This window comes from Oncorhynchus keta, chromosome 25, assembly GCF_023373465.1.
Source record: "Oncorhynchus keta strain PuntledgeMale-10-30-2019 chromosome 25, Oket_V2, whole genome shotgun sequence".
NCBI classification, from domain to species: domain Eukaryota; kingdom Metazoa; phylum Chordata; class Actinopteri; order Salmoniformes; family Salmonidae; genus Oncorhynchus; species Oncorhynchus keta.
The window spans coordinates 18,436,847-18,508,935 of NC_068445.1; the positions used below are offsets into that span (position 1 = coordinate 18,436,847).

Sequence of the window (72,089 nt, forward strand, 5' to 3'; positions counted from 1 at the left end):
CCTCAACACGGGCCCCACAAGGGTGTGTGCTCAGTCCCCTCCTGTAGTCCCTGTTCACCCATGACTGCATGGCCACGTACACCTCCAACTCAATCATCAAGTTTGCAGACAACACAACAGCACTAGGATGATTACCAACAATTACGAGACAGCCTACAGGGAGGAGGTGAGGGCCCTCGCAGAGTGGTGCCAGGAAAATAACCTCTCAAGGTCAACAAAACTGATCGTGGACAGCAGCGGGAGCATGCCCCTAACCACATCGACGGGACCGTAGTGGAGAAGGTGGAATGCTTCAAGTTCCTCGGCGTACACATCACTGACGATCTGAAATGGGCCACCCACACAGACAGAGTGGTGAAGAAATTTGGCTTGGCCCCTAAAACACTCAAACTTTTACAGATGCGCAATTGAGAGCATCCTGTCGGGCTGTGCCACTGCCTAGTATGGCAACTGCACTGCCCGCAACCGCAGCGCTCTCCAGAGGGTGGTGCAGTCTTCCCAACGCTTCACCTGGGGCAAACTACCTAGCCTCCAGGACACCTACAGCACCCGATGTCACAGCACCCGATCATCAAGGACATCAACACCCCCAGCCATAGCCTGTTTATCCCGCTATCGCCCAGAAGGCGAGGTCAGTACAGGTGCATCAAAGCAAGGACCGAGAGACTAAAAAACAGCTTCTATCTCAAACCATCAGACTGGTAAATAGCCATCACTAGTCGGCTTCCACCCGGTTACGCAACCTTGCACCTTAGAGGCTGCCGCCCTATATACTGTACATAGACTCTGAATCACTGGCCACTTTAATAATGTTTAAATCATGTTTACATACTGCTTTACTCATCTCATGTGTATATACTGTATTCTATTCCTATCTTTTTGTCAATGCCACTCCGACACTGCTCAATCTAATATTTATATATTTCTTCATTCCATTCTTTTACTTTTAGATGTGTGTATTGTTGTGAATCGTTTTTAGATACTACTGCACTGTTGGAGCAATGAACACAAGCATTTCGCTACACCCGCAATAGCATCTGCTAAATATGTGTATGTGACCAATAAAATTAGATTTGACTGGGGCAAAGATTTACATTCCAACAGGACTCAGCCTCCAGTATTTATGCTGCAGTAGTTTGTGTCGGGGGGCTAGGGTCAGTTTGTTATATCTGGAGTAATTCTCCTGTCCTATTCGGTGTCCTGTGTGAATCTAAGTGTGCATTCTCTAATTCTCTCCTTCTTTCTTTCTCTCCTGAGCCCTAGGACCATGCCCCAGGACTACCTGACATGATGGCTCCTCTGTCCCCAGTCCACCTGGCCATGGAGGACCTGAGCCCTAGGACCATGCCCCAGGACTACCTGACATGATGCCTCCTTGCTGTCCCCAGTCCACCTGGCCATGCTGCTGCTCCAGTTTCAACTGTTCTGCCTTACTATTATTTGACCATGCTGGTCATTTATGAACATTTGAACATCTTGGCCATGTTCTGTTATAATCTCCACCTGGCACAGCCAGAAGAGGACTGGCCACCCCACATATGCACTCTCTAATTCTCTCTTTCTTTCTCTCTCTTGGAGGACCTGAGCCCAAGGACCGTGCCCCAGGACGACCTGACATGATGACTCCTTGCTGTCCCCAGTCCACCTGACTGTGCTGCTTCTCCAGTTTCAACTGTTCTGCCTTGTTATTATTCGACCATGCTGGTCATTTATGAACATTTGAACATCTTGGCCATGTTCTGTTATAATCTCCACCCGGCACAGCCAGAAGAGGACTGGCCACCCCACATAGCCTGGTTCCTCTCTAGGTTTCTTCCTAGGTTTTGGCCTTTCTCTGGAGTTTTTCCTAGCCACCGTGCTTCTACACCTGCATTGCTTGCTGTTTGGGGTTTTAGGCAGTGTTTCTGTACAGCACTTTGAGATATCAGCTGATGTACGAAGGGCTATATAAATAAAATTTGATTGATTGTTTGATTGACAATGACCCAAACCATAGAGTTAAAGCAATGCTGGAATGGCTTCATAACGATAATGTGTAAGTCCTTGAGTGGCTCAGCCAAAGCCCAGACTTGAATCCCATTTATATCTCTGGACTCAAGACTTGAATATTGCTGTTCACTGCCACTCCCCATCTAAATTAACAGCTTGAGAAAATCTGCAAGGAAGAATGGGAGAAAATTCCCAAATCCAGATCTGCAAAGCTGATACAGGCATACCCAAGATGACTCAAAGCTGTTATCACCACCAAAGTTGCTTCTACAAAGTACTGACTCGGGTGAGAGTACTTATGTAAATGAGATATTTCTGTATTTCATTTTCAATACACTTCCAAAAGAAATATAAACATGTTTTCACTTTGTCATTATGGGGTATTGTGTGTAGATGGGTGAGATTTTTCTGTTGAAATTTTATCCATTTTGACTTAATATATATAATATATATGCCATTTAGCAGACACTTTTATCCAAAGCGACTTACAGTCATGTCATACAGTCATACATTCTACGTATGGGTGGTCCCGGGGATCGAACCCACTACCCTGGCGTTACAAGCGCCATGCTCTACCAACTGAGCTACAGAAGGACCACGAATTCAGGCTGTAACACAAGAAAATCTAGAATAAATCAAGGGGTGTGAATAGTTTCTGAATGCACTGTATATGTTCATTGTATTGTGAAGAAAATTTGCCCGACCACGCATCTGAAGGCACTCATGACTCCTTTCTATGCGCATAAAAATTACGCTTCTCTGAATTGCCTTGTGAAAGCTTAACACTGTAAGATCGTATTTTATAGTTGAGCTAGTAACGGTACACCTATTCGTACCGAACTGTTCGTTACGGGGACATCTGTTCCATCCACACTGTGAACCTGAAAAAACTATAGCCTATGAGAACATTGTAATAAAAACTGTAATCTTAAATCTGAGCATTTCAAACTCCTTTTGTGAGGCGCATCCGGGAACTAGTTCTGTATGATGGCAAGTGGTGGGGGTCGATAAACCAAGAGTATTCTCCACTGTCATTGAAAATCTCCAGTTTTGGAACATTTTGGCTTCCCAGTAGATTACAATGGCGATGGACAACGAATTAACAGTACTATGTCGCCACTGTTAAACGAGAATAGCCTACGCAGCTGCCAACACCTACACTAACATGTTGACACGTTAATACTGACATCACCCCAGTATTCCTACCACCGGAGCTAAACGGAAACGCAAAAAAAAACAACTCTGTTTCCCCTCTGCACAATCTGAGGACGTGCACCCATTCTTGTTGGTTGAGAATAGGGGTTTCAGCACCTCGTTAAAGTGATCGAGCGACGCTACGAACTTCGCCCTCTCGCTCCCATTTCAACAAACCGGTAGTACCTGCTCTCAGTGTTGCCAACTCTTCAGTAAGGAAAGGAGCTATTGGCTGTCCTAAAAGTCGCTGAATGACGTCATCATATTTAGCATAATTGGCCATCTGCATGTAATTGTGATGGACGCTGTAGGAGAGAGGAATCACGTGTGGGAGTGACAAAAAGTGAGTGAAAAACACCCCAAATATGTTTAGAACTACAAATGAACTTTCTTCTTGTTTTTTTAATGTCACAATTTTATGTCACACCCCTTCTCCTTTATCTGGGCTTGGGAAAGGCAAATGTGACCCAAAAGAGACATTCTGGCGGAGTTACTTAGTTTTTTATATGATTATTTTTACATTTACATCCCGCCCTGAATGTAAGCCTGGGCAGGATCAGCCAGCGGAAGCTTTCCGCATGCAAGTCTGGACACCGAGGGGTGAACATCTTCTGCTCTGACTGCAGCGCGAGGACTGGGCTGCCTGTGAGTGCTTTATGACGGTGGGGACCACGGCAGCACCCGCTGCTCGTCGAGAAGAGTAAGAACGATATGTGCTTTCACGTCAGAGTCTCCAATAAACACCAGAAAAAGTCACTAGTCGCTTTTTTGAAAATGTGTCATTAGAGGGGCCTGAATAGTTGGTAATTATAGCGACGAAGTCGCTAAATTGGCAACACTGCCTGTTCTATATAAGCAAGTGTAACGGATGTGAAACGGCTAGCTTAGTTAGCGGTGTGCACTAAATAGCGTTTCAATCGGTTACGTCACTTGCTCTGAGACCTTGAAGTAGTAGTTCCCCTTGCTCTGCAAGGGCCGCGGCTTTTGTGGAGCGATGGGTAACGATGCTTCGAGGGTGACTGTTGTCGTTGTGCGCAGAAGGTCCCTGGTTCGCGCCCGGGTATGGGCGAGGGGACGGTTTAAAAGTATACTGTTACACAAGCTAAATCTGAAGTTGGCAATGAATTGGCCAATGCACACTGTTGCGTTTACTACAGATGGGTAGACCTCCAGTGCTTACAGAGAGCTACTTAGTGACAGCCCATCACATTACCCTGGAGTGGGAGATGAGAAGTACCGTGCTACAGGCACTATATGAGAATCGCACAAGTGCGCATATTTTTCTCTTTGTAAGAAAACATTAAAGCACAGGCCTATACAATGTCTGAGCCATGTTTACATATTGATTTCACACACATATTGCAACTTATTTTATTGCTATTGTTGAGTAATCGTGATTTTTTTCCCCTTCTTAAATAAACATTAACTACAGTTAAATGATCTCTCTGTAACGAAACCTAACCATGACCCCAAAATCGCAATATGTACCAAACCACCACAGGCAGGCTATAAAAAAAGTAATAATAAGCTTAAAATCAGATATGTGTGAACTGAAAAAGTTGAGTATGACACATGTGCAATCGTGATTTATAGCAACAGTAAAAACTGCAGTAGCTATTTGAAAAGTATTTATGACGTTTTTGTTTCAAAGCACACGAAGAATTGTAGTCCCATATATCCCACCTCACTCAGCAACAGTCCCTGGGGCGCTATGAGTGAAGTGTTGAAAGATTCATTTTTAGAAGCGCACAGGCATAGAAGTTGGTTTAAATTTACCCAAAAGTATACAGTGTCTTTGTCCTCCTGTTTCTTGGCTATTTACACAGAACAAAATATAAACGCAACATGTAAAGTGTTGGTCCAGAAATGTTCCATTCACACGAAAAACTTATTTCTCTCATTTGGTGTACACATTTGTTTACATCCCTGTTAGTGAGCATTTCTCCTTGGCCAAGATAATCCAACCACCTGACAGGTGTGGCATATCAAGAAACTGATTAAACGGCATGTGTAACGGATGTGAAACGGCTAGCTTAGTTAGCGGTGCGCGCTAAATAGCGTTTCAATTGGTTACGTCACTTGCTCTGAGACCTTGAAGTAGTAGTTCCCCTTGCTCTGCAAGGGCCGTGGCTTTTGTGGAGCGATGGGTAACGATGCTTCGAGGGTGACTGTTGTCGTTGTGTGCAGAGGGTCCCTGGTTCGCGCCCGGGTATGGGCGAGGGGACGGACGTAAAGTTGTTCTATTACACATGATCATTACACAAGTGCACCTTGTGCTAGGGACAAAAGCCACTCTAAAATGTGAAGTTTTGTCAGACAACGCAATGCCACAGATGCCTCAAGTTGAGGGAGCAAGCAATTGGCATGTTGACTGCAGGGATGTCCACCCAGCTGTTGCCATAGAATTGAATTAATTTCTCCACCATAAGCCGCCTTCAATGTCATTAGAGAATTTGGCAGTACGTCCAACCAGACTCACAACTGCAGACCACATGTAACCACACCAATCCAGGACCTCCAGCTTCTTCAACTGCATGATCATCTGAGACCAGCCACCCGGACAGCTGAGGAAGCTACAGTATGGGTTTGCACAACTTAAGACTTTCTGCACAAACTGTCACAAACCGTCTCAGGGAAGCTCATCTCAGCAGGGACTAGGAGACTAGTCAGGATAGAGGGAAAGATGAACAGAGCAAAATACTGAGATGAGAACCTGCTCCGGAGTGCTCAGGATCTCAGAGTGGGGCGAAGGTTCACCTTCCAACAGGACAACGACCCTAAGCACACAGCCAAGACAACGCAGGAGAGGCTTCGGGACGAGTCTCAATGTCCTTTTGTCCCAGCCAGAGCCCAGACTTGAACCCGATCGAACAGCTCTGGAGAGACCTAAAAACAGCTGTGCAGCAACGCTCCCCATCCAACCTGACAGCTTGAGAGGATCTGCAGAGAGATATGGAAGAGACTCTCTAAATACAGGTGTGCCAAGCTTGTAGTGTCATATCCAAGAAGACTTGAGGCTGTAATCGCTTCCAAAAGGTGCTTCAACAAAGTACTGAGTAAAGGGCTAGAGTACTTATGACTGACATTTCCGTGTTTTTTAAATTTGTATTAATTATGGGGTATTGCATGTTGATTGAGGGGAAAAACAAAATGTTATCAATTTTTAGAATAAGGCTGTTACATAACAAAATGTGGAAAAAGTCAAGTCATCTGAATACTTCCCGAATGCACTGTAATAGACATGGAATCGCCATTCACTTTAATGTAGCCTTGTAAGGGCTAACACGTTTGAATGACTTACATGCGTCCTCGGTGGAAACTGTGAGTGTGTAGCCCATGTTGTCATCGGGGGCGCTCCTCGACAGCTCAGGGTCATTGTGCTTTAGCTCGTCTGGTAGGGTGGCATTGGTGACTGACCGTGATGTGGCTGGCTTTCTTTTTGTAATCCGGAGGCCCTACCACGTATGCATTGTGTCCGACCCGCTGAATTTCTCCTGCACTTTGTCTCTATGTTTGAGTTACGCCATCTTGATCGATCTGCGTAAATCATATTTGTACCATTTACCCAAACTATTGTCCCCGGTCACCTTGCCCCGTTTATAAGCAGCATCGCTCTTTCAGTTTTTTCTTACAAGGCTTCTATTAATCCACGCTGTTTGATTCGGGTATGTTTGGAAAGATACTATTCATCTTGAGACAACTCTGATATAATGTTGCGGGGATGTCACGTGTTCTATTTATATCAGCACACTCGTAACAACCTAAGCATTATGGAACTTCTGTTCAACCAAATAAACCTCACGTAGCAAATAATGCATTTATTGTTTTGTTGACCAAATTCGACACTCTCATTGACCTCCATACAAAAAGTAATTGCTTTGTGGGGGTGAAAAAACACCACCCGCTGGAGGGAGACAGATTTCCGCAGAGTTGGGCCTCTCTTTACCTCTTCCTCTGTTAACATCCAAAAGTCTCATCAAAGGCTCTCTACCATTTTCCCTTGAAAACCGGAACATCCAGTTTTGGCTACCAGGGCCTAAAATTAATTACGTGCAGGTAGATTTTGGCATTGGCGGGTAAAATGTATATTTCACCAGCCAGGTTAGCTGGTGGTCAGGGCTTCACAGTGCTAGCATTCAACTTGCATATATCAATAACTAGTCAAGTAGGAGCACATTTACAGTAAAGTAAATGCTATAGTAGCAGTTTTCAAAGTATTTCTGCTGCTTCATAGCTGGTAAATCTATGCACAAAGTCAAAGAACTACGAATAGGTTATTCCACTTTACGTGCCACAGAGCCAACATCATAAATTAAAGATTCATTTTTAGAAGCACTGCGCATAGACATAAAAGTTGGTCTAATTGACTTGGAACTAAAGTCTACTGAAGAGAGACTTTGTCCTTGTGTTTTCATGGCTTTTTACATTGTTTTGTGTTTTGTTCACAAGCTAGGTTTTTCTATGTTTGAGTTTCAACTGCTAGGGAAGAGAAGATAACACGTCTACTAGTCAGACTCAATCTCACAGGCACATACTTGACTCGAGTTGCGTGACCACGGTAACCTCCCTCCCTTAAATGGGCAGGTTTTTTGTCTGATATTTTGGTTAAAAGACTTGAGTCACAAAAAATCTAATTAAACAATATACCACAATACTTCTTACTATTAGTATATTTATTGTTTTAGAAAAATTACAAAGCATGCTCATCAATTTGTTTTGTTTTTTGGTGTAATTAGGTGGAGAAAAAATATTTTGGCTGGTAAAAAATCTTGAGTGAATGGTCGATTTGAACTCTACCTACCACAGTGGCTGGTGGACCAAAAAGTAAAAGTTATGCCCTGTTGACAACTCTGCTAAGGCTACTCAGACAAACATGCAACTCCCACCACAGTAATGGTCCACCTCTTAAAGCTGAACATTGTCTCACCCTGCCTCTGTGGCAATATTCAATAAATAGGATAAAAAAGGGAATATCATGATTATCTGAATGTAGGGGGTGGCGAACTTGACAATGTCTTGACAACTTGGGGGGGGGCAGTAGGTTCAGAACTACAAAAACTATACAAAAAAAATGATAATATGCTCCACTCCGTCGGTGGAGTTCATCAGAAACTTCCTTCACCATGGAGTGGTTTTAACCTTGGGTGATTCGATATAGTCAGCTGGTCTCTGCTCCACTCTGTGGGTTGCAGCTTAGCGACGCACAATTGAATCGAAAAAACCTAAATGTCCCTTGTTTGTCACGAATGTTGAATAACATTTATATTTTAACTTACTCTGCCGATTGTCCGTGGGGTTGGTCCTTTAGTGGGTTGAAATTTGAGACCATATCCACAGGAAAGTATTATTAAACTGACTTCAAAATGTGTCTCTCTGTGTGTGGCAATCAAGATTTAGTTTGCTCGTGACCTAAGGCACGTGCACAAGACAGAATTACATACATGTGATGCATGCATACTAATCGAAGTCTTGCAGGTGTTTACATGGTTTTGCGCATGTGTCAGGTGATGTTTTTTTACGGCAGTACCAGCGTCCTAAATAATACTTTCCTTGTCTCAAATTTCGACCCACTGAAGGACCAACCACACAGACAACTGGTAGAGTACGTCCAAATGTAATTTTATTCAACATTCTGGCTTGTAAATAACTTTTCCACATTTTTAAGGGCTTTGTTTGACTGTACACTGAGTATACCAAATATTGCAGCTTCCCCTTTTTCCCTCAGAACAGTCTCAATTTGTCAGAGCATGAACTTTACAAAGTGTTGAAAGCACTCCACAGGAATGGTAGGCCCATGTTGACTCCAATGCTTCACACAAGTGCTTCAAGTTGGCTAGATGTTCTTTGGGTGGTTGATCATTCTTGATACACTTGGGAGACTGTTGAGTGTGAAAACTCAGCAGCATTCCAGTTCTTGACATAAACCGAAGCGCCTGACACCTACTACTATAGCCCGTTAAAAGCACTTAAATATTTTGTTTTCGCATTCACCCTCTGAATCGCACACATATGCAATCCGTCTCAGTTGTCTCAACGCTTAAAAATCCTACTTTAACCCATTTCCTCCCCTTCATCTACAACAGGGGTATCAAACTCATTCCATGGAGGACAGTGTCTGCGGGTGTTTAGGTTTTCCTTTCAATTAAGACCTAGAAACCAGAGAGATTTCCTTACAATTAGTGACCTTAACTCATCAATCAAGTACAAGGGTCAAGCAAAAACCCGCAGACACTCGACCCTCCATGGAATGAGTTTGACACGTGTGATCTACACTGATTTTAAGTGGATTTAACAGGTGACATCAATAAGGGATCATAGCTTTCACCTGGATTCAACTGGTCAGTCTGTCATGGATGAGCAAGTGTCCTTAATGTTTTGAATACTCGGTGTATACAAGTCATTCCACTTCAAAAAGCAAAAGCAAAAGGATTTTACACCCACCATCTCAGATTGTTCTGAAATACTTTGTTGTTAACAGTTAAGATTAGCATTCCTGAAACATTTTGTTGAAATATAATTTGATCTCACACTACATAGATTTTTTTCTAAGAATTGTATTGAAAAATATATGACGACCATGCAATGGTTTATAATTGTATTATTTTATTAGGGGTTGTCACATTTAGTTACTAGCCCATTTCTTCATCAAAGTTTTTGCCTTGTAGAAAAAAGTCTTCATTTGAGAATTGCACCATAAGGATGGCCCTCAGAGAGCTGCCATTTGTTGGACTATTCAAGGAGAGTTTGGTTGAAGCATTAGGTTGCTAAGATGAGGAAAAACTGAATTACTTTCATGGAGGACTGGCTTGACCACACAATTTATTTTCATCATGAGCACTTTCACACTAATTTATGGTAAATGAAAGCAACTTAAAAGGCAAATTTCTCTAAACAGGGGGAAAAGAACATCACCAGATTCACCAGAGTACATTACAAATGGTGAAGAAGCAATACTCCAAGCCGAAGCTCCATACTACTTGTCAAACAGAGAATTTATACTGGTTGTTGGGATTGGATTGGTGTGGGGTGTGTGTGTGTGTGGAGGGGGGTCTGTGGGCGGCTTGTGACAATTTTATTGAATTCCTCATGTCTTACTCATTGGTAGGAAGACGTTTGTTCCAAATCAAATGTTGGGTAGTATATTAATTGAATGTTATGTGAATCCTATACATTTAAAAGGGCCAATTTGGGTGCAATCAATTATCTTAACATTTCTACTAAATAATATTTCAGGAATTCCCTCTTATCTGTTTCTAACTACAGAACAGATTTCAGAACAATCTTGAGATGGTGAGTGTCATGGCTTGCTGAAATGACCAACACCAAGAATTGGTATCACAGTCTGATTAATTAGAAAAACTGTAGCTGCGGTCAGCTTAGTTTTCACTAGGTAGTCCAGCAAATGCATTTAATCAGCCCAACATGTTAATGTAATGTGTTAAATCGACAGGTGTGCATCAAGGAGAGTCAAATGAGCAATTACCAAATTCTCAAACTAATTCCCCTGGAAAGGATGGCAAGCGGATGCCTGTCACAGATATGCCAGCACAGACCATTTCTGCAAAGGAAAACTCAACACCAGGAACCAGCACCAGGAACTTCTACTGGAAAGGAATCTGAAGCAAGAGAACCATCTGGAAAAGAACCAAAAGCGAGAGCATCTACTGGAAAGGAACCAGAAGTGGGAAAGGAACCAGAAGCGGGAGCATCTACTGGAAAGGAACCAGAAGTGGAAAGGAACCAGAAGCGGGAGCATCTACTGGAAAGGAACCAGAAGTGGAAAGGAACCAGAAGTGGGACCAGAAGTGGGAAAGGAACCAGAAGCGGGAGCATCTACTGGAAAGGAACCAGAAGTGGAAAGGAACCAGAAGTGGAAAGGAACCAGAAGCGGGAGCATCTACTGGAAAGGAACCAGAAGCCGGACCAGAAGTGGAAAGGAACCAGAAGCGGGACCAGAAGTGGAAAGGAACCAGAAGCGGGAGCATCTACTGGAAAGGAACCAGAAGTGGGACCAGAAGTGGAAAGGAACCAGAAGCGGGAGCATCTACTGGAAAGGAACCAGAAGTGGAAAGGAACCAGAAGCGGGACCAGAAGCGGGAGCATCTACTGGAAAGGAACCAGAAGTGAGACCAGAAGTGGAAAGGAACCAGAAGCATCTACTGGAAAGGAACCAGAAGCGGGAGCATCTACTGGAAAGGAACCAGCAGCTTGGAAAGGAACTGAAGGAGCTGAATAATAATATTGTCCATGGCCTGCATGATAAGGCAGAGAGCAGTAGCTTCTTTGCTTACATTGTGTGTACAGCTGTGTTGGTGGCAGTGCTCTACATTAGCTACCACAACAAGCAGAAGGTACTTAGTTCCTAATTTACACACTACAGCTTTTGATTCTTGGTCATAATCTGAGTAATTAAACCATGAAAAGATGCCTCCGAAACAAGTAAATCCAAGACAGTAGAGATATCATGAATGTGTTTGATGAAAATATGTAAGATAGGGGTCAATGAAACAAGTTGTGACACAGGCCTATTATTGTCTATTTTTGCCAGATCATAACCTTTTGCGTAGAGGGAAAGAGGTTGAGATCGGGATGCCGACCCAAGACCACAGAGTACACTAAACTGGAACAAAAAGTATAAAAAATATATGGTTTCCATAGTGTCAGTTCAATCCCTTTCATTGTTTTATTTATTGTTCAATCAATGCATGGAGGTTTCTGAATATTGATATGATGCTCCCAATGCGTAATGCAGAGTGTCAGAAGCTTATCGGTTGTTGTTTCTGTCTGGCACTAATTTTTGTTTTCTTCTTCAGTAGCGAAGTTGCATCTCTGTCATGCCAGAACTGTGGATATAGGTCTTAATTAAATAAGGCACCAAACTGATTCAAATCAAATCAAATTTATTTCGCCCTTCTTACATCAGCTGATATCTCAAAGTGCTGTACAGAAACCCAACCTAAAACCCCAAACAGCAAGCAATGCAGGTGTAGAAGCATGGTGGCTAGGAAAAACTCCCTAGAAAGGCCAGAACCTAGGAAGAAACCTAGAGAGGAACCAGGCTATGAGGGATGCCAGTCCTCTTCTGGCTGTGCCAGGTGGAGATTATAACAGAACATGGCCAAGATGTTCAAATGTTCATAAATGACCAGCATTGTCAAATAATAGTAATCACAGTGGTTGTCGAGGGTGCAACAGGTCAGCACGGCCAGGTGGACTGGGGACAGCAAGGAGTCATCATGCCAGGTAGTCCTGAGGCATGGTCCTAGGGCTCAGGTCCTCTGAGAAAGAGAGAATTAGAGAGTGCATACTTAAATTCACACTGGATAAGACAAGGAGAAATACTCCAGATATAACAGACTGACGCTAGCCCCCCGACACAAACTACTGCAGCATAAATACTGGAGGCTGAGACAGAAGGGGTCAGGAGACACTGTGGCCCCATCCGATGATACCCCCGGACAGGGCCAAACAGGCAGGATATAACCCCACCCACTTTGCCAAAGCACAGCCCCCACACCACTAGAGGGATATCTTCAACAACCAACTTATCATCCTGAGACAAGGCCGAGTATAGCCCACAAAGATCTCTGCCACAGCACAACCCAAGGGGGGGCGCCAACCTAGACAGGAAGACCACGTCAGTGACTCAACCCACTCAAGTGACACACCCCTCCTAGGGATGGCATGGAAGAGCACCAGTAGACCAGTGACTCAGCACCTGTAATAGGGTTAGAGGCAGAGAATCCCAATGGAGAGAGGGGAACCAGCCAGGCAGAGACAGCAAGGGTGGTTCGTTGCTCCAGTGCCTTTCTGTTCACCTTCACACTCCTGGGCCAGACTACACTCAATCATAGGACCTACTGAAGAGATGAGTCTTCAATAAAGATTAAAGGTTGAGACCGAGTCTGCGTCTCTCACATGGGTAGACAGACCATTCCATAAAAATGGAGCTCTATAGGAGAAAGCCTTGCCTCCAGCTGTTTGCTTAGAAATTCTAGGGACAATTTGGAGGCCTGCGTCTTGTGACCGTAGCGTACGTGTAGGTATGTACAGCAGGACCAAATCGGAAAGATAGGTTGGAGCAGCCCATGTAATGCTTTGTAGGTTAGCAGTAAAACCTTGAAATCAGCCCTTGCCTTAACAGGAAGCCAGTGTAGGGAGGCTAGCACTGGAGTAATATGATAATTTTGGGGGGTTCTAGTCAGGATTCTAGCAGCCGTATTTATCACTAACTGAAGTTTATCTAGTGCTTTATCCGGGTAGTCGGAAAGTAGAGCATTGCAGTAGTCTAACCTAGAAGTGACAAAAGCATGGCTTCATTTTTCTGCATCATTTCTGGTCAGAAAATGTCAGCTTTTTGCAATGTTACGTAGATGGAAAAAAGCTGTCCTTGAAACAGTCTTGATATGTTCGTCAAAAGAGAGATCAGGGTCCAGAGTAACGCTGAAGTCCTTCAGTTTTATTTGAGACGACTGTACAACCATCGAGATTAATTGTCAGATTCAACAGAAGATCTTTTTGTTTCTTGGGACCTAGAACAAGCATCTCTGTTTTGTCCGAGTTTAAAAGTAGAACGTTTGCAACCATCCACTTCCTTATGTCTGAAACACAGGCTTCCAGTGAGGGCAATTTTGGGGCTTCAACATGTTTCATCGAAATGTACAGCTGTGTGTCATCCGCATAGCAGTGAAAGTTAACATTATGTTTCCGAATGACATCCCCAAGAGGTAAAATATATAGTGAAAACAATAGTGGTCCTAAAACGGAACCTTGAGGAACACCAAAATGTACAGTTGATTTGTCAGAAGACAAACCATCCACAGAGGCAAACTGATATCTTTCTGACAGATAAGATCTAAATCAGGCCAGAACTTGTCCGTGTAGACCAATTTGGGTTTCCAATCTCTTCAAAAGAATGTGGTGATCAATGGTATCAAAAGCAGCACTAAGGTCTAGGAGCACGAGGACAGATGGAGAGCCTCGGTCTGTCGCCATTAAAACGTCATTTACCACCTTCACAAGTGCAGTCACAGTGCTATGATGGGTCTAAAACCAGACTGCAGCGTTTCTTATACATTGTTGGTCTTCAGGAAGGCAGTGAATTGCTGCGCAACAGCTTTTTAAAACATTTTTGGAGAGGAATGGGGATAGTTTTTAAAATATTGTCTGGGTCAAGGTTTGGCTTTTTCAAGAGAGGCTTTATTACTGCCAATTTTAGTGAGTTTGGTCGACATCCGGTGGATAGACAGCCGTTTATTATATTCAACATAGGAGGGCCAAGCACTGGAAGCAGCTCTTTCAGTGGTTTAGTTGGAATTGGGTCCAGTATGCAGCTTGAAGGTTTAGGGGCCATGATTATTTTCAGCATTGTGTCAAGAGATATAGTACTAAAACACTTGAGTGTCTCCCTTGATCCTAGGTCCTGGCAGAGTTGTGCAGACTCAGGACTACTGAGCTTTGGAGGAATACTCAGATTTAAACAGGAGTCCGTCATTTGCTTTCTAATGATCATGATCTTTTCCTCAAAGAAGTTCATGAATTTATAGCTGCTGAAGTGAAAGCCATCCACTCTTGGGGAATGCTGCTTTTTAGTTAGCTTTGTGACAGTATCAAAAATAAATAAATAAATATTTTTCTCAATTAAGTTGGAAAAATAGGATGATCGAGGAGCAGTGAGGGCTCTTCGATACTGCACGGTACTGTCTTTCCAAGCTAGTCGGAAGACTTCCAGTTTGGTGTGGCACCATTTCCATTCAGATTTTATGGAAGCTTGCTTCAGAGCTCGGGTATTTTCTGTATAGCAGGGAACTAGTTTCTTATGACAAATGTTTTTAGTTTTTAGGGGTGCAACTGCATCTATGGTATTGCACAAGGTTACATTGAGTTCCTCAGTTAGGTGGTTAACGGATTTTTGTCCTCTGACGACCTTGGGTAGGCAGAGGGAGTCTGGAAGGGCATCAAGGAATCTTTGGGTTGTCTGAGAATTTTTAGGATGACTTTTGATGATCCTTGGTTGGGGTCTGAGCAGATTATTTGTTGCGATTGCAAACATAATAAAATGGTGGTCCGATAGTCCAGGATTATGAGGCAAAACATTAAGATCCACAACATCTTTTCCATGGGACAAAACTAGGTCCAGAGTATGACTGTGGCGGTGAGTAGGTCCGGAGACATGTTGGACAAAACCCACTGAGTCGATGATGGCTCTGAAAGCCTTTTGGAGTGGGTCTGTGGACTTTTCCATGTGAATATTATCTGCTATGACTACAAGGTCCGATAGGAATTCAGGGAACTCAGTGAGGAACGCTGTATAACTGCCTTGGAAGTGAGGGATCTAAAATTAAGTAGACTTATTTTGAGATGTGAGGTATCACAATCTCTTTCAATAATGGCAGGAATGGAGGAGGTCTTTATTCCAGTGAGATTGCTAAAGTGAACACCGCCATGTTTAGTTTTGCCCAACCTAGGTCGAGGCACAGACACAGTCTCAATGGGGATAGCTGAGCTGACTACACTGACTGTGCTAGTGGCAGACTCCACTAAGCTGGCAGGCTGGCTAACAGTCTGCTGCCTGGCCTGCACCCTATTTCATTGTGGAGCTAGGGAAGTTAGAGCCCTGTCTATGTTTGTAGATTTTATTTTTATTTTTTAATAAGATGAGAGCACCCCTCCAGCTAGGATGGAGTCCGTCACTCCTCAACAGACCAGGCTCGGTCCTGTTTGTGGGTGAGTCCCAGAAAGAGGGCCAATTATCTACAAATTCTATCTTTTGGGAGAGGCAGAAAACAGTTTTCAACCAGCGATTGAGTTGTGAGACTCATCACTCCCCCTAACTGGGAGGGGGCCAGAGACAATTACTCGATGCCGACACATCTTTTTAGCTGATTTACACGCTGAAGCTATGTTGTGCTTGGTGACCTCTAACTGTTTCATCCTAACATCGTTGATGCCGACGTGGATAACAATATCCCTATACTCTCTACACTCGCCAGTTTTAGCTTTAGCCAGCACCATCTTCAGATTAGCCTTAACGTCAGTAGCCATGCTCCCTGGTAAACAGTGTATGATCGTTGGATGATTAATTTTAAGTCTAATACTGCGGGTAATGGAGTCGCCAATGACTAGCGTTTTCAATTTGTCAAAGCTAATGGTGGGAGGCTTCGACGTCTCAGACCCCATAACGGGAGGAGTAGAGACCAGAGAAGGCTCGGCCTCTGACATGCTGCTTAATGGGGAGAACCGGTTGAAAGTTTCTGTCGGCTGAATGAGCGACACCGGTTGAGCATTCCTACAGCCTTTCCCTCCAGAAGCCATCATGTTAATGTTACTACTTAGCTCCGGCTGGTGGAGGTCCTGACCAACCACGCCCAGAAAAAGCGTCCAGAGCAAAAAAGAATGAATGAAAAAAAAAAAGTTGAGTGAGGGAAAAGCTAAAAATATAAACGTTAATTAAAAAGTAAAAACAGTAAAGTTGTCAGGTAGCAAAGTAAGGTTATCAACAAAACGCACAGCAGCACGTAAACACGTCTGCAAGTTGTGACAGGAACTGACAGTGAAATTAAAAAGCAGCCTGATTCCTGGTGAAGAACACTTGCTTGGTTTAATCAATATAGATTTTTTTTTATTTTTACAAATTGATATTACGCAATATGCTTATTAGATGACAATGCAGAGGACACTTGCCTTATTGAGGGAATTTGTGAAGCTGAGAAAGATAAGCATGCCTTTGTAATTTGGTGGAAAAAACTATTGGAACCATTTCCCTGTTTGACCTCTAGGTTTTATTGGCATTATGACACCTCCATTGTGGGGCTCTATAAAACAAGATAGTAAGACGTGTTTAGAGGAGATCATTTTAACAAACAGTGCAGTTCAAAGAGGAAGCATATCTAGTCTCTTAATAAATGTCAAGTTATTGTGATCGTGGCACAACTGCTGAGCTTGCATTCATAGTGGATGAGTTGCTACCAGAATCTGCTATTTGACCTGATAATAGGTCCACAAGATTTGACCCGTTTGTGGGCGTCAAAGTGTCATTCCATGGTACTTCATTAGACCAACAAGCATAGTGTAGCTGAGCGACTCAGGCCTGCGCTGCCGTGAACCAATGTGCGTCCACTCTGCTCCCCAACAAGATGTATTTTATCCGCTACCTCATCAAAGAAGTCACTCAGAGGTGATGATGGAGAGTCTAACATGTATATGGATATAGTCCATCTGTGCAGTGGAAGTGTTTGTGATGTCATTGATGTGTGGCATTGATGATGCAGGTTATGTTGAAACGAGATATGACAGCCTTGTCGTTTACAGCTCTGCCGTTGCGGAGGAAGAGGTGTTTGGTGACTTGACACCCATGGAAACGGATTATCCAAAGGAAGTATGTAGGCAGCTTTGTGACGTGTGTGTGTGTGTGGACCATGGATAACTCTGACTGGCGGACATATGACGATGGCACTGTTAAAATATATGGGAGAAAGACCCTTATTAGGCAACAACACAAAATTAAATTTTAAAGTAAGTGCCCATGAATTGATATAATCATCTGGCTGCATTCCAAGCCACCTGCAGTCTACATCCCACAAATCTAAAAGCATTGATTTGGTGGAGACATGTGTTCCGTCTCAAATGGCAACCCTTTCCCTATATAGTGCACTACTTTGACCACCAGGGCCCATAGGGCTCCTGTCAAAAGTGGCGAACTATAAAGTAGAGAACGACTGATATGGATTTGTTATTTTTGTATTAGTTTCTTCAATATCATTCAGTTTGAACATTTGATGTCAATTTCCCAGAGACAGCCATGCATGCATTAATGCATACATTTTAAAATGAAACAATACATTTGTTGTTACCAATGGTATTACGATGGCATAGGTCTACTCACAATACAGGTGAATGCATTTTCAGTAGGAGTGTGTATGAATTGAGTTATTGTGCTTGTTTTGGCTGATCAGTGGAGTCTATGGTGCTACAGTAGATAAACAATCTGTTTGCCTTCAGTTTGGGACTTATAGTAGCCTACTGATCAACAATATTTGCATAGAAGCATCACTCCAGCATGTCACGCCTGTATGGAAGGACATCATAAAGGCACTGCTGTACGTTTGAGAATATAAAAGAACCAGTGGTGATTTTAGCACGTAAATCTTTGTGGGGCAATTATTTTTTTTAGATGCATGCCAGCAAGCCACTACACAACACATTAATAGCACTATAACGGTGACAAACGTTGCCTGCAAACTGGTAGGGCCTACATAAAGCTGTCCCAACAGAAGAGCTTTCTTTTCAGCACCATGGAGTGAATCCTTATAACTGCTACACCTGGCTATCAGTTGAGCCTTGTCTGGCAGCGAAACAGTTCATTCAGCCTCATTTACTGCCTTTAAAAAAACATAGCTGATATGGCTGACTTGCTAAAACAAATGTGGTTTCTACTGACAATTGAGATGTACAAACTATGGCATAAGGGAACGTGAGCGGATAAGCGGCAATCCGTAGTGAAATTTTGTGGCCAATGACCTTGAGCCTTCTTGGATGGGCACTTTTAATGTAAATCTACGGCTGCACCCAAGGGGCTTGAACTTTCTAGCTCTCCCTGTAGATTTTGCAGTGACATAGTGTCCCTATGAATGACAGAACACTGAGCCAATAGGCTCTATGCATTATACCGCCACCAACATTGTAATTTACTTCCGACCGGGTTGATGACTTCTGGAACGATTTCTGCTATTGTTTTTATCACTACCTTACTAGCTTTCTAACTGTTGTCGGTGCATTTGACTGAAATAGTTCCCAATGGCTATGTTTAAATTACAGCCATGCGAAGGAGGTGCTAATGAACATTGTTCAGTGCCTCTGTTCAGTTTCTTCCAAATCTAATCGTATTGTGAGCTTCTATAGCTTCCCGGTCGATGTAGAGATCAAAATAAGAAACTGACCGCCCAACACAGCTTTGGTCTACAGCGATTTGCTGGTTCTTTAATTTAAATGTTTTTATTTCAACTTTATTTAACCAGGTAGGCTAGTTGAGAACACGTTCTCATTTGCAACTGCGACCTGGCCAAGATAAAGCAAAGCAGTTCGATACATACAACAACAGAGTTCCACATGGAATAAACAAACGTACAATCAATAATACAGTAGAAAAATGTATATACAGTATGTGCAAATGAGGTAGGATAAGAGAGGTAGGCAATAAATAGGCCATGGTGGCGAAGTAATTACAATATAGCAATTTAACACTGGAATGGTAGAATGTGCAGAAGATTAATGTGCAAGTAGAGATACTGGGGTGCAAAGGAGCAAGATAAATAAATAAATACAGTATGGGAATGAGGTAGATTGGATGGGCTATTTATAGATGAGCTATGTACAGGTGCAGTGATCTGTGAGCTGCTCTGACAGCTGGTGCTTAAAGCTAGTGAGGGAGATATGAGTCTCCAGCTTCAGTGATTTTTGCAGTTAGTTCCAGTCATTGGCAGCAGAGAACTGGAAGGAGAGGCAGCCAAAGGAAGAATTGGCTTTGGGGGTGACCAGTGAGATATACCTGCTGGAGCGCGTGCTATGGGTGGGTGATGCTATGGTGACCAGTGAGCTGACAAGGTTATACGTTTTTACACAAGGTACAGTAATGATTTGTTATTATCCAACATTACTATTGTTTATTATTTACTATGAATTATTATTATCCCAAAGTCCATCTTAACTTTAAGAACATGTTCATTGTTATTTAAAACAATGCTAGCATGTCTTAGCATAAGTAGGCACATTGAATGTATATTAGTCCACTTCCCAGATTAAATAACGGAACACTTAAAATAAATTCACTACTGTGAATTACAGTATGAATTGCAGTAACAAGAAAAACAGGCTACAATAGCAGCTAGGTCATGTCTAGTGCTACTTGATGCTTAGAGAAGATGGGCAAGAATAGTAATGAGCTTTTGTGGTATTCAAATACTCTGGGTCTGTCTTTAGATTTGCAAGCTACACCCACCTGATGGCCTTCTGGCACTTGATTGAGCAGGCAGCAGAAACCAAGTTTATAAGAGTCACAAGCACCAATCCATCTGAAACAAGTGTACCTCTAAGAAAACCGGTAAGGGAAACTTCATTAAATACTTAAGATATGATTTGATCTGACTGTAATTGTTAAACACTATTTACTTTTTGTTATGGATCGAATATAAGGACTGTATTGTACTAAAACTGCCATCAATCGACAAGTTCTTCTTGTTTATGACTCATCTGTCACTGGGTCTGAAGCAGAAGGATTTGGCCCATTGGTTCAGCATCCATCAATCGACATTACTATTCTTGCCCTGTCTGCTTGGATCAGCACGGATATGGATCCCCAAGGAAACCATCAAAGGCCACCTGAGTTCAAGGACTATCCAGACACCCAGGTAGTGATCGACTGCACTGAACTCCGCTTGCAGACACCATCTTCACTCCTACTGCAGAGTGAGGTGTTTTCTTCCTACAAGACACACTGTACCTTTTAAGGGCATGTTGGGAATGTCACCACATGGAGCTGTCACTTTTGTGTCATTGTTGTATGCTGGATCTGTGAATGACAAGGAGATCTTCAAGCAGTCTGGAATTATTTCCTTACTCACCCCTGACATGGCCATTATAGTGGAGGGCTTCCTCGTAGATGACATTGTTCAGTGCAAGGTCTACCAGCCAGCCTTTCTGTCAAGACGCACACAGATGCCAGCGCATGAGGTTAGGGAGACCCAATCCATTGCCAGGCTGAGAGTGCATGTTGAAAGAATGATCTGCAGAGTAAAGGAACACAAGCACCATCTCAGGCAGCATCAGCCATTTATTTGCAGTGGCATGCCTGTTGGTCAACTATCAAATCGGACCTTTGGTCAGAGCATGGGCCAAGCCAGTGTAAATGTACATGTGTTTATTTTCTAGCAGCAAAATAATAATTTGTTTATCTACGACATGTATCAATCATTTGTGTGGTAGTGAATATCAGTTTGTGTGGAGCTTGTATTGGCTTTAATTAGGCAATGAGTGACAGGGGTGGGGGAAAGAAATTAAGTAAACACAGTACAGCCAGAATGCAAGATTGAATACAATGTTAGAGATGTGTAATTGATTAACTGAACAGTTGAACATTTGCTGAAATAGATTTATTTTAAACAAATCTATTCTACTGTAGTTTTCACAAGAACATCAATACTTATTTTTCATGAAACCCATGCAGGGGATCCATTCAGGTGCGAGAGACACTTCTGCAAGTAAAAGTGGTCAACCTTCTCTCTTAATAGTTTTTGAAACCTGTAGATCTTTATACATCCTTTCAACTAGGATGTCCTCCTGTGCACAGCTGACAAAGTCACACCAGCTACAACCTGTGGGAAGGATTTGACCTTACACCTGCCAGTAGTAAGCATGAGATCTCTTCAAATTCAGCTCTCCATTCTATATCTTCAGGTAAGGGCACTCAACATAACTTGGTACATTTGGGCACTTGACCTCAAAGAGTCCAAAGTGTAGTCTCACACTGGGATCAAATATGATGCCCTCTGGAGAGGATCCTAACCACGGAGCATCTCGGTGCACTACGTAGCCACACGGAAAGATGTTAACATTCTTCAGTGTGCAGTACTCCTGTACAGCCACTGGCTCCATGGCTAGCCCCCTTCATCTCCACGGTCTGCATACCAGATCACTTGAACATCCGCTCAGCTAGGTCAGCTGTGGTCTCTCCCCGGTCATGGCAAACCTCTCGGAAACAAGAGGATGTTATTCTCATTTTCCTGAGCTGATGCCCTGCTGCTCTGCTCCCTTGTAGCAACCTTGACTTTGTGTGACATCTCGTAGGTTGTCTCTAATGCTTTGACGTGGAACTGCTTCTGATGGATAAGGACGTAAGCACACTGGGAAGACTGAAGCCTGTAGCCATCTAATGGAAGTATTGGTGGAGAAGGGGCATCGGCAATCTTCAGTTTCATGGGTCTTTGGTTGTGGAAGTTGACAGGATAGCACACTGCCAGCTTGCACTGGCCCAAAGGCCAGCTGACATTTCCATTGTTGTCACAAGAGGGGCAGTAAGTGGAGAAAAGTTGGAATACGTTTCTGAGAAGGTCCATGTCAGGCATGTATCCATTGAGTGCTTTGTAGAGAACTTTTGCAAAACATTTTTAAACTTTAACATCAGGTTGGAGATATTACTATGACAAAGACTCATGTAACTTTTCCAGAAACAGCACAAGCCCAAAGTTCAAATAAAATGGATTAAAATATACAGATTATATATTTCCCCCCAGTCTTTGTCCCAAACATTTGTCATTACATCATAAAGATGCCACTGTTTAGGCTTATCATCTAGATACAAAAAAAAAAAAAGTTTTCTAAAATGTTTCCATTCTAGTAACCTCCAACTTACCTTATTCCTTCAGCACATGAGTTAGTAGGTTTACAGAACACTATCCCATCAACCGGACCTAGCTTCCCACCCTAATTAACAAGGATTTACTGTTACATAGGCTGAATACTTTTCAACTGCATTTTTTATGAATATTGGCTTGTGCCAACACTGTTCTGTGTCTGTGCAGCTATAAACTGATGGTGCAGCAGGAATGTTTAGTTGAGAGTAGTGCGCTGTCTGGTAAAGAAGGGCCACCAGATGATTGCACATAAAACTTCCTGCAACACAGGAGCAGTGGCTATGGACCACTATCACTGGTACGGAGTGCTTTAACACCATCTGTGAAGATAAGTGAGAAACAAGAATGATGCGGTCCATAAATAACAATAAACATAGTAGTGTCTAGTCTTCTTAACTAGGGGCTAATTTAACTATACAGGAATACAGGAATACATTGTGTTTCGGTACCACAATTACCACTGCATCAACAGATCTTTACCAAATAGGCTGTTAAGTGGGCAATTCTAAATTGGGATTGGGACCCATCATTAATATCTATCTATTGATAAGATTAAACGTTGACACTGTCTCCAACACAATTTGACCATGATGACAGTGTCCCACAGCAGATGTTTAACAAGGTCCAGAGTAGCTATCTATAATCTTTCCCTACTCTCATGCTGTGCGGCTTTTCACTCTTCCTCATGGACCTGTGACAGGCAGCCCTCACGGTGATCTCCCCTGTCAATGTACCTTTGTTAGATACTATATAGAAGACATGAATAACAAGTATTTTTTTAGCTAGCAAGCATAGCTTAACCAAGCTAACGAAAATACACACATTCTCAGGTATATTCTGTCAACGTTACATCATTTTACGAAGTAACTAGTTACAGTTAATAGTTAAATTAGCTAGCTAATATGATTGTAGCTAGCTAACGTTATCTGTCACTGACTTGGTACTCACCTTCATAGTTGTCTATGTAGCTTCCTATATACATCTTGAACCCCTTTTCATTCTTGCTAGCTGGAGTCTGAGGCTGATTTAACAATTCGATGTACATAATTAATATTAATTTGAGGCAAGTCCTGAAGACACATAGTAAAAAACTGTGACATAGTGGTAGTAACGTCGATAACTAGACTGACTTCCGTTCTATAGTATGCGCCACCGGAAATTGCCACGCCAGTAGGAAGTGTGTTTAGAACATTCGATCATGGAATGTGCATAAAGGGCTACCAAATCTGATTTGTGTGTCCAGACGGCAGTAATTTGCTGACATGGTTACACTAGTTGTCATGGTAACGACTGGTGTGTGCGCAGTGGTGGAGGCACAGCTAAAAGCTAGGCTAGGTTGAAGATACCATTGTAGCTAACAACCTCCACCTAATAATTATCATGAAAAACAAATACCGTTACCATCACAATCAACTTCAAAGGGAGGCAACAATCATATAATATAATTGGCTTAGCAGCCAATGTGTATTATTTAACATTACTATTAAAACAGTACTTACAGGAATGAGTAATTGTTTACAAGTTGCTAGCTAGCTAGCATTTTGTTGTTTGTTGTTGAGTCACTTCAAACTGGCAATTTCAACAAGGCTTTAGATATCTAAACCTATTGCCAAACTTTATTTAGGCAAACGTCCTTCTTTCCCTGTTAAGACAATAATCTAATGTTATGATGAGCGAAGGGGGGAACCCAAAAGCGGACTCAGAAGTGGAAACCGGGATGAATGTACAAATGTTTAATGAACAGAGAAATGGGGAGTGCAGAACCAGGGTAGCTCAGATGAGTTGTAAAAAAACAGGAGTGTAGAGTGAGGTTGGAGTTGGCTGAGTAGAACAGGGGAACAGGTCTTGAGGGGAATCCAAGTTAATGGTGGTGAGTGATATCCAGAGCAAGGTGGTTGGTGGTGAGATGTGGAACAGGAGCCAGAGGCAGAGCGGTAACTACAAGGAGAGGACAAAAATGGTGTAAGGCCGGAAAACGAGCACAGCAGAGCAACAGGATCTTGAGAATAGACAAAAGGCTAGAATGATAACTGACTGAGCAGAGATTACGATCTGGCAGAGTGGCAGATCGGAAGTGGCAGGAATGGGTATATAGAGGTCTTAATTTATGACTCCAGCACATCTGTCTCCAACCACACAATTAAACAGAGGAAGTGGGAGGGAGAGAGAGTACAGGGAAATAACTGTAGATCAAGGAGACACCGGGCGACCACCAGAGGGCGTGGCAGGAGCAAGCGTGACATCTAATCCGACCATCAACTGGACATTTACGGATACGATTGCGTCTGGTCAGATCAGCACACTAGTAAATGGCTAACTTTACAATGCAAGTCAGATGGCTCGTTGCCGAAAACGGTGCATGTACAAAATGATAACCAGCTAACGTTAGCTATTAGCTCCTATCTGATATTTTATCACCATGTTTTTCTAGCCAGCTAGGTAGCATAGTCACTAATAGAGCTAGCTAACACCACAGATGAAAGGGTTACTTATTGTAATCTTAGCTATCTGCTTAGCTAGCTTGCATGCATGTCTGGGCACGTCGGCACAAGCCTTTTTATTAGTGAATTAGCTAAACGAATATTTGCAACAAGAGTTTTTGGTCACTGTGATTTCATCCATTTCTCAATACTGCACCTTTCTGTTGGAGAATGAGCTTGCTTGCTGCTATTGATTTTCTGTGCTCATGGCTCAGGTAGTGATGAGTGGCGGCTGGCATAACAGCAGCTTTGCTATGTAGAAGGACTATCGGCAAAGCCAATAGAGAAGAGTTAATAGACTAGAAAAGGCCAAGGTAGCTAATAAGATAACATTTGGGACACAATCGACCAATCAGACCAAATGAGGAAGTAAGGATGTGTTGAACATCGCAGGTAGGCCTACTACATAGAGGTAGATAGAGGGCTCTTTGCATCTGTGCCATAATAGTTCTGTGATGGCATTGGCAATGCCATGGAGGGCCTTCTCCATTTCACAGTAGGCAAGGGTGCATACTGCCACCTGGAATGTGTTGTCTGAACAGGTATAAAGACAAGGTTAATGATTTACTTCCACATGTAGGGTGCGTGCTAGGCACCAAACTACCTCCATACTTCCATTCATTTTTTAAAAGCGGTACCGGTTGCCTTCAGACCAGTCCCATGACACTTTTGGGGGTCATAGAGCAAAACGGAGAACACCATTTTGTTTGTGAGAACCTCGCCCTTCGGATGCTACAGACGTTTTCGTGAGAAGACTGATTTTCGGGATGTCTCATGGTCTGACAAACACTGCTGTAGCTCGGCCACCTTCCACCGCAGATACGGAAGGCCGCCATTGGTGGATGCGGTGGATTAAGACGCAGCCCAAAAGCTTAAACTGACGGGTTTTGTTGGGGATTTTTTTATTATGTTACTTAAATTGATGCACCGGTGCGTCAATAGATTCTAGGGGTTTTTAACCTGTCTCCTCTTCAGCTACACTGATTAGAAGTGGATTTAACAAGTGACATCAATAAGGGATCATAGGCTGTCACTTCTATTCACCTGGTCAGTCTGTCATGGAAAGAGCCTGTGTTCTTCATGTTTTGTATACTCAGTGTATGTCAGTCATTCAATTAGCCCATGTCAGTAAACGTATAGTAATCATGGCTAAATTAACGACCGGGCACATAGCCAAGGACCCTGGCCTCCAGGGGGCCCCCATTGATTGTGTTAGTCACTTTCAATCAGATAATCAGATAATGGCTGGGGATATTTTTTGCTGTTCATCAACAATCATTTTAGATTTGTTATATTGTATAGAAATGCAGTAAATGAGCTTAAAATGATGAGCCAGTCAATCTCTGAAAATAACATACAGTGCCTTCAGAAAGTGTTCATACCCCTTTACCCCTTGATTTATTTTGTTGTGTTACAGGCTGAATTCAAAATGTATTAAACATATATTTTTTCTCACCCATCTACACACAATACCCCATAATGAAAAAGTGAATTACAAATCCATTGAAAATGAGAAATATCTAATTTACATAGGTATTCACACCGCTAAGGCATTTGTAGAAGCACCTTTGGCAGCGATTAGTCTTTCTGGGTCTCTAAGAGCTGTCTCTAAGAGCAGTCTCTAAGAGCTGTCTCTAAGAGCTGTCTCTAAGAGCTGTCTCTAAGAGCTTTCCACACATGGATTGTGCAACGTTTACACATTTTATTGTTTTTTAAATTCTTCAGTCTCTGTCAAATTGGTTGTTGATCATTCCTAGACAACCATTTTCAGGTCTTGCCATAGATTTCAGTCAACTATAACTTGGCCACTCAGGAACATTTATTGTCGTCTTGGTAAGCAACTCCAGTGTAGATTTGGCCTTGTGTTTTAGATTATTGTCCTGCTGAAAGATGACTTATTCTCCCATTGTCTGGTGGAAAGCAGACTGAACCAGGTTTTCCTCTAGGATTTTGCCTGTGCTTCGCTCCCTTCTTGTACGTTTAGTCCCTGAAAGTTACAAGCATACCAATAACATGTTGCAGCCACCACTATGCTTGATAATATGGAGAGTGGTACTCAGTAATGTGTTGCATTGTATTTGGCCCAAACATAACACTTTGTATTCATTACAAAAAGTTTATTGCTTTGCCACATTTTTTTGCAGTATTACTTTAGTGACTTGTTGCAAATAGGATGCATGTTTTGGAATATTTGTATTCTGTACAAGCTTCCTTCTTTTCACTCTGTCAATAAGGTTAGTATTGTGGAGTAACTACAATTTTGTTGAGCCATCCTCAGTTTTCTACTATCACAGCCATCAAATTCTGTAACATTTTTAAAGTCACCATTGGCCTCACGGTGAAATCCCTGATCGGTTTCCTTCCTCTCTGGCAACTGAGTTATGAAGGACACCTGTATCTTTGTAGTGACTGGATGTATTGATACACCATCCAAAGTGCAATTAATAACTTCATCATGCTCAAAGGAATATTCAATGTCTGCTTTTTTTACCCATATACCTATTGGTGCCCTTCTTTGTGAGGCATTGGAAAACCTCCCTGGTCTTTGTGGTTGAGTCTGTGTTTGAAATTCGCTGCTCGACTGAGGGACCTTACATATACATATGTGTGGGGTACAGAGATGAGGGAGTCATTCAAAAATCATGTTAAACACTATAATTGCACACAGAGTCCATGCAACTTATTATATGACTTGTTAAGCAAATTCTTACTCATGAACTTATTTTGGCTTGACATTACAGCAACTTGACAGTAGCTCTGTTTTATTAAAATAGTTCATATCATATGCCAAAACATGCTTCACACATTGAAAAAAGAAAGACAAATTATCTAAATTCAGTGAACAAGCTCTCAATCTTTTCAGGAAGTAGCAACGCGACGTCATGTTTGTTTCCCTCAGCTACAAAATCGCAAAGTGACCAAATCTTTCGACGCGTTTCGTTTAAAGGATAGTTCTGCCAAATTAAAAACTTGTGTGTGATAGCTTTAATCGTGGATAGAATTAATTTATGTGAGAGATGAAAGGAAACAAGAGAAAAGAGAACAGTGAATGAACAACCTTCAAACAAGAGTGGAGAAATGGCTCCGAGTGCAGACTGTTGGATGACAGCACCATGCTGGATACTAATGAATATAAACTCAGCAGGACTTTTCAGGACTCTTGTCTTTCAAAGATAATTTGTAAAAATCCAAATGTCTTCACAGATCTTCATTGTAAATGGTTTAAACACTGTTTCCCATGCTTGTTCAATGAACCATAAACAATTAATGAACATGCACCTGTGGAACGGTCATTAAGACACTAACAGCTTACAGACGGTAGGCAATTAAGGTCACAGTTGTGAAAAATTAGGACACTAAAGAGGCCTTTCTACTGACTCTGAACAACACCAAATGAAAGATGCCCAGGGTCCCTGCTCATCTGCATGAACGTGCCTTAGGCATGCTGCAAGGAGACATGAGGACTGCAGATGTGGCCGGGCAATAAATTGCATTGTCCGTACTGTGAGACGCCTAAGACAGAGCTACAGGAAGACAGGATAGACAGCTGATCGTCCTCGTGGTGGCAGACCACGTGTAACAACACCTGCACAGAACCGATACATCCGAACATCACACCTGCGGGACAGGTACAGGATGGCAACAACAACTGCCCGAGTTACACCAGGAATGCACAATCCCTCCATCAGTGCAATAGGCTGAGAGAGGCTGGACTGAGGGCTTGTAGGCCTGTTGTAAGGCAGGTCCTCACCAGACATCACCGGCAACAACATCGGCCTATGGGCACAAACCCACCGTCGCTGGACTAGACAGGACTGGCAAATGGTGCTCTTCACTGACAAGTCGCGGTTTTGTCTCACCAGGGTTAATGGTCAGATTTGCGTTTATCGTTGAAAGAATGAGCATTACACAGAGGCCTGTACTCTGGAGCGGGATTGATTTGGAGGTGGAGGGTCCGTCATGGTCTGGGATGGTGTGTCACAGCATCATCGGACTGAGCTTGTTGTCATTGCAGGCAATCTCAACTCTGTGCATTACAGGGAAGACATCCATGTGGTACCCTTCCTGCAGCCTCATCCTGACATGACCCTCCAGCATGACAACGCACCAGCCATACTGCTTGTTCTGTGCATGATTTCTTGCAAGACAGGAATGTCAGTGTTCTGCCATGGCCGGCGAAGAGCCCGGATCTCAATGGGACACGTCTGGGACCTGTTGGATCGGAGGGTGAGGGCTAGGGCCATTCCCCCCAGAAATGTCCGGGAACTCGCAGGTGCCTTGGTGGAAGAGTGGGGTAACATCTCACAGAAAGAACTGGCAAATCTGGTGCAGTCCATGAGGAGGAGATGCACTGCAGTACTTAATGCAGCTGGTGGCCACACCAGATACTGACTGTTACTTTTGATTTTGACCCCTCTTTGTTCTGGGAGACATTATTCAATTTATGTTAGTCACATGTCTGTGGAACTTGTTCAGTTTATGTCTCAGTTGTTGAGTCTTGTTATGTTCATTCAAATATTTACACATGTTAAATTTGCTGAAAATTAACGCAGTTGACAGTGAGAGGACGTTTCTTTTTTGCTCAGTTTACAAAAAAATAAATGACCATTCTAGCATATAATAGCTTTTTGTGTGAGATGAGGCCATTATTTAGAATATATTATGGGGGTTCACACATATAGGAAGGAGGGTTCTTTCTTTCAATTTCCCCATGGCACTGTGCAGGCAAGGCTAACCATATGATAATTTCTTACCAAACTGGACACTATATGGGCTAAAATGGCATTGGCCTAGACATCCCCGTATTAAGTGTTTCATTCTATTGTATTCAGACTCACTGCATAGATTATATTGTTTTAGCCATAATCTGTAGCCAATGTGAAAACGCTTGGATGGCGCCTACAGGCAAGTTTCTGGTTACCGAGGGAACGCAGATGGTAGAGGAGACTGACGGGCATTCATTCTGTCATCAGTTTGCATTACAATAGAACGTACTCGTAGATCTGTGGCAGCTGGAGTCCGTAGCCTACAAGCGCTCGCATACAAAATACAGACATCTGCGGGTTAATTCATCGTGCCATCCAAACACTCCTTTGTCCAGGCTTCAGTCTTGTTATTTACTTTCCATTATTAACCGCCCATCAGAGGCAGCTGCTTCGCTCTCACCCGACCTCTCTGCTCAAGGCAAACTGACGCACTCCACGGGTAAATTGGAATAGGTTTTTGTGCGCTCTGCATCACAAAACCATTGATGATAAAGATTCGCTTTTCATTCAGAATATATATATTATATATCACTGACAATTTTGTACATCGCTCATTCTACCCGAAGAGGATTAGTCGGACACAGTTGGAGCCCTTTATCGCGCCATCCTTGCTGACACAGATGGTGCGAGACAGGTGCATTTTGGACCGATGGTCAAACTTACATCAATGCAGAAGGTAAGAGACCACTGACCGATTTTCTATCTTCTGATATTCGTTTAAAAATATGTTTAATTCTTCATTTTAATCTGTGAAACGCTCCCAAAACCGTAGCTTCAGACAGCCTACAATTATTGTCCCATTGCCTGGTTTCTGTCCTGGGGAGAATAATACCCGTGATCATTATGCTGAAGAGAATATAGGGTGAGAAATGATTAAAACAGTCACAATGTATGGTGTTCAATGGTTTTAATCATCATTTAATCATCAATCTGTGTGACGAAGCTTCATTCTGAGGTGCATTTGGAAAGTATGTCTTGTAACACAACGTACAAAACATTATGAACATGAAATGGTCGGTAATTTGGATATAATTACTACACATTTAGATAGCTGGCTAGACTAATTTACTAGTCAAATTTGTTTTTACTGACATGGGCTAATTGAGAGACTTTCAATGACAGGCATACACTGAGTATACAAAACATTAAGAACACCTGCAGTTTTTCCATGACATAGATTGACCAGGTGAATTCAGGTGAAAGCTATGATCCCTTATTGATGTTAAATCCACTTCAGTCAGTGTAGATGAAGGAGAGGAGACAGGTTTAAGAAGGATTTTGAAGCCTTCACACAATTGAGAGATGGATTGTGTATGTGTGCCATTCATAGGGTGAATGGGCAAGACAAAATATTGAAGTGCCGTTGGGGGGTTGCAACTCGATATTAGGAAGGTATTCTTAATATTTTTTACACTCGGTGTATATGCGGATTTATGAGAGCTGAATACCATTTCAACGCCCCCATTTCAGTTTAAAGGCAAAGACACGCAAATCTCTGCAGCACCAACTAGTCTAGCCCTACATAGTAAATAATTTAGACATTCGAATGCAGCAACAGCACAGTGAGTCAGCTACCACTGTATCACATGCCTTGTTCGTTTAGGCTAGCTATTCTGTTCCATGATGGAGATAAATAAATCATTATAGGATATGCCTATACATCATACATTTTTCTTTGAGGAGAAATTCATGCCTGCGGCCCCTCTACCACATCAGTTTGTGCTGAAGCAGGGGCCGTGTGCATCCATGTAGTTTTATTAGAAACAGTTCTTATCTCACCCTGTCCACCTCCACTGCTGCTGTTTTAAATAGAACAGTGCTGCTGGCTAATGGATGTCCTCTGTCTACAGTGGCCAAACCCACAGCCCAGCTGGCAGGACGCACGTCCCCATGACAACTGAGATTCCCTGGGGTCCCTGATGGACTGATGAATACAGGAGTAGGGAGACGGGTATGCGTCCAGTATATCCACACATATTGAAGGGATTCTTCTAAAGACAGAGGATTAACCACTACTATAATGATGTCTTGTATGCTCCGTTCCTCCATGAAATTTGTATTGACTATTGTTTTTATTAGGGGAGCTACCGAAGCAAGATATTCATTTCAATTAGGTCAGTGTAAGGTAAAACATTTCAAATAAGATTTAAAAAAGGTTAATCAGGTCAGTTAGTAACTGTTCCTAATCACCTATGATTCTGGGAATTTTATTAACCCTTCCCTCCTGCATCCCATGGTATCTTTAGGCAGTAGTCAAGTCCAATGGTCCAGCCTCTCTTTGGTAGGGTTTTGGGGGCAGGTGTTCCAGGGGGTTGCGTTCCACTTTCTGCTGCTTGCTGCTCTGTGTTTCTCTCCAGATATGCTGAGGAGGATACTGAGATGGTGCCAGCCCTCATAGTCCATGTAGACGAGTCAACAACATGACCAGACTGATAGAGCTGTCTACAAAGCTGTTTTCTAAACAGGTACAACTATTTCTCAAACAAATTTATTTTCGTTGAAGTCATTGATTAATTAAGAATGTATATTTATTGCCAATCTATATTCAGAGAGAGCCAAAACCCTTTCAAATGCCCTTGTTAGAAAGACAATCCAGAAACCTATGCTGAGGTGGACTCTCTTCTCCCGATATGCCTGTGAGGTTTTGTTAGAATATTGGCATTTGAGCAATTGAGACCTCTCGTTGCACACTGGTTCAAGGGCCTTCTACTGACACAAAGACCAGTGCTGCGTTTGAGGATGTACTGTACAGTATGTTCTCATGCCAAGAGAGAAGGTTCATGCTGAGCGATAAGTGCTTTTTGAAGTTGGTTCGATTATTAAAATATAATCACGTTGTTATCTGATTTAAATATTTTTTTACATTAATTAAACGCATTATGGAATAATGGCATTAAAATGATTTTAGAGTTTTTAATGGAAATTCCAAACCCCACAATAGTGAACCTTTAATTGCCAAAACATTGAACATATTCCATTGTCTCTGTCAGGTCCACATTGGGTAGACATCAATAGAAAAATAGTAAATTACTATGAAATAATACAATATTTCAGGAGTGTATATTACTTTGTTTTTATTTGATGACTTTATTATTTTTAATTCCTTAAAGCAGTGGTATTGAAACTTTTTCAGCAGGACCCATTGTTTTTGCCATTATTTCTGGGTACCCCACTGCCTTAGTCATAGCTCATCTCTGCTTAGGCAGTAACAGCCAGCCAGCCAGACAACCATCTAATGGTATCTCTGTGCTCCCCATACTGTACTACTGGCTTTAGTCATCTTATTTAGCTAGGCTAACCTGCCTAGCTGTCTGACAAAATCATTTTACTGGTTCTTCAAAGTAGATAAGGCATACTTTCACGAATGGTCTCTATCCCTCTCGTTGTTGTGTTGTGTACATTCCTCTCTCATGCGGTCTACGCGGTCTGTGTGTATCTAACCTGATCTATCCACTGAGGTATAAAGAAATGGAGAATGTGTCCAAGATGTCTGACTGTTGTTTTCAAGGTAATCTACTCACGTTCGCTTACGCCGATTCATGGACTGTCTATATCCCAGTTGCATCTGGTTTAAGTGGACCAACATCACATGTGCACTAGCAATCAATGAGCACAGGGAGCCGCATGAGCAGCGGTGACATCATCACGTCATCCAAAATTGTGGCAGACATTGGATGAATATAACATTTTAATATTTTCGTCTGTGAGTGATCTAAAAGAGAGGGTATATGAGAGGGTATATGATAGGGAGGGTGACATGGAAAGTAAGGGATTAGTTTAGTGTGTTCATTTATAAATCCACCACATTATAACAGTGCAGTCGCCCTATACTGTCACAGAGAAGAGGTGGAGAGCAAAACAACCTGAAAGTAGAGCCATAACTAAATCAGATTTGTCTAATCTGCTTTCATGGCTGATTATCTTTAATATATGGGGTATGCCAGATCAGCCTATAAAATGTGTTTGGTTGGGTCAGGTCAACCAAGAGCTAGAGAAAAAGAGGCTGTGGAAGGGTAGCCTACATATGTGCTGAGAGTGGAGTTGAGGGTGGGGGACCGTGGTGTGGGGGAGATTGTTCTCACCAAGGCAACACAAACATATTCTGGATCTCTCTTTGCAGAAGCTTTAAAGCTTAGAATCCTGCCCCTGGCCAATAATCCTGATTTCATGCATTTCACAGATTACACACACACACACACACACACACACACACACACACGCACACGCACGCGCACGCACACACGCACACACGCACACACACACAGCTCTCTTGACATTTGCGACAAAATGTGTGACATTTCGGGTGCAGAATTAATGTCTGTTGTCCTCTTCACCCCAGCACCATGTCAGCCTAAACTAATGGCTGCTTCTCTGCTCCCTCCACCTGTTTTAGTTGAGGTGTCACTTCTACTTTGCCCCTGTCAAACTGTCTGCTATTCAGTCCATCAGTCTTTCTCTGCTGCTCAGTTGTCTACACATCTTGTGTAATGTAGAACAGAACTCAGTGACTGTGTTGTCATGTCATCTCCCCTGCAGTTGTCAACGCGGTTCATCCTTACCGAATTGGAACTGGGACGGGAACTGGGACCTATGGCTTTCACCCACTGACGAATGAACATTACTACAAGGCTACTGATGGAGCACACTTCTTTTGCTATCGATTTGTGTTAGAAGGAGACCTTGCAGTGATTATTATTGTTATTATTTGGAAGTACCATTGGCACGTTGCTGGCCCCTTTAATTGTAGTCTATTTTATGCCGACGTCATTCAGGACCACATTTCATGCCATAAGAGAGACCCATAAAGGGTGGGGTTTTAGTGTTGTCTGATGCTTTGGCGCTTTCATTTCCTTAAATATTGTTTACCTGAGGGAGCTCTCTCCCCTCCTCTGTAAAATAGTACTTTATCATCCCCTTCCAGACTGTTCAGCTGATCAAAGCAGTGAGAGACTAACACCTTTCTCTGATGCCTGCTTCTCCTCATGCTGTCAGCACCTTTCTCTTCTCTGTAACCTTGGCAACACTTTTAACACCTTACTCACTTCCTTCTACCTCTGATGTCTAACATGACTAACAAGGTTGAGTCTGCTAAGATGGCCTTCCTGCTCATTTAATTGATGTGCTCCTAAAGGCGTCAGCATGCTTCAGTTTGGCTGACGCCTTCCTGAAGTTGGCTAGGCAAACCGAACAAGTGGGCTTGCATCCTCCCTTAAACGGTCTTCACTTGGAAAACAATAAAAAAGCGACAATAGTACCGATTGTCCATTTTGACATGCCGTAGCCAGTATAAACTTACTCAAAATATTGAGTGAATATTGAATGAATCTACGATAACTCAAGAAATCCGTCATACAATTTGACGTTTTTGCAGAGATCTTAGTCGTGCAATTTTGCATCTAATTGAGATGTCTGGTGCAGTATTTCTCAATGAAAACATTTGCATGAAAACACGTCGTCTCTCGTTGAATTACAACAAAGACTTTATTAAAGAATCCCTACTGTTGACCAATCACCAACGAAGGAGCGTAGATTTCGGCTACCGACTTCGGCTTGCCTCTAGAAAAAATGTTGAGCTCGAACAGCCGAAAAAAAACATGACTAAAGTCCAGAACTAACAAAAACATCACAAAATGATGTCATAATATATGCACAAATTCTATTGAACTGTTTTGGCTGGGAAGCATGCGGACGTCTTAACCCAGCTGACATACCCATACCACTCCAGCAGCTAATGCTTGTTATCGTTAGTCTACTCTAACGTTACAGGAGTGTTATGATGATGTTACGACTTTAATAGGGTTGTGTCAGTGTTTGTAGCGGTGTTTGGATGGTCTCCCGAGGCCTGGTTTGTCTTGTGATTGCTGCATGTTCTGCAACTCCCAATAACCTCAGCTAGAGTCATATAGAACTAACCAACACCAGAGTAATCCTGGTTTGCTAACCTGGACTAACAATCTAACAGTCACTAATCAAGCTAATCAACCAAACTAAACCCCAAGCCCCGTTGAGGGGAGGACGGCTCATTTGAATGGCCGGAACGGAGCATATGGAATGGTATCAAACACATGGAAACCATATATTTGATGTATTTGATACTAGTCTATTCATTCTGCTCCAGCCATGAGCCCTTCCTCCCAAATTAAGGTGCCAACAAAGTCCTGTGGTGTAGGTGTACATTTTGAGTGTAAGAGTGTGGCTCTTAGTGTAATTAATTTCCTTACCCATTGAAACCAAACCCTCAGCTCTCTTGGCATTCCTTAATAAATACACTAACAAATAGCCTCTAATACCTAACAGTACTAATGTCTGGTAACAGACATTTTGTTACTTACACTAACCTGTACTATACTAACTTGTACCTCTCCCATTTTCCTGAAACCTTTCTTCCACCAGACACAGATCACCCAAATTCATATACACTAACTATGTATTTATCTATCTGTCATAACCTTAAGCTCAGTAAGTTGCTTGTTGAGAGTTTTTACTTTTGGCCCCTAAAGCACAACGGTGAGAATGATTCCAGGATCTGGGATGGGAAGCTGGATTAACCAATAGATTGAAAGACAAAGCGCACCTACCGACCTGTAGCTCACTGGGTTGACCACACACTTCTGCTCAGGGGGATGCCTAAAAACATGTTACGAATGTTTCAGTAACTATACTAAAGATGATTATTTTTTTAAGTTGTCCATCTTAATAGTTTAACAAATAATGGCTGACAAATGTTTGTCCCCCTGTCCATTGTGTGGCCAACCAGTGTTTGGTTTGTAGCCTGCATAGACACATGTGTATTCTCTTATTAGATAAACCAAAGCAAATAGCAACCCTTACCTGCTTTACTACTAACTGAGTGGTGACTGGTATATGAACAACAACCCTGGATAAGGCCTAACACTTTGGCTATTGATTTCTTGCTCTTACAGTATGTTAGTATCTTCTCTCAGACTAACACGTGGTGCTTCTTTCAATGAAGTCTAACCATACTGTGACCAACTTATCACCCATCACTTCTCCCTGCCCCTTGGTGAGATCAAACAGCATCTAGTAGGCCATGCAGTATCGTTTCTTTACTTCCTGAGTCGTCATGAGGATAGACATCTCTGTGTCCTTGATCGTGTGACACTTTACTTAACCTGCACTAGAGTGAGAAAGCACTAACTATTGGGGCATGAAACAGCTTCCCAGAAACTAACAAACTAACTAACCTACTAATTAACTAATTATCTAACAAACTAACTGAAATGATTAATTGTGTGCTGAGAGTTATGAGGTTTGGAGGTTTATGTTCAGCAAGCCATCCCCCTCTCTGGTGTGTGTGGGTGTGTGGGTGTGTGTGGTTGTGTGTGGGTGTGTGTGTGTGTGTGTGTGGGTGTGTGTGTGTGTGGGGGTGTGTGTGTGTGCATGTAATGTATGCTGCAACTAACTCTGACAGTCTCACGTCAGAATTAGACGTTCATCCATGTTTCTCAAACATCACATTTCAAATTTCTTCCAAACTTCCAATTTCAGTGTTTAAGGCTAAGGTTAAGTATTAACTACGAATGGTTAAGGTTTGGAATAGGCTTAAAACAAAAATCTCAAAAACAACTTCATATTCAGTGATTTGAACACGCAACTTTTGGGACACGAGGCAGATGCCATTTGCTATCTGCCATCCCCACCTATAACCCCCTAGAAAAACTGAAACCTACTTGAATCTACCAGCGCTCATTGTTGCCCCTAGAGGCCAGTTTCCACATCATCTCCCGACGTCCTCAGACATGGAAGGACGTTGAATACTGACTTGTATCAAGGGTGATCTGGCTAGCAGACCTGTGGTTATTAATACTAACCTGTACTGTGGATGATGTTGGCTGGGCTTGCAATTTCAAACACATTAACATGAACTACTCTTTGCTTTGTGCACAGAGTCTGAGACAGAATCTTTTCCCATTTTCCTGAAACCTTTCTTCCACCAGACACAGATCACCCAAATTCATATACACTAACTATGTATTTATCTATCTGTCATAACCTTAAGCTCAGTAAGTTGCTTGTTGAGAGTTTTTACTTTTGGCCCCTAAAGCACAACGGTGAGAATGATTCCAGGATCTGGGATGGGAAGCTGGATTAACCAATAGATTTAAAGACAAAGCGCACCTACCGACCTGTAGCTCACTGGGTTGACCACACACTTCTGCTCAGGGGGACGCCTAAAAACATGTTACGAATGTTTCAGTAACTATACTAAAGATGATTATTTTTTAAGTTGTCCATCTTAATAGTTTAACAAATAATGGCTGACAAATGTTTGTCCCCCTGTCCATTGTGTGGCCAACCAGTGCTTGGTTTGTAGCCTGCATAGACACATGTGTATTCTCTTATTAGATAAACCAAAGCAAATAGCAACCCTTACCTGCTTTACTACTAACTGAGTGGTGACTGGTACTAACAACCCTAGATGAGGCCTCAGAATTTGGCCATTGATTCTTTGCTCTTACGCAGGTTGACATTTATTGTCACGAGTCTTGTCCTGAAGGCAGAACTGACCGATTTCCCCTTAGATAGGCCAGCTGCAAAGTCAAAATTGTCTATATTGTAAAAATAAACATTTTTTCTTTTTGCCCATTAGCTCTAACAGTGTGGGTAAGGTTAGGTTTAACATTAGGTTTAACATCAGATTTCATGACTTTGTGGTTGTGCAACTTAGTGACCCCTCTGCAGAGTGAACTCCAGAACAACATTCATGACAAAAAACACTAACCTGATGCTCTTACTAACATACTGAATCTTCTCTCAGACTAACATGTGGTGCTTCTTTCAATGCTGTCTAACCATGCTGCGACCAACTTATCACCCATCACTTCTCCCTGCCCCTTGGTGAGATCAAACAGCATCTAGTAGGCCATGCAGTATCGTTTCTTTACTTCCTGAGTCGTCATGAGGATAGACATCTCTGTGTCCTTGATCGTGTGACACTTTACTTAACCTGCACTAGAGTGAGAAAGCACTAACTATTGGGGCATGAAACAGCTTCCCAGAAACTAACAAACTAACTAACCTACTAATTTGACTAATTTATCTAACAAACTAACTGAAATGACTAATGTTGTGCTGAGAGTTATCAGGTTTTGGTTCAGCAAGCCATCCCCCCCTGTGTGTGTGTGTGTGTGTGTGTGTGTGTGTGTGTGTGTGTGTGTGTGTGTGTGTGTGTGTGTGTGTGTGTGTGTGTGTGTGTGTGTGTGTGTGTGTGTGTGTGTGTGTGTGTGTGTGCGTGCGTGCGTGCGTGTGTACATTGATTCTCAAACTGTGTGCATGATGCCGTCATTGTTTTTGTCTGAATGAGTGTTAAGGATTCAGCATGCTCCAGCTCGGCTGGCACCTAGCCAAATTCGGCTAGGTGAACCGAATGAGTGTGCTGCATACTCCCTTAAAAGACCTTTGCTTGACAATTTGAAAAAGCAGCAATATTACTGTTTGTCAATTTGAGATGCCATAGCCAGTACACACTTCCTTAAAATAGTCATAATTAATCGAAGATAATTCAAGAAATCTGTCATTAATTTAGACTTTTTTGCAGAGGAGATCTTAGTCATGCAATAGTACATCTAAGATTTTTGGTGCAGTATTTCTCAATTAATAATGTGCATGAAAACGAGTCGTCTATCATTAAATGACAACAAAGACTTTATTGAAGAATCCCTATGGTTGACCAATCACCGATGAATGGGGGTTATTTTAGTCTCAGAACTTCGATTTGCCTCTAGAATGTTTTGGATGTGTCAGAACAACCGAAAAAAGCCCACCGAAGTCCAAAACGAACAAAAACGTCACATAATGTCTTCATAATATATGCACAAACTCTTCCGAACTGTGTTGACTGGGAAGCACGAGGACGCCTTAAGCGTGTATGTTTTTCTATCAGTTTTTTCTATGGAGTAACGTTATACTATAGCAATGTTGTCTTCATCCACTATTTACACAAATGACTGATGATAAAATTATTATAGAGGCGGTTTTGTTATACTTCAGTGCGGCTTTTGACATTATCGATCATAGTCTGCTGCTGGAAAAACGTATGTGTTATGGCTTTACATCCCCTGCTATATCGTGGATAAAGAGTTACCTGTCTAACAGAACACAGAGGGTGTTTTAATGGAAGCCTCTCCAACATAATCCAGGTAGAATCAGGAATTTCCCAGGGCAGCCCGTTACTTTTTTCAATCTGTAGTAATGACATGCCACTGGCTCTACTCAATTGCGGATGACTCAACACTATACCCATCAACTACTACAGCGACTGAAATGACCGCAACACTTAACAAAGAGCTGCGGTTAGTTTCAGAATGGGTGGCAAAGGAATAAGATCGTCCTAAATATTTCTAAAACTAAAAGCATTGTATTTGGGACAAATCATTCACTAAACCCTAAACCTCAACTAAATATTTTAATAAATAATGTGGAAATTGAGCAAGTTGAGGTGACTAAACTGCTTTGAGTAACCCCGGATTGTAAACTGTCATGGTCAAAACATATTGATAGAACAGAAGCTAAGACGGGGAAATGTCTGTCCGTAACAAACACAGTACACAGTTTGGACACCCATGCACAAGACATGAGGTCTCTTCAGAGTCCCCAAGTCCAGAACAGACTATGGGAGGTGCACATTACTACATAGAGCCATGACTACATGGAACTCAACATCAACATCAAGTAACTGATGCAAGTAGTAAAATTTGATTTAAAAAACAGATAAAATACACCTTATGGAACAGCAGGGACTATGAAGCAACACAAACATAGGCACATACACTTAACATAGGCACACACACATTTACACACACACAATAACATACGCACAATACACACACATAAACAGGGATTTTGTATTGTAGATATTTGGTAGTGGAGTAAGAGCCTGACAAGAGCGGCACACAGTATGTTGAGAATTTTGTTGTGAATGTATTGTAATGTTTTTAAAATTGTACAACTGCATTCATTTTGCTGTTTGGCAGCAGCTAATGGGGATTAATAGTAAAAGCAAATGCACATTTAGAACTGATTTAGCAAAAACTAAGACCACATTTATTATACAGACTCAACTGTCAAAGGTGGGTTCTATTCTTGGATAAAGACAAGCTTCTTACGGCTTGACAATCAAATTGTGTGATCAATGGATGAAGCAGTTTTGCTTTGGAGGACCTAATGTCTTTCAGAGTAGCTTCAATCAAAAGCGTCACTAGTCAACAGTGTCTAAGTGGTTTTGATCCTTGTCCTTTGTGTGGTGTCACTACAGAATTATTCACAAAATATGGCTGGGATGTTGAAAAACTGATAATAGCCTTACTATCTTTTATTTCATGTGCTGTATTGATAAAACATATTTACCATGCCCTTGTCTCTGTTGAATAAACTATTTTAAAAAGTACTTCTTTGTCTTGCGTCTTCCCTTTACAGTATTTATTTTTGGAATGTTCCAAAAACATTCCCCTGAGCCTGGTGATTCTTGGACCGATTTTAAGTTCAATAATGATTTTTCTTGAAGTATATTATCACCCTGTGAGAACAGCTGGTTGCCACTTTACTGTGTTCTCTCTCTGTATTCCAGTGTGTGAAAATCCCCCATGGAGGCTCTCTCATTGTCTTCAGGAGGCAGCATTCACACAGTCACAGCTAGCCAGCCACTCCTCCCCCGGGCTGCCTAGCCCACCCCAGCATGCCTCGGTGGAGTGATAGACAGGTGACTGGGGCTATGTATTTGGTCCCTGATTGCAGTAATCATAGCGTAGTGTGATTACTACCACAGCGTGTTTGACACATGCAGAGCCCTTAATATTCACAACGCTGAAAAGCGCCTGTGATTAACAACCCCCTTCAAACTGTGAGGAGCACTTCAACAACAATGTCCATTCAAGAAAGCATACTTTCAAGATGCCAGATTGTCACTTTTTTTTAATTTTTACATCATAAGTGTAATATTTGTAACTTTTTGTAATGGTCAAAATGTCCACAAGTTGACAGTAATATACCCAGGAAATTAAATATTAAATTGTGTCTTTGTGAGACATCATCTGGTTGAATGACTTATAATATAAATAAATCAGGGTATATGTACAGTACCAGTCAAAAGTTTGGACACACCTACTCATTCAAGGGTTTTTATATATTTGTACTATTTTCTACATTGTAGAATAATAGTGAAGACATCAAAACTATGAAATAACACACATGGAATCATGTAGTAACCAAAAAAAGTGTTAAACAAATCAAAATCTATTTTAGATTCTTCAAAGTAGCCACCCTTTGCCTTGATGACAGCTTAGCACACGCTTGGCATTCTCTCAACCAGCTTCATGAGGAATGCTTTTACAACAGTCTTGAAGGAGCTCTCATGCTGAGCACTTGTTGGCCGGTTTTCCTTCACTATGCAGTCCAACTCATGCCAAATCATCTCAATTGAGTTGAAGTTGGGTGATTGTGGAGGCCAGGTCATCTGATGCAGCACTCCATCACTCTCCTTCTTGGTCAAATAGCCCTTACACAGTCTGGAGGTGTGTTTTGGGTCATTGTCCTGTTGAAAAACAAATGATAGTGCAAATCAGATGGGATGGTGTATCGATGCAGAATGCTGTGGTAGCCATGCTGGTTAAGGATGCCTTGAATTCTAAATAAATAATACACATTGTCAATTTGACCATGAAGGTCTGATTCACACAGTCTCCTCTGAATAGATGTTGAGATGTGTCTTTTACTTGAACTCTGTGAAGCATTTATTTGGACTGTCGTTTCTCTTTGCATATTTGAGCTGTTCCTTCCATAATATGGACTTGGTCTTTTACCAAATAGGGATATCTACCTTGTCACCTTGTCACAACACAACTGATTGGCTCAAATGCATTAAGAAGGAAAGACATCGCACAAATTAACTTTAAACAAGGCACACCTGTTAATTGAAATGCATTCCATGTGACTACCTCATGAAGCTGGTTGAGAGAATGCCAAGATTGTGCAAAGCTGTCATCAAGGCAAAGGGTGACTACTTTGAAGAATATCAAATATATTTTGATTTGTTTAACACTTTTTTGGTTAATACATGATTCCACATGTTATTTCATAGTTTTGATGTCACCATTATTATACAAAGTGAAAAATAATACAATTAAAGAAAAACCCTTGAATGAGTTGGTGTGTCCAAACTTTTGACTGGTACTGTATATAAGTACACTTCTTTAGAATAATAGTGTCCAAGACTCTTGGGTCCAAAAGCTGGTACTAGCATGGGCTGGTACTAGCATGGGCTGGTACTAGCATGGGCTGGTACTAGCATGGGCTGAGGACTTTCATTTTTGAAGTTGTCAACCGGGTGTGACTTCCTATGGGTTAAGGAAGGATCTCGTAATTGAATTCAGGTCATCAGAAGGGATCAGCCAATGTATTATACCCATGAGAAAACATTCCAGAACTGCAGGTGGCAGTAAATCATCAACCTTGGCTTCACACCTGTTCAAACAACACACTCCAGGTGGCAGTATGCACCCTTTAGTTTGTTTACCAACTCATAGAAGTAGTAGAATAAGAACTTTGACTATGTCAAAATGGAGATGGTCTCAATGGCGCTGCCTGTGTGCACACAGGATAGATACAAAGAAGAGTGCTCTATCATGCTCTATGGTCCAAGGTCTCCCCCACCCTCCAAGTCTTGTTATCATATTTTATTCTTAGTGTTTAACAGCAGGGGGCAGTAACGCCCCAGGTAAGGCAGATGCGAATAAGCCTGGCATGCTTAGATCACACTCTCTTCTGGTCGTGATAGCTCAACTGCTTGGTCATAACCCACTGGGCACACACTGGCTGAATCAACATTGTTTCCATGTCATTTCAATGAAATTAATTTGAACCAACGTAGAATAGATGTTGAATTGACGTCTGCCCAATGTGAAAGGTGTGATTGGACTCGGTGTGTCCCATTGCATCAGGTGTGTTAGCCAGGTTAGATATTAGGTCAGAATAAGACCACGCTGTTCTCCTGGACTGATGTGCCCTCCCATCCCATCCATACACACATTCCAGGGCAAGGTCTGCAACACTCCTAATAAGGATGATAGTACTGTCATTTTATCTTGAACACAATTTCCATAGATGGCGCCTAAAGTGATTATATAAGATATTATGATTGGGCAATACCATTTTGACCAAGGACTGCATGTACTTTGGGGATTTGTGCAAATTTATACACTATTATGATTTAAGAAAGCTATATTTTACTCCAAATTTTTAATCCCATTACATGAGTCATTTATTCCACTTTAAAAAGATATGTTTATCCTGGGTTAAGTCAGCCACCTGGGATGTGAAGGACTAATATGATCTGAAGTCACATGGCCTTAAATGGCTATACAAATCATAATAGCAGGAGATCTCACACACACACACACACACACACACACACACACACACACACACACACACACACACACACACACACACACACACACACACACACACACACACACACACACACACACACACACACACACACACACACACACACTCCTTTTAAGGGAAAAGTGCAGGGTGTATTGTGGTCATTGTGAATCCCTCTGGCAGTGGTGCAATTGTACAGATGTAGGACCTTAATTTGATTACCCTGTTGTAGGACAACTTTCCTGCAATGCAGAATAATTCAAACTTGTAATGTATTTGAAGTTTAAAAATACTCCTGATGTTTGTCATTTCCACATTGAAATTTAAGACTTGATTTTCCCTTACAAAAAATGTATCAATACCTTCAAAAATGTCCAATAATTATAAGCAACATGATTATTTTCCTGCTGTCGCGATCTGGCTAAAATTAAGATCCAACATCTATACATTGATCAGTACTCTCTGGGCTCTTGATTATAATAAGGCTTTTACATTTTCCTGGATCATGCTCTTACAGTAAGTGCTCCAAAGCTCTTTGGCTCAGTTTGAGCCAGTAAGCTGAAAATCACATACATTTTTCACCCTCATACAGATATGGTTAAAACAGTAGTCATACAGATCAATGTACAGATGTAGGATCTTAATTTGAAGCAGTGTGCTCTAATTAATGGGTTGATACATTTTTCACAAAGGAAATTAAGGTGGAAATGATTTTTCAACCTCAAATACACTACAAGTTTAAAAGTTATCCTGCATCAGGTTGATCAACTTAAGGTCCAACATCTGTAGGTACTAGAGAACCTACACCCCACATCTGTGTCTCACGCAAGAGTTAGTCACAACAAGTCACTCACTAATTTCTTTCCACATCTCCCTCCCTCTCCCTCTCTCTCTCTGACACACCCACCCACATAGCCCTCATTATTGTAACTCATCAAAGAGCTGTAGCTAATTGCGACCATTTGCAAAAAAACATTTTCATTGATGTAGATTATCATAATTTGTTCATACTCTGACTTTTCGATGGTGATAATAGACATTGTGAGATGATTTATTGATTTATGAAAAACAGTTCAGGAGTGCTCACAAAAACAGAGCTCCTGGAACACTTTTCCTGCCATCCTTGTTGCCATGGAGACCACAGTCTTTTACCTTTCTGTAAAAGACTGTGGGACTGAAAAACTCTCTCTCTAATGGTAAAGCTATCCAGCCACCATGTGTACAGTGGTAACCAATATCAATTTAACCACAGAAACTTCTGCACTACTTATTTGTACTTAATTTCTTTGCTTGGGGTAAATAGAGCTTTGGTACTTGCACACCATTTTAAACATTGACTGGGTTTATGGACACACCTGCCTCTCATTCTCCATTCTGATAATGTGACTGGAAAATGTGTGTGTGTGTGTGTGTGTGTGCGAATTTCACAACACCCACAATAACATCTGCTAAATATGTGTATGTGACCAATAAACTGTGATTTTGATTAGATTTGATTAGAAAGAGGCAAGGTATTGTATTGCACATTGACACATATACAGACAGGCTTGAATAGAAACACCAGTGTCCATCCTGGTAGAACTCTGTTCCCACATCCCCTCTCGCCGTCTCAGAGGGGTTCTGCTCTCCATTTTAGCCCAATGTGATCCAGATGACGCGTGGTTTCCATAGGTAGGAGAGGTGGTGCCGGGGTCTTCACGGGTCACCTCAAATTCACCACAGAGCTCAGCACACAGAGTCAAAACACACAGGACCCCTTCACAGACCAGGCCAGGAATGAATTTACACGCTACACCTTTATTCATTACCATATCATAGTGGCAACTCAGCTTACAAAATATAATTTTCATTTGCAATACTGTTTGGAGTTTAATATGTAAGCACGGAAAAGCATATTCATCAGAGTTTCTTGTATTTTTTTTTGCACAGTAAACTTGACTTTTTAGGTATTCACTCTGATACCTGTCATTTTGCCAGGCCGTCATTGTAAATAAGAATTCTTAAATTGACCTGACTGGTAAAATGCAGCTTCGATAAATAAAATAAATAAATATGCTGCATGGATTGGAGTCCTACATCAGTTAGGCATATGAGTGGTGTATGGAGGGAGACATAGAGGAGAAAGCCTAAAGAAGGAAAAGCATGTTGGCTAGAAATAATTATTAGCATTGTCCAAATGATCTCATCTTCAAGAATGTTTCAGATTTGACCAATTATTTTTCTTTCTCAGCTCCCTCCTTTTTTGCTTCTCTTCTCTCCTCTTCTCTCTTCTTCTCTTCCCGTAATGCTTGTGTGTGTGTGTGCGCGTTCGCGTGCGTGTGTGTGTGTGTGTGTGTGTGTGTGTGTGTGTGTGTGTGTGTGTGTGTGTGTGTGTGTGTGTGTGTGTGTGTGTGTGTGTGTGTGTGTGTGTGTGTGTGTGTGTGTGTGTGTGTGTGTGTATGAAGTGCAGGAGCTGTGCTCTGTAACCAGAGCCTCCATCACAGAGAGGCTGTCCGCTGGAATGACAGCAGATCGCCTCAAACGTAATTTGTCTGTAAGCTGTTAAAGATGGCAAGGGAGGAGAGAGAAACTAAGCTTGGGAAATATTTATTTCCCCAAAGCTCTAATCATTGTGGCAGTGCCTGGCTCTATACAGTCTAAAATAGTAAATATGATCAAAGACAGTTCAAGGGCTGAATAGCGATCACTCTCCCTGTATCTGTGAGGCTGCACGTGCGAGGCTGTGTGCAGTTGTGCATGTGAGCTTGTAGGAATGTTTAAGGAATGCTTGTGATTTCGAAAATATCTATCAGCTTTATGTTTTTCTATATGTTGTATGTTTATCTATCAAACACATTGGTGAACATATCAGATAACCAGGAAACCTACAATACTCAGACTGTGGTTTTCGGTCTTTTCCATCCTTAGAGGAGAAGCAGAAGCACAGTTCACTGTGTGTCTGATTAAGCACATATCTGTATTTTTATTTGTGCGTCTCTCTGTACCTCAGGCAGTAGGCAAGGAAAAACGGGGGGTGAGGGAGGTGGCTTAGTGAGTGCAAAGGGAGAGGCGAAAGGAGTGCAAAGCACAGGCAAATTATACAAAACCTGTACTGGCGCATTCTCAAAACCTAAATAGCAGCATTACTCAGTTCTCTAAAACAGCCAATAAACACACCATGTGCATGTATATGTTTCTGTGCCAAGGCTGTTGTACAAACGTGTTTTACATTACAGGTTGTAACTCCCTTCTTAAATCCAGGAGTGCATTACGTCTCAACAAGATTATGATGAAGCGTCTATGGTTTAATACACAGGGTTTAATACCATGGGCACAACGTTAATAGTAATGACCATGTTCCAGGGTTTTGATTGGTCACTCTGGGAGACTGGAAAATGTGCACACATAACCTATCACACTCTCAAATAAAACACATACCCTACCACAGAAACACTTCACATTTCAATTCTCTACACTCTTAGAGAAAAGGGTTCCAAAAGGGTTTTGTAGCTGTATCCATAGGATAACCCTTTTTGGTTCCATGTAGAACCATTATTGGTTCTAGGTACAACTATTTTGGGTTCCATGTAAGACCTCTCTGTGGAAGGGGCTCTACATGGAACTCAAAATGGTTTACCTGGAACCAAAAGGAGTTCTTCAACGGGTTCTCTATGGGGACAGTCGAAGAACCCTTTTTGGTTCTAGATAGCACCTGATTGAAAATGGTGGGATAAAAAAAACATTCAAAAGGATACAATTCCACTTAAATCTGAGAACTACATGTACAGTTTAACCAGTAAAGTAACAACACATAACCAACAGACTTCAGGGCCGCTGACTTGTTTAGGATTCATGAAGGCTGAGACATTACCCCTCCTCTCCTTCCTCTCTCTGCATCTTCTCACAAGACGCAGTAACACACAAGCCTAGATATATCACCTCTGATAAATTCATTTGGATGCTTTATGTTTGACACTGTGTATTTCTACAGCCAAGGGGTATTCACACACACACACACACACACACACACACACACACACACACACACACACACACACACACACACACACACACACACACACACACACACACACACACACACACACACACACACACACACACACACACACACACACACGCTTAGGAAGGAGAAATAGCATGTGCAGCCAAGAGCAATATATTCTGTGTTATATTATGAATAAAGGGAGAGAGAGAGAGCTATGTGTAATTGCAGACATGTCATTTGCAGTATTCTCATAATATCAAGTGTGATTATGCATGAATTCCAATCCCATGACATTGAGAAGCAAACGTCTTTTTAAACGTTTAACCGCAAGAGTACTCTTTTAACATCTCACCCATAGAATAAAAATTCTCAACACAACAAAAGATCTGTTTTTCTTTAATTATTATAAATGTTCTTAATGCTAGGTAATCTTATATTCTTTCCTGTGTCAGAAATTCAGCCAAAGTAATCTGCAGTTTATTACGTTGCTAACGGATACATACTGAGCTCTGAGCCTCAGTGGGCAGTGGTCATATTATTTTGGGCGTTAAGACAAGAAGTATTAGGGAGGTTGAATGGGGGTGGGGGGAAATAATTGGGTCAGGGGTTGGAGGCTTTTTGGAAATACAATAAGGGCTTTTACACCAGGCCAATAGTACAACAATATGGTTCTATGTAAGGAGGTTCCTGTATGTGAGATGTGATGAGGGGAGAGAGAGAGAGAAAACATCTCTGCGACTTAAAAGATTAAAAAAGGGTGATCTCTCTCAGTCAGGCTGCCTGTGTGTGACAGTGAAGGGCAGGTGTGAATGTGTCAGTGTGTGTGTCTATATGAATAGATGGACAGTGCACTTTGCATGACTTTAATGAGTTTTATCTGCATCAGATTTGATTGAGAAAATGTGAATGTCTGAACCACTGATCATAGAACTAAGCTACCTATACTTCCTGGAACATTAAACTCCAGGCTGTATCACATCCGGCTGTGATTGGGAGTCCCATAGGGCTGTGCATAATTGGCCCAGCATTGTCTCGGTTTGGCCGGGGTAGGCCGTCATTTTAAATAAGAATTTGCTCTTAACCCTCCTGTTGTGTTCGTTTCATGTTAATTCATTCTGTGTTCCCGGTCCAAAATGACCGCCCCATTATAGCTGATTATAAATCCATAATAATTCATATATGATCACCTAATGTTGTGTTAGATCTTTTTATCAACTTAAAAGTTATTGTGAACATTACAAGTTTTGAACTTCTATTTGCTATTCATGACCTGTAGGCCTCATTGACCTGAGCTCATACAACTCGTTTTTGAGTTAAAAGAAAAAGCATAATGTATGAATTATTTTGACTATAGAAAATACTCAGATGAAACATTTTGTGCTATTTATCACAGACTACTTCACTGTCAGTTTCCTGGCCTCTTTCCTCCTCACCAGTGTACATTTTAAGATATGATCAAGAGCCTCATATACAGTATATCGTTTGGCCATTGTGCTGCCACAGAATGAATTGTGAGCAAGGCCTCAAGAAAGCTTTATATACCAGAGCTGCGAGAAAAGTTCTATATATTATTGAAACAATGTTGCAATTGTTTGTGAGAATGCCAACAGGTGTGGTTCCCGTGAGGGAAAGACTCTGTTGGGGAAAGGTGCTCAAACACACATGCATGTGGTGTCTGGGAGAGGTGTGTGTGTATCTATCTGATGTGTGTCTATCTGATGATTGGGCATGTGCCTGAACTCAATTTTATGCACTAATTGTAGTCTCACCCATTCATTTCTAATGACCGGTCATTTTTGACCTGGAACACCACAGGTGTACAAAAGTTAAATAAAACACCCAAAATGTAATGAAAATCATCCATTTGTATTTTGTGTGTTCAGATGCCCTGTGTGGACAAAGTCATGGAACCTTATGAAAATCAGATTAAATGAACTACATTTTTCAGAGAGAAAACTTGTCGGTCCAATTCGCCCCGAACACAACAGGAGGGTTAACTGACTTGCCTAGTTAAATAAAGATTACATTAAAAAACGAATGAAAAAAACTCCACCTGTGGCTAAAGATGCTGCTCCAGAGCCAACCCCTACAATTATTTTCTTTCGTCTCATTTTACTTTCATGTCCTTCCTACTTTCCTTTTCTCTCTCTCTCTCTCTCTCTCTCTCTCTCTCTCTCTCTCTCTCTCTCTCTCTCTCTCTCTCTCTCTCTCTCTCTCTCTCTCTCTCTCTCTCTCTCTCTCTCTTTATGTCTCTCTCTCTCTCTCTCTCTCTCTCTCTCTCTCTCTCTCTCTCTCTCTCTCTCTCTCTCTCTCTCTCTCGCTCTCTCTCTCCCCTCATATTCTCCATTTTACCATTTGACACAATCTGTCAAATGGTAAAATGGTTTTATTTTACATTGTCTAACGTCCCCCTCCTCCCCCTGTCTCATTTCTCCACACCCCAGTCCTTTTGTGATATTAAAATTGTGATATTAATTCAGAGTCACAGTGGTTTTTAAATGGTCGCCTTAACCCCCGCCTCCAGCCAACATAGAGACTAGATAAGCGGACAGGCAGAGAGGCCCTATCTATCAGGCATGGCGCTGAATGATGGACAGTAATTAAAAGTTAGCTAATAACCTCTTCACACCTGACATTTCAACAGGGAGGTCCTGGACACCATTATCTACATATAGATTAAAAGGCGTAATTGGCAGGGAGATAGGTTTAGGAGGATCGCGAAAGGAAGGGAAAGAAATCCCAGGCCTTCACCAAACCATTAAGCGGAATATCTGAGTGACACTCTGATTTTGCCCCTCTGCCTAATGCGACCGGAATTGAGCTGAACTAAAATGCTAAATGAATGAAGCCTATCTCACCGCGGTTATTACTGGGGCAAACACTGGCAATGGAAAATAGCTTTAATTTCATAATAATTGCTAGATGGACGTGACTCGTTAGAGACACAATGTTCCGAGTGGAAAGGGAAGGAGGGAGGACTCTAGAAAAACTATTCTATGATGCCGATGGAGTGTAGAAGTATGTATTGCGTCGAATCTTGGGAGTTGAGGACTAACCACGTGACAAGAAGAAAGGTTGTTTGTTGCCAGGTGAGATGATAGGGAGAGGAGAGTCCAATGAAAGGATTGTACAATGATATGTGCTTCCGTACCTTCATACTCCCATATGGCTGTGTGGAGGAAAACGGTTTCCTTGGAGACGGGTTCAAAAAAATAGAACTGGAGAAAGATATGCATTTTCCACATGGAAAAATAAAGTGTGGTGGTATAGTTATTTATAAGTTAACATGAAATGAATCAGTTTGGGCCTAATCTCTACGAATGCAATTACCCATCAAAGGCAGAAACACCTTATCTGGCTGTCAGTATTTGATCTGGAGTTTCACACTAGTTCCACACTAGAATGTACAGGTTCACATAATCATATGCTTCAACTGAGACTTGGTACTTTTGATGAAAAACTCCCACTAGCATCCATAAAACCATGACTAATTCCAACAGCTCTGTGTGTGCAGATGAAGCTCACATTAAAGTAATCACACAGTGCATATTTGGCTCCTCTTAATTGTAAGTGCTAACACATTGCTCTTGGTATTCAGTCACGGGGCCTGTTTCAGCAAGGGGAGAGAAATAAACTCAGAACATTCTACAATATCTTCCAGCAGCATATTTACACTGATCTCTGTTACATGTCTGGAGCAAATTATTATTTTATATATACTACTACAATATACTTTAGGCTGTTGTGGAGAACTGAAGTACTGCCTGTCATTGACTGTAAAGTGGCACTGCACATACATAAAGGTTGTTGGCATTGTTTTGAATAGATAAAATGCTTTAGGTGTTCATTAATGAAATGCTTAAGAACCTGTGACACATGGGGTCAAGAGCTATTATTCTCCAAAGCAGTCACAGTAACTGTAGACATTGGCTTCTCAATATGTGATTTATCCAGGACCAGGTTGAAGTTGACACAGAGACATTAGTTTGTTCCTGTCTTACCCCTGTCATTCGCTACTCACATGTAGTAGGTCCTGCATGCTCCTGGATCCACCACTAGATGTCCCTGTTGCCCCAGTGTTAGGCAGTGACTGTTGTGGTGGTGATCTGTGTCGTGGTGACCTGTCTCCCCAGAGCCCTAGCTCATCCATCATGTCCAGAGGGGCTTGTCCCTCCAACACTGAAATCAGAATAACCCTCTCTCTATTTTACTATTTTTCCCTTCCTCTCTCTTCCACCCTGTTTCCTCTCTCCGATAAAGCGATCAATTTACTGTTCACACTGCAGGAATGGGGTTGTTAACAGGTGTAGGGTAATGGGATCTCTACTGGCAGCCAGGCACTGAGAGGGTTTTACTCCCTGGGCCCCCTCTCTCTCCACTCCAACCTACCTACCTACCACCCACCCATCCTCCCTACACACACACACACACACACACACACACACACACACACACACACACACACACACACACACACACACACACACACACACACACACACACACACACACACACACACACACACACACACACACACACACACACACACACACACACACACACACACGCACACACAACCGTTTGATGGATTACAACCACCATTCATCTAAATTATGTCATTGGCAATAAGCAATCTGCTTAATCTGGCCTAAATGAAGAGCAGAGTTTGTTACTGTTGACCCTTCCTCAGCACTCACTTCTCCTCCTGATTACTGTCAGGCCCTGTAGGAGTGACGGCTGGGCCCCCCACACAGCCAGCCACACAGCCAACTAGCCAAGTCAATGGAAAGGAAGGGGTACTTGCTGCTTCCAGCAAGCTAAAACACCCAGCCTGGCTACCACTATTGACCTCTCTGTAGCTATGGGTGCGCCAATGGCATGGCGTATTCAACCTGTCTGACTTTAGCAGGTAAATGCACTGGTGTTCCCTCACCTCTGCCATTTTGTTCCAGCCCTGCCATTTTGTTCCAGCCCTGCCATTTTGGCTCCTCTGTCCCTGAGGTCCCCCTTCCCTTTATGTTTAATTCCTTGTTCTCCTGGTGTCTCTTTCTCTCTCCAAAATCCTCCCAGCTGCAAGGCAGATGTTGAGACATTTTCTTTCTTTCTTTCTTTCTTTCTTTCTTTCTTTCTTTCTTTCTTTCTTTCTTTCTTTCTTTCTTTCTTTCTTTCTTTCTTTCTTTCTTTCTTTTGGACTGTGTTCAGTCCAAGACCTCATAGTGCTGACCACACAGATTGCATCAGTAATGGTGGGCAGTAGCAGAAAACTGATCTCTATAATTGCCATAAGGAAAATCACAACATATATAATCAATCTGTAGGACACAAGCCAACAAATTAACTCACCAAATCTCACTTCTCCCAACATTTCTCATTATTTTACATTTTTTCACAAAATAATGAAATGATCCAATTTGTCATGCATTGTCTGTGTTACCCCAGTATATGTTCTTGGCAGAGCCGGTTTGCAAAAGGTGACCCCCCAGACAAAAAGGAGGGGGTCAAGAGTTTATCAACATGTGGAGCCAATTAATCTTAGTTTATGGCTTTGTCTTCATAGAGTGTAAACATTGAACAATCCTCTCCTGGACAGAGTTACTGGCAAAGGGCCGCCCACCCTTATACATTTCTCCTGATCCCTCCCTCCCTCCCTCCCTCCCTCCCTCCCTCCCTCCCTCCCTCCCTCCCTCCCTCCCTCCCTCCTCCCTCCCTCCCTCCCTCCCTCCCTCCCTCCCTCCCTCCCTCCCTCTCTCTCTTTCTCTCTCTCTCTCTCTCTCTCTCTCTCTCTCTCTCTCTCTATATTCAATTCAATTGAAAGGGCTTTATTGGCATGGGAAATAGATAAAATAAACAATAAAATAACAGTAAACATTACACTCACAAAAGTTCCAAAGGGATAGAGACATTTCAAATGTCATATTATGGATATTTACAGTGTTGTAACGATGTGCAAATAGTTAAAATAGAAAGGGAAAATATATAAACAAAAATATGTGTTGTATTTACAGTGGTGTTTGTGCTTCACTGGTTGCCCTTTTCTTGTGGCAACAGGTCACACATCCAGGTCACACATCCTGCTGCTGTGATGGCACACTGTGGTATTTCATCCAATAGATATAGGAGTTTATCAACATTTGATTTGTTCTCAAATTCTTTGTGAGTCTGTGTAATCTGAGGGAAATATGTGTCACTAATTTGGTCATACATTTGGTAGGAAGTTAGGAAGTGCATCTCAGTATCCACCTCATTTTGTGGGCAGTGTGCACATAGCCTGTCTTTCCTTGAGAGCCAAGTCTGCATACAGCAGCCTCTCTCAATAGCAAGGCTATGTACATAGTCAAAGTTTTCCTTCTGTCACATTGTACTCTCTGTTTAAGGCCAAATAGCATTCTAGTTTGCGCTGTTTTTTTTGTTAATTACTTTACAAATTGGAAATAATTATCTTTTTGTTTTCTTATGATTTGGTTGGGTCTAATTCTATTGCTGTCCTGGGACTCTTCAGGGTCTTTTTGTGTTTGTGAATAGAGCTCCAGGACCAGCTTGCTTAGACCAGCTTCCAGGACCAGGGTCTCTTCTCTAGGTTAATCTCTCTGTAGGTGATGTCTTTGTTATGGAAGGTTTGGGAATCACTTCCGTTTAGTTGGTTGTAGAATTGAACGTCTCTTTTAGCAGGTATCGTCCTAATTCTGCTCCGCATGCATTGGTTGGTGTTTTACGTTGTACACTGAGGATATTTTTGCAGAATTTTGCATGTAGAGTCTCAATTTGGTGTTTGTCCCATTTTGTGAATTCTTGGTTGGTGAGCGGACCCCAGACCTCTCAATGGGTTCTATAACTGATTCAAGTATTTTTTGTCAGATCCAAATTGGTATGTCAAATTTGATGTTCCTTTTGATGGCGTGGAAGGCCCTTCTTGCCTTGTCTCTCAGATCGTTCACAGCTTTGTGGAAGTTACTTGTGATGCTGTTTAGGCCGAAGTATGTATAGTTTTTTGTGTGCTCTAGGGGAACAGTATCTAGATTGAATTTGTATTTGTGGTCCTGGCAACTGGACCTTTTTGGAACACCATTATTTTTTGTCTTACTGAGATTTACTGACAGTGTCCAGGTCTGACAGAATCTGTGCAAAAGATTCTGTGTGTTTTTTTGCCAATTTTAACTGCATACTTGTTGTTTGTTTTTCCCCCAGCACCGCTTTCCATCAATTTGTATGGCAGACCCTCATGTTCAATTGAGTCAAAAGCTTTTTTTAAATCAACGCATGAGAAGACTTTGCCTTTGTTTTGGTTTGTTTGTTTGTCAATTAGGATGTGCAGGGTGAATACGTGGTCTGTTGTATGGTAATTTGGTAAAAAGCCAATTTGACATTTGCTTAGTACTTTGTTTTTACTGAGTAAATGTAAGAGTTTACTGTTAATGATAATCCCATGGTAGTTATTCGGATCAAATGTGTCTCCACTTTGTGGATTGGGGTGATCTGTCCTTGGTTCCAAATATTGGGGAAGATGCCAGAGCTGAGAATGATGTTAAAGAACTTAAGTATAGCCAATTGGAATTTGTGGTCTGTATATTTTATCATTTCATTTAGGATACCATCAACCCCACAGGCCTTTTTGGATTGGAGGGTTTGTATTTTGTCCTGTAGATCATTCAATGTAATTGGAGAATCCAGTGCATTCTGGTAGTCTTTAATAGTTGTATTTGATCATGTATATGTTTTTGCTGTTTGTTCTTTGTTATAGAGCCAAAAATATTGGACAAGTGGTTTATCAATATCTCTCAATTTTGGAAAGATAACTCTTTGTGTTGTTGTTTGTTTAGTGTTTTCCAATTTTCCCAGAAGTGGTTAGATTCTATGGATTCTTCAATTACATTGAGCTGATTTCTGATGTACTGTTCCTTTTTTTTCTGTAGAGTATTTCTGTATTGTTTTAGTGATTGGCGTAGGCTCAGGTTTTCTGTGTCTGTAGGTTTTCTTAGGTTGTCTGATTCACAATTTTTCTTTTGATAGGGAAGCTGAGATGTCAAATATGCTTTTTAGGTTTCCTACTGCCAAGTTTACACCTTCATTATTACAGTGAAACGTTTTGTCCAGGAATTTGTCTAAAGGGATTGAATTTGTTGTTGCCTAATTGTTTTTTGGTAGGTTTCCACACTACTTTATAGCATTTCTTAATATTATTCATTTCCTTTGGCTTTGATGCCTCATGATTGAGTATTGCTCTGTTCAAGTAGACTGTGATTTATCTGTGATCTGATTGGGGTGTCAGTGGGCTGACTGTGAACTCTCTGAGAGACTCTGGGATGAGGTCATGGATAAAGTAGTCTATAGTACTTCTGCCAGGAGATAAGCTATAGATCTATCTACCGTAGGAGTCCCCTCAAAGCCTACCATTGACTATGTACATACCGAACGTGCGACAGAGCTGCAGGAGCTGTGACCCGTTAGGTTGGTTATGTTGCATTTGTTGTGTTTAGGGGAGCATATGGGGGAGGGAATGCTGCCATCTCTCTTTCTCTCCCTCACTCCCTCCTGCTATCCGCTCAGTCCCAGGATACAGTAAGATTCATTGGCCAAATACCTAAAGCTGATTATTTTACCATTATCCTCATGTGGGTTCATTCATCATGTATGGCTTGCTAATGTGAGATATAGTATGTGACCAAACTGAAACACACCTTCTGATGTCGACTTGTTAACAGGAGGGAGGAGGGGAAAGGTCTCTGGAAAAGCTAGCGCTACAGTGAGGGACAGATAGAAAAAAGAAGACGTCCTGAGGAAAGAGCAGCTTTGATGCCCCTAAAGCACAGGTTCTACAAGTCTTTCCTAAGTTCATTTTATAAACCTGGTTTATTATGCTAATTCTCCTACAGTACACTGCACCAAATGCCTCCCTGTTTTCTCCCATGAACAATCCAGCAAAGGTTTTACAATATTTCATTATTGCAATATTAAATGTTTTGTCGCAGGGGTGCAAAAATGAACCATACTCTGTAAAGACAAGTAATCATATCAAATCCACCAGGATCATTGATTTTTTTTTTTTACTGGAGAGACGTGTGGGATTCTCACCCAAAACAAGAAGCTATAAATACAACTGTATTTATTAATAGACGTAATTATCAATGCTTGGTTTATTGTCGAAAAATCTCCAAGACACGTCCCCCAAACGTTTACATGTATATTTTATACCCAAATGCCTGACAGTTATCTTGTTCAATCATAAAACATCCCACAGAAAGCCCTTTCACAACATTTGCATCATTCCTTTGATGTCTAGACATTATGTGCTTGTCTTTTTTTCTTCTATTCCTTCTATGCATAAAAAACCTTACTTCTGACGGTCTAGTATGTCATCTCCTAAGAGAGCAGTACTTGACTGAAGTCACTAGACAGTACAAAGCGTCTTCATTGGTCCATATTCATGAAGGTGTAGATATAAATAGGAATAAATCACCAGTAGGGAATGGAGGGGCGGCTTGTGAAGAGGGGCATTTTTTCTGTCCCCACAAAATAATCCAAAAGATATAGAAGCTGTACAGTGTCCCTCTTCCGGGTTATAACTGGGGAATTGGTGGTTGGGGATGCATGTCAGAAGTGAAAACATAAACACACTTAAACTTGGAGAACAACAGAAAAATGTAAAGCAGAGAGAGAGAGAGAGAAAGAGAAAAAAAAGAAAGAGAGAATGAGAGAGATTGTCTTTTTATTATGCACTCAGCAGTCTTGGTTCTCGGTCTTTCCGGCGATAGATAGTGTTGTGATGTCTGGAACTGATGAAGTATTTCTGGAACAGTTGAATAATTCGTCAATGTATGGCCTGGTGCCTTCACAGTGTAGTCTCCTCTCCCAGCCTGGCGTCAGAGCAATACGAAATATATTAAACGCAGTGGCGTGTATTCATGGATGCCAAGAGAAACCAGTTTTCACCAAAACATTTACAAAGAAAAAAACATACAATATCTTTCGTCTCTCTGTGTTTGATCATTTTCCTTCAATTCTCAAGAGGCTGAATGTATCTCACCAGAGAAAGCATTCAAGCGAGCAAAACAGTGCCCCTCTATCTGATGCTATCTGGTCAAAATGAGAACAACATTGTTGCTGCCCAAAGCATTGAATGCAAGGGAAGCCAGTGAGCATTGGGCCTCCCTTAATAAAAAGCGTATAAAATTATAGCCAATCTATCTAACTAAAATGATCTCTTTCTGAAATTAGCCATGGATGGAGATAGGGATTTGGACTTGTCGTTTTCACTTAATACTCCATACTGGCCAATGATTATGATGGAGATTCTGATCCAACCATAAATGCATACATTGTACCCTGGCCTGAGAGGATGGAAGGTCAATATGTAGCTAGATGTAGTAGCGTAATGTTAACTAGCTGGCTTATAGTTGCCCATGAAAGGAAGTTAGGCTAGTGAACAAGCATTTTAGCCAAAAGTGTGTACTGCATGACAGAGTCATAGACTGTTTTGTTAACATGAAAGGGAGGAGGATGGCATTGCAAATGCACGCACGCACGCACGCACGCACGCACGCACGCACGCACGCACGCACGCACACACACACACACACACACACACACACACACACACACACACACACACACACACACACACACACACACACACACACACAGCCAAATCATAAACTAAATTGTTTGTGGTATATTTTACTTGTCACTCTATTAGACTAAGCAGAGGTGATTTGATTATGTTAAAATGTTGAAGTTGAAATGGTGCTGGAATAGTGGAGGCAGCTCCTCCTGTTTTCTTTGTGACTTGTGGTAACTCTCTGACTCTAAATCAATAGCTGTTTAGTAGTCCGAAAATGATGGAAACATTACATGTAATATGCTTTGTGGACTGATGTTGCTCTCTGGTTTTGTGATGAAACAAAGTTGTGGAGTAATTTATTCTGCCAGTGTGTCTTCTCATTGTCTCGGCCTTAGGCCTATATATCACGGTGGCAAGGCACATGATCTAACTGTTGATAGAGCAAAAATAAACTCAATTATCACAACACATACAGTAGGTTGTAATATGGCTCTTGTTATGGCTTCCCCGGTGATTTTACTCACGCACCGCTACAGACTTCACATATTCCTGAGCACTTCCAAGACGTATTATACCTAATAATGTGAGAGCTTGGGACTATAAGGTTCTATTTGCAAAAAGATAACTCTGAGGTAATTGGCTTTAAAGTGTCAGACCCTTGTTGGTTTGAATGGTGTCAGCAATTTTTACATTTTATTATTTCAAATTTAACAACATTAATTGGGGTATTTAAAGTACTATATAGCTAGAGAACATTGAACAGAACAAGGCTATGTCAATAACTCAATTAACCTTATAGTCCCAAGGTCTCGAATGGTCTAGAGAAACAAAAGTAGGGAGGTTGGCCCGACAGGATGGTTGAGGGTAATCTGCGACAGTCTAGCAATCCAGAGGTTGCATGTTGTAGTCTTGTCAGGGACAACTGTAGTGTTTTAGAAAACCTGCTACTTAAATTCACTTAACCTTTGTCGTTGGTTCCCCTAAACACCAACGTAAATTCTTCCCATAATTCTGTTTCGTTGTTACTGTGCAACAAGCAAACTGGACTCTAATAAAGGCGTACTATACGTCCTCCATTCATAATGTAACATATCATGCTAAATGGAGTCACAGATTTAAATACAGAATAATACGAATTGCCCTCAGACCACGTTGCCTTTCCAGACATATAGGAGGTTAGACCCCCACACTATAGAACCAAAGCCCACAGCTCGCAATCCACTGCCCGTAGGCCCCAACGGTTACCACTCTGGCAGAAATTGCACTCAGTGGACAAAACATTTTGGTTGGAAAATGATGGGCTATTGATTGTATCATGGGTTGGTTGGATTACAGTTGATTATATTACATGATAGATTACGTGTGTCATAGATTGTTTGTGGGTATGTGTGCTCTGTCATTACAGACCACTGCTCTCCATGCCGATACGCCTGTTCCAGTTGGATGGCATTGAACTTAGAGGTCACTACACAAAGGTCGTTAGCTGGAGCACACACTCCCGGAGGTTATGGAAGTGGTGTGTTTGTGTGTGTGTGCAGATGTGGTCCGCAGCCCGTCGCTGGGCTTGGGTATTCCTCCACTGCCTCATTAGGACTGATTTACACCGCAGCAAGGTGAGTAGGTAGGCAGGAACCCCCCCCACCCCCCCACCACCACCACTCACACCTCCCTGCCTTTCTCCTTTATTCTCTCTGTCCCTTTCTCTCTCTCTCATTCTCCTCCCGTGCACAGACAATGGGCCCCTGGAGAATACCGGCTTGTGCTGAATTATTCAAATCAGCAGTGGCAGAAAGCCGGAGAGCGAAGGATAGAGGCAAGGAGAAAGAGGAGGGAGAGAGGGAAGGGAGAGGGAGGGAAGAGCAAGCAAGCAAAGGAAAGTCAGAAAGTGCAAGCAGAGAGAGAGAGAGAGAGAGAGAGAGAGAGAGAGAGCAGGCATTGGTGGTTTCTCTCTGCATGCAAATAGCATCCTGCTTTCTTTTCACCTTCCCTGATGTTACTTTCTCTCCTTCTTCCTCCCTCTCTTTCTCTCCTTCTTCCTCCCTCTCTTTCTCTCCTTCTTCCTCCCTCTCTTTCTCTCTCTGTGAGTCACCGCCTGCCCTTCACCACTTCATTAATACACATCTGTACCCCAGCTCTCTCCACCACTGTATGCCATACTCCCTGAGCTAGCAGTGAGGAGTCAGGAAGAGGGAGAGGAGAAAGGGGGTGGTGGGTGCTCGACGGCTGCACGTGGTTGGCAGGAGGAGAATGCGCCGGTAATTAGCCAGCACCAGTACAGACAAAAACCCAAGTAGAAGAAGAAACAAAAAAAATCTGTGCTATGAAAACAAGGCTCCTGCCAGGCTATGTTCTCTAGAGGGCAGACCTGGACATGATGGTGTGTTGCAGTGTGCTGTGGTGTGCAGGCCGGGAACAAAGGAAGGAGAGGAGTGCTAGAGATGAGACTATCGGTTGAGGAGTGGGCCTATCATGCCAAATAGTGTCCACTGCCAAAAAGTCCCCCCGCCGCCCCTGCGTCACAATGGGATTTCATGTGTTCTAGCTTCTGTTAGTAGGGCTGTTGCTAGAATTTACAAAATTCTGACCAGATTACGAAATGAACCAAAAGCATCCGTTGCTATGCTGGTTGCTTGGCTCTATTTTACCTTGTAGCGGTTGTGAAGGAAGGAGGATGTGGTTGTTCTAGTTCTATTTCACCGAATAAACTCTCGCTCGGTCTGCCTCAGAATTGCTCTCCAAGGACAGTGTTTTTGACAATGCCAACTACCTGCTGCTTCAGAGGACCGAAAAGACTGGAAAGAGAACACTCTTTCTTTACCATATAGTTGTTTTTATATAAGTAAATGTTGTTATATATGAAGAAATCATTTAAGCTGATTTTAGATTGACATTGCTACTGTACTTATTTACCTCAGCCTGCCTAGTCAGCTTGCCAGCTACAGTTTTATTTAGCTAACGTTAGCTAGCTAGCTAGCTACTGTAACTGTTATTGTAGCTTTCTGTTTGTATGTAGCTTGCACTTCAATGGCATCCCTCTGGGAGATTTTCTTTTATCTTTCCATCCAGGCGAAGCACTATGAGGTGGGAAGAGAGTGGAAGACAGACAGAGCGAGAGATGCAGAGAGAGAAAAACATTAGTGTAAATGTACTTATACTTATTTCAACAACTCTTTTCTCCCAAATTGTTATGCATGTCCGTCACACAACCCAACCCAGCCACACAGGAGGGTGATTTTTTTTTACTAAGAAGGAGAAGGAGGCCATTTCTGAGTGAAGTGCATGATTGCAAAAAGCAACCTTTGCTCCCTGCTTTTTTTTTTTACCCCTTTTTCTCCCCAAATTCATGGTATCCAATTGGTAGTTACAGTCTTGTCTCATCACTGCAACTCCCGTACGGACTCGGGAGAGGCGAAAGTTGAGAGCTGTGCATCCTATGAAACACAACCCAACCAAGCCGCAATGCTTTTTGACACAATGCCCACTTAACCTGGAAGCCAGACACACTATTGCGTCAGAGAAAACACCATACTACTGGCAACCATGTCAGCGTGCACTGCGCCAGGCCCACCACAGGAGTCACTAGTGCACAGTGGGACAAGGACATCCCTACCGGCCAAATCCTCTCCTAACCTGGACAACGCTGGGCCAATTGTGTACTGCCCCATGGGTCTCCCGGTCACTGCCGCCTGCGGAAGAAACCTGGACTCGAACCCAGAGTGGCACAGCTAGCACTGAGATGCAGTGCCTTAGACCACCGCGCCACTCAGGAGGCCCAACCTACGCTTCTTCTGACGGGGAATTGTCAAAGAGGTGAACAGCTGGGCAAGTCAAGAACCTTTTCTTTATCAATCTCATTCTATTTTATCTGAAATTATTATGATCTCAATAAATGTCATATCAGAGAGCACACAATGTTTCAAGTTGTCACTTTTTGCTTGTCTAGCCTGCCAGAAGTTTGAGAGGGTGAAGACTGGCGCTGGAGTTGAAGCCCATCAAAGGTCTTTCACCGTGGCACAGGATCGGTAAATGTCCCAATAAAATGTTTGCCCTGATAAGTTGTTTTGTAATGGTTGCTTTATTTGACCATAGCAGAGTTCAATATTATAGTGTATAGTGCGTATGAAAATATGCATACTGTATGACACAGATACGGGTAAGAATAAAGTCATCTTCTCTCTAAAACTTTAAATGTTTGGGGTGGACTTCATCGGACCCTTCATGAAATCCAGGAATGGCAACAGCTGGTGTCTGACGGCGACCAATCACTTTACCAAGTGGGTGGAGGCAATACCCATTAAGGTCAGTAAAGGAAGAGTGTGTGCTTAAATCTAAAGTCCCTTCTGTAACCCATAAAAAGGGAGCTTGGAACCAAACATAGATTTTCATTTTGTATAATATCCACCAAGGACGAGACTGGTGAGGCCACCTTCAAGGTGATGGTAGACATCTTCAACACACACGATTCTCCTGAGATCATCTTGAGTGACCAAGGTCATGAATGCTGGAACAAGGTACGGATGTTATGGGTTATATTCTGTCACCAATGGTCTGTTTTATTTATTTTTTACAATTTGTTTTTGTTTTCCCATGGTACATAATCAGACATATTTCAATATCTTACATTATCAATAGATACTGCTCTCCTACCCCCTCCTCCAGGTTTGGTGAATGTACCAACCAGACCCTCAAGACTGCCATGGGCTAGTCCCTTAATTGGTACCAGGAAGGGTGGGAGACAACCTGAAGGTAATTTTCTTTGCACCCAACAGCAGCATCCAGGCCTCCACATAGTACGGACGGGAACCACAGTTGTTGACTGAGATAAACAATGCAATTGTATATACAATTATTGCATATATAGTAGTCTTTCAAATGTGTGATTGACTTAGTGTCATTGTTTGTCTATTGCTATTTTTGTATAATCACTGATCACTGAAACCTCACTTGATGTGGTGGAAGTCGTCAAACCAGATCAGAATTCCTTTGAGGACCACCTTCAAGCACGGACTGAGAAGGATGGGGAGGTTTTTCACCAGGTAAAAATGTCCGCTGTTCATTTCTTTTCTGACCCTCCAATAGATATTTGAAATTTGAAATATAATTGCATTTGTTCCTTTTGTCAATCCAGATGAGACTGAACATGGACAAGGCACAGGAAAACTGAAGGAGATCTACCGGAGCAGAATCAAGAAGGGGACCAAGTGCTACGAGATCCTGGCAAATTACTTGGTTTGGAAGAAGGACAAAAGGAAGGCGAGACCTGGGAAACCTTGCTGCTCTTTCGCTCCCAGCTGGGGTCACCATCTGTTAGTGAATATAAAACATCTCAGATAATAACTATTTGTAGTTTCCCTAATTCTGATAGTTTACTCTTTGTCTTCCTTGGGTTACATCGGTGGAAGCCAACAATTTTCTACAGTTGGAGCAGTTGGACGGTGGACCACAAAAAGCACTGACGTCCCTCACTTCAGTGAAGCCCGATAGACAAAGTATGTTAAGCTTTGGTTGACATTTGAGAAAGCAAGAAATGGTAGTTATGCTGAGCTTTTAAAAATGTACCTCTTCAATTTACCTCTCCACATGACTTTAGGACCATCGACTGTCCAAGCCCAAGAGGTATCCCTTGAGGTAGGCTATACCTTCCGAAAGTGTTGAAAATACATATCTCCCATTTATAACACTGCACTAATCCATCAAGTTTTCTCACAGTAAAATGTAATCTGTGTGTTTGGCTGTTACCGTCTCTGTCTCCCAACCTGTTCCCTTTAACTCGGCTCCTGTTCTCCAGGACCTAGGGGTTCTGCCCAACACCCAGACATGGAACCACCTGATGTCCTCCATTACTAACCACCCTCCAACTTTTCATGACATCATCTATAGCTACTGTTGTTGTCATGTTGTTATCCGCTAATAACGTTTTTTGCTCTATAATACTGGGCACATAATATGTAAGATACACAGATGAACCAAAAACACGAGCACTGCAAACACTCAGAACAAAGAGAGCAGCAGTGCCTGAACTTTGCAGTCTCCCTCTTCAATCTATGATTGCCATGTGAGTGTACAAAAAATCTGTGAAAATAAATTAATAACAAACTGTACCAAAAATGATAAAAATGTATTTAAATATTGCCAGGTTGGTTTTCACAGCTGTTTCACAAGGTGTTCATTATTGTAAGGTATCCTTTGATGGTATTTATTTGCTCCACATTATTCATTGTTGTATCCTAGGACCTACAATAGATACATATATATTCAACCACAAGGGTGTACTAATGAGCTATGTGAGATATATATTTTTTAAATCATAGTAGAGGGCTACTGAAATGATATTATTTCAGTGTAGATAAGGGAAAGGCAGGTTAAAATTAAAACAGGACAGCCAGACGTGCCAGTGTATGAATCAAACTTATTTGCATATGAATGGAGTGGAAATGAGCTGACTTCGTGATCTGTAAGGTAAGTAACTTTAATGTGTCAAGCAGATCTTTGCCATTTCCAAAACGTAGCAATGCTTAAGACATGGATTTCATGTTGTAATGTTAACAAGGTACCCAAAAGTAGTTCAAATGAATATTTTCATTTTATTACCTAAACAACTTGTTGCGGAAATCAGCCTAGTTTGCATAGCGATGATGAAATAATAAAGGTTCATTGAGTTCAAATGCTACATCAACATTTGAAATGTAAGGAGACCTCTGGAATCCAAAACAAATAGATGATGAAGCCTGAGATCAGCTAATGATGTCTCCCGAGTAGATCAGAGAAGGTTACCGTGTGATCGTCCACTGTGGTTTGATATGAAACAGGTAATTGATCTACTGGCAGAGTGAAGGTTCATGAACTTAAGTCTAATGGAGAGACTCCCTCCTGTCCCAACTAATTAACTCTCCCCCTCTTGAGTTTTATTGCCCCGGTTTGAATAAGGACGGAGAACATTTGTGTGTGTGTGTGTGTGGGTGTTTGTGCATTTCAGTTTGTGTACTGTATATGTGTGTGTGCATGTGTGTATGTATATATGTCTGCATGTATGTGTGTGTGTGCTGAGCCAAGATTTGATGTGTGAGCCCAGTGCTAGCCTCATTAGTGAGAGGGCTTGGTTCATTAATTGATGTGAGTGAGGAATTTGGGTCCAGGCCAGGACTCTTAATTCCACATCAGGAATGATCCACCATCAACACAGCCTTTTGATTGTTTTTACTGTTTCCTGTAAAACCAGAGAGCATCTCATTCTCCATGTAGTAAAAGACAAAAGGACAGCTCAGTGTGAGGCTCTCTGCATTGGGTACTATTCCTGATGGATAAATGTCAGTGCTGGTCAGTGAAGCCATTTTCTCATTCTGTTCCTCCCCCACCTGAGTAGGGTGGAATAACCTCAGTACAATCTCATCCATTGGGGTTACACACACACACACACACACACACACACACACACACACACACACACACACACACACACACACACACACACACACACACACACACACACACACACACACACACACACACACACACACACACACACACACACACACACACACACACACACACACACACACACACACACAGAGCAGAGACTATTGATAACAAGCTGCTCTTGTGAATCAAGCAGAACCCACACGGGAATTGTTTTTCATAAAATTGATGTAAAGCCTTAAAAGGTATTCCAGAGATGGCTGTACATCAGTGTGGGCTCCTCAGAGGAGGACCATCCTCCTCAGTGAATTTCATAAAAATAAAAATAGTGAAACATTAGAAAGGTTATTCTTTTTAGATAAAACTATACTAAATATTTTCACGTCACCAAATAATTGAATAAAATACATTGTTTTGCAGTAGCCTCAACAGCACTCTGTAAGGTAGTCATGGTGTAGCCAGAGGACAGCTCAGCCTGGTCTCATAGACTAGATGTAAATGTAAATCCGGGAAACCAAATTAGTATGATATGTTATGTTTGGTATGGTTACATAAGACAGATGGTTACTTAAGGCAAAACCTAAAATATGGTGGTTTTTCGGGGTAGATGGGTGGGAGTAACCCTGACGCCTAACCCTAACCTTAACTCTGACCCCTAACCCTAACCTATAACCCCTAGCCTAGCTAACGTAATACCAGCTAGCTAACGTTTGCCACCTAGCTAGAATTCATAACATTATACGTTTTTCAAATTCGTGACATTTGCCCTTTTCGCAAATACGTAACATTTATTATGAATTGTAATTTGTAACATATCATATGAAATGGGTGATTGAAATCCACAAATGAATACATACCATACAAAAACATAACATATCATATCATACAGAATAATATGAAATGCTCTAAGACCAGGTTGTACAGCTAGCTTCCGTCCTCCTCTGGGTACATTAACTTCAATACAAAACCTTGGAGGCTCATGAGTCTCATGCCCTTCCATAGACTTACACAGTAATTATGAGAAAAATAATTACACAACAAGCTAAATTATCTTGCTGTTTTTATTATGGTTGCGATGAAAGTGAACTGTGTTTGTGTGTGATCAGGGATGTATTCATTCCTCCCAAAAATACGACCATGCTCATAAAAAATATAAATAAAGTAACTTTTGATTTGGTCCACCATCTGGGGCCAAGTGAAAGTGCTGGTTAAGTGTGTATATGTATGTTTTTTGGAGAGGAGAATAATTATTTAAGTGAAAGTGCTGGTTAAGTGTATATGTGTATGTTTTTTGGTGAGGAGGAGGATTATTTAAGATACTGTTTGAAGAGGTAGGGATTCAGATCTTTTCAGAAGATGGGCAGGGATTCTGCTGTCCTAGCTACAGGGCGAAGCTGATTCCACTATTGGGTATCCAAGACAGAGAAGAGCTTGGACTGGGCTGAGCAGGAGCTTCCCTCCCATAGGGGTTGGAGGGCCAAAGGACCAGAGGTGGCAGGACGGAGTGCTCAGGTTGGGGTGTAGGGTTTGAGCATAGCCTGAAGGTAGGGGTGAGGCAGTTCCTCTTGCTGTTCCGTAGGTAAGCACCATGGTCTTGTAGTGGATGCATGCTTCAACTGGAAGCCAGTGGAGTGTGCAGAGACTTGGGGAGGTTGAAAATCAGTGCTTGTTTTCTCACATAACCTGAAATTGAGCGAACAGTGTAGAATTTTTGCAACAAGAAAATGACAGAGCGATTTCCACTAGAAAACACAGCCACAAAGTCAGAACAACTTTCTCAGTTTGACAACAGATGCTGCTCCGGTAAGAGAAATCAATTGAATATCAGTGAATATCACAGCCAATCACAACACTGGCGGGTAAGTAATATTGTGAAACACTATCATTTCACTATTAGCGAAGTAACAATGCAAAAATGTAAATACTTTTTTTTAAATAATGTTTTTGGCCAATTTGTTATATTTCACATGTACCCTAAAAAATGTATCTAAGAATATATTTTAAATGTATTTTTTCCATATGGGAAGACAGAATGACAATGAGACAGTTCAGGCCAGGGGAAGGGGAAAAGAGGAGGAATGTATTGATGTGTGTAGTATGTTCGAACTCCAGACAAAACACACTACAACGGTCCAACCACTCCACTGCACTCCACTTAAAACAGTCCTACCACACTGTATCACTGATGCATTGTGGTCTACTATGGCTGCATGGGCTGAGGATCGATCCAGTCGCTGTGCCTGAGAGAGGCAGGCCAGTCCAGCCAGGCAGAGCCCCGGGAGAGCCTGGACACAGGCTGACTTTGTTTGACACCCTCCACTCTCCATGCTCCCAGCAGCACAGCAGCCAGCCTGCCCAGCTTTCTCAGTATCCCCAGGCTCTGTCTGGAGTGTCAGCCCAACTGGGCCTACCGGGAGCTAGGTTTGGCAGTGCCGACCACGGGGCTCAGATGGACTGCTGATGGGTCCTTCTGCCCAGCAGCCCCACGAGGCCAGGGCAGGCAGAGACAGGTGTGTTTACGTTCCGCCTGTTGCCCCTCCAGGGGCCAGGCAAGTTTCCCATTGCATGGGTTTTGGGAGGAGGCAGAGAGAGACAAAGAGAGAAGAAGAGGGAAGGAGAAAGAGATAGCGTTATTGTTAGGTATTGAAATGCAAAGATGTTGGCTGTGTCCGAATACCCATACTTGCGTTGTAAATAGTGGGCATTTTAGGTATGCAAAAATATAAAGTTATGTAGTATGTGAAATGTTGAAAATCTAGTATGCTTTAAATACCAGTATATGCTACTAATTTTGGCTTTTAGGCATCTAGTAGAATTTGCTACACACTTTTGACGAAGAGAATCGTCTTTCCACACGCAAGTGTTTCGGACAAGAGCTGATAATCAGCTGATTATGAGATATGAGGAGTCGCTGTACCCAAATTAACAAATGGCGGGAATCAACGCAATTGCACATTAGATGATGCAATCTCAGGATGGGTGAGCCCAGTATGTTGATATTTGTTGTTTACTGCATTTTACTAAACTGCATTTTATTAATACGTCCAAAACAGCATGTAGTACGAATAAGTAGTTAGTAGACAGATTTCGGACAATGCCATGGCTTCCTTACACACACAGACGAGGGCTCTATTCAATCTGTAAAGCTGAAGCATTTTTAAAGGTAATTTCCGATTGAGCCGACATATGCAGCGTTTATAATGAATGCAGTCTCTGCTAAAGCGGAAACATTGTCTTTAAATTTCAATCACATTGTAAAGCTGAACTTCCGCGATGCGGAATGAGTAGAGCCCAAAGTAAGCTACAGTCTATACCCAGACACAGTGCAGGTAAGCACTGGGGAACAAGTGTGGGAGTGGCACACTGCACACAAGACTACACTTCAATAACACTACACTTCAATAAAACTCAGCACACTCCCAGATCACTGACTAAAGCAAGTGGCAAAAAAAACACACATCCTGAAAATCTATTTTTTTACATGCTCCCAGAGCAGTAAGAGTAATTTAAATGACACTCATAGTCAAAACTCTTTGAGAACATTATTACCCAATGTTACAAGAATAGTACCTAATGTTACAGGAATACTGGACTAGTACCTAATGTTACAGGAATAGTATCCAATGTTACAGGAATAGTTCCCAATGTTACAGGAATACTGGACTAGTACCTAATGTTACAGGAATAGTATCCAATGTTACAGGAATAGTTCCCAATGTTACAGGAATACTGGACTAGTACCTAATGTTACAAGAATAGTACCTAATGTTACAGGAATAGTTCCCAATGTTACAGGAATACTGGACTAGTACCTAATGTTACAGGAATAGTATCCAATGTTACAGGAATAGTTCCCAATGTTACAGGAATACTGGACTAGTACCTAATGTTACAAGAATAGTACCTAATGTTACAGGAATAGTATCCAATGTTACAGGAATAGTACCCAATGTTACAGGAATACTGGACTAGTACCTAATGTTACAGGAATAGTATCCAATGTTACAGGAATAGTTCCCAATGTTACAGGAATACTGGACTAGTACCTAATGTTACAAGAATAGTACCTAATGTTACAGGAATAGTATCCAATGTTACAGGAATAGTACCCAATGTTACAGGAATACTGGACTAGTACCTAATGTTACAGGAATAGTATCCAATGTTACAAGAATAGTACCTAATGTTACAGGAATACTGGACTAGTACGTAATGTTACAGGAATAGTATCCAATGTTACAGGAATAGTTCCCAATGTTACAGGAATACTGGACTAGTACCTAATGTTACAAGAATAGTACCTAATGTTACAGGAATAGTTCCCAATGTTACAGGAATACTGGACTAGTACCTAATGTTACAGGAATAGTATCCAATGTTACAGGAATAGTTCCCAATGTTACAGGAATACTGGACTAGTACCTAATGTTACAAGAATAGTACCTAATGTTACAGGAATAGTATCCAATGTTACAGGAATAGTACCCAATGTTACAGGAATACTGGACTAGTACCTAATGTTACAGGAATAGTATCCAATGTTACAGGAATAGTTCCCAATGTTACAGGAATACTGGACTAGTACCTAATGTTACAAGAATAGTACCTAATGTTACAGGAATAGTATCCAATGTTACAGGAATAGTACCCAATGTTACAGGAATACTGGACTAGTACCTAATGTTACAGGAATAGTATCCAATGTTACAGGAATAGTTCCCAATGTTACAGGAATACTGGACTAGTACCTAATGTTACAAGAATAGTACCTAATGTTACAGGAATAGTATCCAATGTTACAGGAATAGTTCCCAATGTTACAGGAATACTGGACTAGTACCTAATGTTACAAGAATAGTACCTAATGTTACAGGAATAGTATCCAATGTTACAGGAATAGTACCCAATGTTACAGAAATACTGGACTAGTACCTAATGTTACAGGAATAGTACCCAATGTTACAGAAATACTGGACTAGTACCTAATGTTACAGGAATACTGGACTAGTACCTAATGTTACAAGAATAGTATCCAATGTTACAGGAATAGTTCCCAATGTTACAGAAATACTGGACTAGTACCTAATGTTACAGGAATAGTACCCAATGTGACAGGAATAGTACCCAATGTGACAGGAATAGTACCCAATGTTACAGGACTAGTTCCCAATTTTACAGGAATACTGGATTAGTACCCAATGTTATAGGAATAGTACCCAATGTTACAGGAATAGTACCCAATGTTACAGGAATACTGGATTAGTACCCAATGTTATAGGAATAGTACCCAATGTTACAGGAATAGTACCCAATGTTACAGGAATACTGGATTAGTACCCAATGTTATAGGAATAGTACCCAATGTTACAGGAATAGTACCCAATGTTACAGGAATAGTACCCAATGTTACAGGAATAGTACCCAATGTTACAGGAATAGTACCCAATGTTACAGGAATACTGGACTAGTACCTAATGTTACAGGAATAGTACCTAATGTTACAGGAATAGTACCCAATGTTACAGGAATACTGGACTAGTACCTAATGTTACAGGAATAGTACCCAATGTGACAGGAATTGTACCTAATGTTACAGGAATAGTACCAAATGCTACAGGAATAGTACCAAATGTTACAGGAATAGTACCTAATGTTACAGGAATACTGGACTAGTACCTAATGTTACAGGAATAGTACCTAATGTTACAGGAATAGTACCCAATGTTACAGGAATACTGGACTAGTACCTAATGTTACAGGAATAGTACCCAATGTGACAGGAATTGTACCTAATGTTACAGGAATAGTACCAAATGCTACAGGAATAGTACCAAATGTTACAGGAATAGTACCTAATGTTACAGGAATACTGGACTAGTACCTAATGTTACAGGA

At 41.8% G+C, this 72,089-nt stretch overlaps 3 long non-coding RNA genes across 4 annotated transcripts; 2 read left to right on the top strand and 1 right to left on the bottom strand.

Moving 5' to 3' along the window:
• Positions 1-11,749: 11,749 nt before the first annotated feature.
• On the bottom strand, positions 11,750-23,860 carry LOC118374383 (uncharacterized). Of its 2 annotated transcripts, XR_004823599.2 has the most exons (4): positions 23,538-23,860; positions 22,589-22,909; positions 20,802-20,963; positions 11,750-12,461 (listed from the first exon to the last, which is right to left on the bottom strand). It is a non-coding gene; the product is annotated as an uncharacterized LOC118374383 (long non-coding RNA). The 2 variants fall into 2 exon arrangements; XR_008078903.1 differs by having other exon boundaries at positions 20,802-22,909.
• Positions 23,861-29,788: 5,928 nt separating this feature from the next.
• LOC118374382 (uncharacterized) lies at positions 29,789-41,242 on the top strand. The gene is made up of 4 exons (XR_004823598.2): positions 29,789-30,274; positions 30,402-30,511; positions 31,686-32,300; positions 34,372-41,242. It is a non-coding gene; the product is annotated as an uncharacterized LOC118374382 (long non-coding RNA).
• Positions 41,243-63,913: 22,671 nt separating this feature from the next.
• On the top strand, positions 63,914-64,857 carry LOC118374385 (uncharacterized). The gene is made up of 3 exons (XR_004823600.2): positions 63,914-64,267; positions 64,369-64,406; positions 64,567-64,857. It is a non-coding gene; the product is annotated as an uncharacterized LOC118374385 (long non-coding RNA).
• The last annotated feature ends 7,232 nt before the right edge of the window (positions 64,858-72,089 follow it).